At 44.8% G+C, this 71,861-nt stretch overlaps 1 protein-coding gene across 1 annotated transcript; it reads right to left on the bottom strand.

Moving 5' to 3' along the window:
- Positions 1-30,633: 30,633 nt before the first annotated feature.
- INSIG1 (insulin induced gene 1) lies at positions 30,634-39,461 on the bottom strand. The gene is made up of 5 exons (XM_065745005.1): positions 38,956-39,461; positions 37,424-37,548; positions 36,616-36,782; positions 36,072-36,171; positions 30,634-32,895 (listed from the first exon to the last, which is right to left on the bottom strand). The coding sequence occupies exons 1-5, from the start codon at positions 39,302-39,304 to the stop codon at positions 32,866-32,868; spliced, it is 771 nt and encodes a 256-aa protein (XP_065601077.1). The 5' UTR covers positions 39,305-39,461; the 3' UTR covers positions 30,634-32,865.
- Positions 39,462-71,861: the final 32,400 nt, after the last annotated feature.

Genomic DNA, 71,861 nt, shown 5'->3' with positions numbered 1-71,861 from the left:
TGTAAAGTGAATGAAGTGGATCACAACTTGCTCTCTTATTGAGGAAACCTGGTGGTGATGCAAAAGACAAGAAGAGTGCTTACTGGCCTCTAGGATGAGAAGTGTACCTTAATGCAGAGACATAGCACAGGGGATGGGGCCACACATGAATGTGACTGTGGGCATATTCCTAAAATTGTCTTCAGTCCATAGATTATTCCAAAGCAGTTCAGCATTCTATGCTTGACCCACACCGCTGCAGGGATGAACTGTGCTAGTTCAGTTCTACCCTGAATGGGTGGGTGATACCATCAGAACCTCTTCACATTTTTGGAGATGTTTGCTTACAGCTTTATACTTTCAGGTTCGCCCCAGCCAAATAATTAGCAATCCTCGCAGAACTTCTGTGCAGTCTGTGTTTGTGAGCTCAGGGGTATTATAACTCACAGGACTCTATGCGGAGGATGCTGGTTGAGCAGGAGGGCAAGAGAGATGTGTTGGTTGTGTTAACAGAAGTGATGGGTGGTCAAGTTTGTGTCCAGGTTGCTTTGTGAATAACTGGGCTGTAGAGGTGAGAGCTAGGCTTTCACAACGAACCCCAGTGCAGGCATGAGCCTTGTGTGCCCCCATCACCTGCTGCAGGACAGGATCCCCTGCATGCCACCAGTAAATCCAGCCGGAGGGAGCAGGGGACACAGAGCGAGTTCTGCAGAAATGTCCTGAATATGAACATTAAATATCCCTGCAGCACTGCCAGAGCCAGCTCAGTTATTTAGGCCATTTGTGCCTTTGGGAAGGTGGTGATGATGATGACGGTGATGATTAGAGTGATGACGACAATGATGATAATGATGATGATGATGATTAGAGTGATGATGACAATGATGATAATGATGATGATGATGACAGTGATGATGACGACAGCTGCTTGGTGGAGAGGTCAATGAGATGTGCACACCGTGACCTCTAAGCGTCATGCTCAGCTCTGTGGACAGCAGCGTTTGTTTGTCTGCTTCTCACACTAATAACCCGTGCACTACACAGAAACATAGTTATCATCTCTACAAGCATATTTTAGCAGCCTGGTACTTGACCTTACCATTATTTTCACTAGACTAGACTATCAGACACTATTTCTATCCCTGTTCCCTCTCTTCCTGGAGGTTTACATGGCTGCACACCTGGTGCTGTATTGTGCACAGAGCAGTGTGGCTTGGATGAGCTTTTGGGTGGGCTGACTTCACCGTGCTGCACAGCATTTATCGTGTCCTGTAAGTATCCATCAATATGAGGCACATAAGAATAGTCAGATATATATGTTTTTATCCTTTCCTGTTCTAATTAGTGGATTGTAAGGCGTGGGGAGGAAAACAGTGAAGGCCAATGGTGTGGTTGTGCTCCATGCAAGTTTCCCTTTTGAAACTACTGATTGTGCCACATGGAGAAAGCGTCAGGAGTACAAGTCTTGCAAAGAGCAGCTGAGGGAGGTGGGATTGTTCAGTCTGGAGAAGAGGAGGCTTATCTCCCTGTACAGTTCCCTGGAAGGAGGTTGTGGAGAGGTGGGGGTTGGTCTCATCTCCCAGGTAACAGTAATAGGATAAGAGAGAATGGCCTTAATCTGCACCAGGGGAGAATCAAGTTGGATATCAGGAAGAATTTCTTCTCTGAGTGGTAATGCACTGGCACAGGCTGCCCAGGGAGGTGGTGGAGTCACCGTCCCCAAAGGCATTCAAGAAATGTGGAGATGTGGCACTGAGGGACATGGTTTAGTGGACATGACAGGGATGAGTTGAGGTTGGAATAGATGATTTTAGTGGTCTTTTCCAACCTTCATGATTCTATGATTTCAAATGGCAAAACCCATGCTGAAAGAAGAGAAAAGGTGTATTTTGTGTGACGTGCAGTGTGGGCAGGGCAGCACAGTGCTGATGTGAAGTTCTCTGCTCATTGAACACCCCAACATACGTGGGGATCCATGAGTCCCTATGCCCTTATCTCCCATCATGGTGAAATGAAATGTCTTTGCTCCAGCATAGTGGTTGCCTTGAAAAAATGTTTCAGGCAGGTAATTTATCAGTTTTAATTGTTCTTTAATCCCCTTGATTGGCCTGGCATGGATAAATGCTTTCTGAATGTGGGACCTGGTTTGAAAAGACCCAAGAAGCCTGGGAGAGCTGGAGGAAGGCAGGGAGGGAGGGAAGGAGGGTGGGGTGGAAAGAGGGATTGAGGGATAAAAGGAGGGATGGAAAGAGGGGTAGAGGAATAGGGTAGGATAGAGGGATGGAGGGAGGGATGGAAGGATGGAGGGAGGGATAAAGAAAGGATGTGAGGATGGAGAGAAAGATGGGTTGAGATGGAGGAAAGGAGAGAAGGATAGAAAGTGATAAAGTAGGATAAAGAGATAGAGGAAAGGATGGTGGAATGAAGAGAGATATAGAGAGGTGGAGGAAGGGATGGAAGAAATAATGGAAAGAAGGATTGAGGAAGCATGGAGGGAAGGGACAGCTTTTTGTCATGCCATGTAGCCTGGCCTTGCTCTGCATCCTGGTTCTGCTGCCCACAGCCACCATCCCCTTCTGTAATTTAACAAAACTAAAAGAAACCTGCTCAGATAAGAGCTCCTCCTATCTCCATTTCCATAAACACAAGAACAGACTGGTTTTTTTCCTGTTCAAGGCATTTGAATCATTTTCCTTCAATCACAGATAAATGCACATTCTGGCTCAAGGTGTGTATTACCTTTTATCCCATAGGTATCACTCTGCTTTTATTACACATTAAGTTGAGTCCACACTTTAGTTTTCTTGGGCACAAGGAGAAGCGCTCAAGTTAATTCCCAGCAATTGAATATGCTACTGGGAACCTGAGTAGTGTCTATAAGCTCCTAAGAAAATTAACCCAGGCTTTCCACTTGAGACTTCATTGGTTTTAAATCAAGATCACAAACCAACTATAGGCAAGTTAATGACAACTAGAAGAAAAAAATTGCACTGATGAGCCCAAAAGGCCCCAGGGTACGTTAACCACAAGACTCATTTTTTTCCAGTCTTCAACAATTCAAACTCTCAAGGAAAGCCTTTCCAGTGCCTAAAATATACAACACAGACAGGACTGCTTTCATTCTTACCCATGGCACAAAAAAATTTACGCTGACCTCTTTCAAGGTAGAATGGCTTCAAATCTGTTGTGCAAATTGCTGAGGCTGGAGGGTTGTAGATCTGCCCTGAACAGCTGTGGGAAACCTCAAGGACACGCTGCTGGGCCTCAGCAAAGAGAACACCCGGATGCAATGATGCTGCTGAAGAGCTTTGTGCTGGATCGTGTGAGGGAAGGGAATATTTCCATCATGAGGTCAGTCATGTTTCTGCACAGCAAAGCACAGTGACTTGGGCCAATGATTCACATAGGAATGGGCATGGACTTTCCCTTTTGGTTAAGGCAAGCCAGGAGGCCCTGTTCCCTCCAGCACCCTAGGGGCTTCTTGCAAATTGCATTTTTTGATTCAGTGACTGACAGAGCTATGAGCTAGGTCCAATGGATCAGAATCTTCTTTTTGTCCTTTCCAGCAGCTGCTCCACCTGCTTGGGCACCTGAGGTCTCTCCTAGGGCTCTCTGAGGAGCTGAGCATCCTCTCCCCAGCAAGTTCATTCCTGGATTTGGGCTGTCTTGGTCCCACCACACCCACTCAATGAGCCCTCAACCACAATCTGAGTGTTGGAAATGGGTTTCTATTCAGGTGAGAAGGTTTGATATAGGGATGTCTTGCTGGTGCAGTGACACGCTTACTTTTCCATGGCAATGGGCTGATCTGTAATCAACCAAATATTTTCTCATTAATTTTCCCAGCATGAGGAAACTACATGTGGAAATGGTGGATGAAGTGATGGAGAAACCAGGAAAGAAGGAAACAAACCCAGTTTTCATAACTCATCACCACTCCTAATGGGAGATGACAAGACAGCAGTGCCATAATTAAAGCAGTGCTTCATTAAAGGCCAGGCTCATGGCTAGGTGGGGAGTTTACCCCTATATTAATTTACAGAGGAGCCTGCATGGAAAAACCCATGGAGTTTCTGAGCAATTTGTCTGGAAGCAGGAATAGATTTTCCCTCTCATTTCATACAGTTATGTACCGACATTAACCAAGTAAATGATTCCTGATGGTTGTGGGGCAGGAAAGTGGTGTAAGGACCTCCTAAACTTCCTATTTCTAACATGAAACCCCAGAGTGGTGATCCATCATGCTTTAACTCATTCCTTACATGCCTTTCCTGAGGTTGCTTCCCGATGGAGACACTGCTTCCCCTCTGTATTGAGAGCTCTGCGGAGAGACCTTGTGTCCTTGTGACAGACACAGCCCAGCTTTGGGCTGCAGGCATTTTTCTTTATTTTTATTTATTTTTTGGCAGTTTCTCCATTGGCTGCCCGAGGCAGGAGAGTTTTGCTTCCCCAGGAAGAGGACTTGCCAGGCGTGCTCCCCGGCCTCTCACTGCTCTAATTACCAGCACAGGGACAAGCAGGCAAGGAGCCACAAATGGGGTCAGTTCCTCCCGAAAGAAACCTAAAACTAAGAAAAAAATTATAGCTGAGATATGAAACCACCAGGCCAGGAGGTGGGAGTGCAGTGGGATGAGTGCAGCATGCATGTTGCTGCTGGCCCCAGTGCAATACCTGAGCCCTAAAGGGGGACAAGGGCACTGTGGTGTCATCACATCCTCTGGGAAAGGGTTATGATCTGAGAGCTGCTGCAGCTGTCCAGAACCTGCATGGATTAATATCGCACCCATTAAGAGATGTACCCAGAAACAGCAAGGTAATGGCTTAGTTCACGGGTGTGCTGGCTTTGCCAGAAGTGGGCCCGGAATGCCTCCACAGATTGCCTCACTGGGAAGCTCTGCCCCAAGATCTTTTCTCCCCTTACTCACTTTCCAAAGACAGGAGGGTTTCCTGTTCATAGAGTCATACAACCACAGAGTTAGAGAATCACAGAATCATAAAGGTTGGAAAAGAATACTAAGATCACCAAGTCCAACCCCAGCCCATCCCACCATGCTCACTGACCGTGTCCCTCAGTGCCACATCTCCAAGGTTCTTGAACACCTTCAGGGATGCAGTTTCTCCCACCTCCCTGGGCAGTCTGTGTCAGTGCTTTATCACTCTTTCTGAGAATAATATTTTCCAGAAATCCAAGTTGATGAAGCTGATGAAAGGATGCACAGAGTTTTGATTTCCAGTGCAGCTGAGAGTGAAGAAACAAAGCAGATGAAGATGTAGTTGTAGTGGCAGAACCAGCAGTGTTCCACTGCTCCATCACTGTTTACTCAAGCCTGGGGACATTGGTGCCCTTATGTTTTCCTTCCAGATCTCACAGCGATGTGCAGCTCTTCAATGCATTTATTTGGAGGAGTTAATATCTTCTAATGGGAAAGGACAGAGCAGGACACAGAAATCAGGAGATCACACGAGGTCACTTTGTCTTGACAGGCTGTGGCCAATTCCTGAGCTCTATCTTTATCCAAAGACCCAGAAACTGTGCCAGCATCACTGCCATGCGTAACCCTCTACGAAAAGCTCTCATTCCCACTGCTGTTGGCTTAGTGAGGATGAACGCAGGTTTCAGCCCCAGCTCCAGTAAGGCACAAACTGGAGCTGCCACAGGCACCTCCATGCAGGATGCATTGCTGGAGGGAAGCAGGGGACATGTCCCCTTGTCCCTTGCAGACAGAGTCTGAGGTTTTGCTTCAGTTCCTGAGCATGCCTGGCTGCTCCCACGCGTGCTCCATCCCCGGTGGGATGCTCTCAGCAGGGTGACGGATGCTGAGTCAGGGCGGCCTATGGCATCTGTGACCCAAAAATCGGTGCAGCAACAACACGGGCACTTCACTGGTGACAGATTTGAAGGATCCTGCGTTGTCAGAGCTGAGCTGATGAGAATTAATTGCTGTCAGCGCGGGATCTAAGACCCAGCCAGGCTGCTGCTCCCAGCCTTCGCCATTTGAGCAGCCCACACCCGCTCCGCCAAGTTGGCAAGTGCTCAGTGAACAGATGCTCGGGAAAATTGGATCATTTACAACGTGTTTACAAATACTTGCTGCTGGCCCACTTCCAAGTTTAACATCCTCAGCACTTGGAGAAAACATGCGGGTCTGTACCCAGCCGTGTCCTTTGGGTGCTCACTGTTGGGACTCGTGAGCTCCTGCCCTGTCCATGGGGGCAGGAGGAGCAGTGTTCCCTGTGAGGCCTGGATGGGATGCAGAGGAGGGAGCAGATCTGCTGCAGGACAAAGCTGCTGCCACACAGTGCCATGGGGCTGCATGGCTGGAGCTTCCCATGGGGAAAAGGAAGGGTGAGCATGGCACAAACCAAGGAATGGGCAAGGAATCTGAGTGGTTTTCTGGATGTCTATCCATGTGCCAGCGCTTCTGACATCAGCCAACTTGCAAATCCAACAGCAGCAGATTTGGGGACCAAAAAGACTTCAGCTTATGGCTGAAGTCTGCTGCTTATGGAGGCTGGTGGTGGGGAAGGCAAAGGCTGCTGCTTTCCTCCCTGGCTGTGAAAAACTTCCTCAGCTAGAACATGCAGTTCTTAGATTAGGTTGTCTCACAGTCAGCGATGCTTATACAAGTAGGTGTGCTGATAGGACCCAAAGAAATGGCATGGAGTTGTGACAGGAGAGGTGCAGGTTGGATATCAGGAAGAGGTTCTGCATCAGAGGGTGGTGGGCATTGGACAGGCTCCCCAGGGCAGTGCTCAAGGCTGGAGTTCAAGGGGTGTTGGGGCACCACTCTCAGACATAGGGTCTGCTTTTTGCTATTTTTTTTTGCTTTTTTTGTGTGGAGCCAGAAGTTGAAGTCAGTGATTCCTATGGGTCCCTTCAACTTGGGGTATTCTATGATTCTATGATTCTGGGTGTGCGCATCACAAACATTCCGAAATAAAACATTCCACTATGCAAGTACCCTTCTGATCCTGCTCTCTTCCAAAGGCTCATTGTTTGAGTACCCAAAATATTGCTCTGAAATGAAGAGTTAACACAATTGAAGGGCTCTGGGCTGAACAACGCATCACACTTCTGGCCCTCCTGTTCACCTATGGCTGTTTGCACCAGCTTTGCTCTCCATTTGTTGAGTGAGCACTGCAGCCCCTAGTCGGGCAGAGCGTTCCCTCATCTCTTGTAATTCCTTCTTTAATACAGAAACAAGGGAAGAGGAAAGTGGCCATGCATCCCCTGCTGGCCTTCACACTGCTGCAGCAGCAACGGCAGAGGGAGCACATGCTGCTGCCGGCTAGGCATGGTGTTTTTCACTTAGATGTGACTGTTAATTTTTATTTCCTAGCAGCAGCAGGGTAGCCTGGCCCCTCCACCCCCCGGTGATGTTTGCTGATTGGCACAGTGAGCCTGGAGCCATCGCAGCAGCAAGGAAGGGCTTTGCCTCATTGGTGCGAGATCAAATCCTGCAGCCTGGCTGCAGTTTGCTCCCAAGTCAGAGACTTGGAGATATCGATTGGGACTGGTGAGGAGATGCATGCAGGAGAAAGAGCACAAGATTTGGGGATTTAAAAATGATATAATTGGATTCCTGAATTAAATACAGCCAGCAGGAAGGCTGGCAGCAGCATTCATGTAGGGGCAAGATTTCTAAACCTTAGCTGCTTGTGTGGGTAAGGTGGGACCTTTGGGAATGTCTTTGCTGCTGTGCCCAAAGAAAAGCATAGCTTCCACCTAAGTGGTGTTAGGATGGATTTTCCTGCAGCACCATGGCATAGGCTGGGTTGGGGCTGGATGTTCTTTAATTGAATCTTCTGTGGTTCTTCAATCCTCTTTCTGAAGGATGAGTGGTGGCTTGTGGTCTCCAAGGGCACCTCATAGCTGCACTTGCCAATATGCTGCTTCCAGTCACTGAAAATTCATACTTTTAAATATTTATAGCATTGTTAGTTATAATCCCTTTTGTCTCTTACGTTAAAACTTGGAGATGGCACCTTTGCCATATGTCTCTCTACGTCTAGATGTCACAAAGCATATGCCCACACAGCATGGAGGCCAGCAGTTCTGTAGGACGATCCCTTCCCTCTCTCTGTTCAGTGCTGGGCTCTGTGACACTGCTACAGGAGATGCAGGGTGATGTCAGCACTGGAGATGCAGAGTGACTCCAGTATTGGAGAGGAATGGTCTCTTTGCTCTGGGTCTGATGTTACAGTCCCCTTGGCTAAAAATGCAGCTCCAGGTGGCAGTGACCTGCCTCAGGGGCTCACCCCAAATGCAGAGCTTCGGGGTAAGATAGGGACCAACCTAATGCAACTCTTACCCTAAGAATCCCTCTTTCTACCCCAAGGCCCAGCGGATGAGCAACCTCAGCATCCCCGCCCACATCATGAGTTCTCCAAAACATCATCCAGTTATGGGTGTAAACTGTGAGCTGTTCAACTGCATCATGTAAAGTAAACGCATTTGTCTTTTGTGTGCAGTTAAACATTTGGAGAGACCTGGGAGCCCCAGAGCAAGAACAAGCCCATGCTTTGCAAATCACCACTTGTAGTTTTCAGGTATGGAAGCCTCCCCAGGGGTTTTCCCACTCCCCAGCTGCCTCTGGACAGCTGATGTTCTGGCCATGTTTCCATGGAAACAGAAGATGGATGGGTGAAAAAAAGGGGAGAAATGTTCTCACACTCCCTCAGTGGCAATTCCCAGCTCAGAAAGTGGGATAGCCCCAGGTGCTGCGGTGGTGGCCGGACCTGCAGTGGGACATGACCCCATGTCCTGCAGAGGGACGTGACTCAGTGTCACCTCTGCTGCCTATTGCCTTTGGAAGAGCAGCAAGTGGCAAGAGGCTTTAATGGCATTTCTTGTGGTGGCTTTGCTACTTCAGAATGGACAATGTGGTTAAAGGGAAGAGGTTCCTAAAGGTTGGGACAGGGCAAAAATTGTCTCGGGGCATGAGATGTGACATTAAAGGGCAGCCCAAACAAATAACACTGCTCGTTTCCCTCAACCTGCTGCTACAAAGCTTTATTAGCAAACATCCTCTAAGGCTTTGCAGCCCACAGCCCTCTCTCCGACAGGAGGTCCCTCCTGGCAGGTGGGGCTGGTGCAGAGCTCCCGCCCCAGATTGAGACATCAAACCCAAGGTGCACCGCAGCCGGCTCAAAGCAAACCCGAATTTACACGTGCTGCAGGGAGAGATGACAGCTCTGCTATGGAGATCAAGGGTTTATGGAGATGGGGAGGCCAGATCTCTTGCTGGCATCCTGATAGATTATGTGACACATCAGGTGTCAGGGTATCTCCTATTCCTAAGAGGGGCACGTTTGCAGGGCTGACATGCCGGCCCGGGCGAGGAACAAATCATTAAGTTACATCCCAGCACGAGACAGGCAGAGGCAGCTCACTGTGGTTTACATAGCCTCAGGTGAACTGTACGACAGGAAAATATACATTTGATGTGAGGTTAGGCATTCTGGAACATGAAATAATCATCAGGATGACTGTTTATTACCGAGTCTGGAGAGAGGTGCTGTCATACAGTGCAGGATCCTGGCTTGTGATGGTGGCTTTTCTATGTATATACACACACGTCTATATGCACACACACACACACACACATTGAAGGCATTAGCATTTAAACTATAGTGTGTATGTACATATACATGCATTACATTTCAAGACGTGGTTTTCAGGGGCACAGTTAGTGAGCATGGTGGTGATGTGTTGATTGTTAGATTAGATTATCTTAGTGGACTTTTCCAACCTTAACGACTCTATGATTTATGTGTATTTATATGTACACAACCTGGGGAGAGCCATGTCTTGGATCTCCTACAGAGCTATCTCTTGCTGTGATTATTTAGATTCACAAAATAATCAAATCACAGAATAGTTATGATTGGAAAGACCACTAAGGTCATCTAGTCCAACCATCAACTCATCACCACCATGCCCACTAACCATGACCTTCAGTGCAATATTTACTTTTTAAGGGGATTCACCCATGTCATTCCCTCCCAGCCTCTCTCTTGCACATCTGGGATTTCTACCCCTACCCCATTTCTCTTCTTCCAGCTCCAGACTATGGGATACACTAAGCAAGTTTAAGGAGAATATCCCAGAAGATGAAATCCCAGCAAGGCAAGCGTCTCAGCAAACGTAACCTTGAGTTCCTTGCAGGTTGGCAGGGTCAGGGGGGAGGAATTAAGATCTCACTTCAACACGCTGACGATTACTGAGCCACGAGCTGTGTTCCCATCCGTGGTACTGCTGCACATATGGCCAGCCTGGACACATGCTGCTCCGGCCCCGTGACATCCGGCAGCACAAGGGCACATGTCACACAGCAAATATCAGCTCTGATCTCCAGCTCCAGGGCTTTCTGTCCAGAGAGTTTTTTGCTGTGGGAGGAGTTTCTTCAGAGCCATGTCTCGAGTAAGATGTAAATCAAATTAACTCTAGAAGGGGATGAGCTGGTTGCTGCAAAATAGCATAAGCCTTGAGGTTTTTAGGTGATTTGGGGGCTGGGATGGTGGTAGGGTTGCTGTGGGATGCTGGGGCCAGGAACAAGACCCTTGCATGCTGCTGGGCTGTGGAAACACCTCCTGGGTTTGGGGGAAGGGGAAAGTGCCCCCAGTCTGACCTCTGAATCAGTGTGGTGCCTTGGAGCTTATGTCTGTGGGACCATTGCCTGCCATGAAATCGAACGCAATCAGGAACTGATGTCCTCACCTCTCACAGCCTTGCAGATGCTCTTATTTAGGGGATGCTCAGCCCAAGCCAGGTCTTGGGGACAGCACAGTGCTGTAGCTTCTGCCTACATGGAGACTTCATCATTGATATATTCATGGTTTCCTCCTTCATGGTATCACAGGACCATAAAGTATCCCAGTTTGGGAGGGATCATCATGCCCAACTCCTTCATTATGGTAAGACTAGTTATCATCATGTAGGAGAAAGCAATAATATGGATTATATTTTCCCCTTCCTTTCACCCTGTGAATGCCAGTCCAATGGAGTCTTCTGCCTCCTCAACTGCCCCCTCTCTTTGGACAAGATCCATCTGCAGGACCATGATCCTTTTTCTGTGGCCCTGAATCCATAACTACCCTCCTCCATCAGCAGACAGGAGCTGCCCCCATTTCCACCCAGGAATTCACTTGTCTCCATTTTGTGATGCTTTAAACGTTTGTTTTCAAGTGAACAGGATTTAAATCATTGTAAATAAAAAACTTAAATAAATCACCATATAAAATATGCCAACAAATATACCCACCGCTCAGATCCATTCTTTGTTTTTCAGAAGTGGGTTTCATTCTGCAGAGTTTACCTGGAGTTGGCCCCAATTTCATTGTTAGAGCATTAAGAGGCGATTTCATTATTCTAATTTAGCATGAAAATAGCATTTCATTTTACAGTTTTGCAGTATTAAGTAACTGCAAGTATCTTTTCAAGAGCAATTGCCCACAGCTTTTTGTGCAAACACTCTCTTTACAAAAGTCTCATGATGATTTGGGAGAAGCAATAGGGGAAAAAAAATGTTCCACTGGCAGAAGAAAGGAGAAATCTGGTGTAATATCCACTACCGTCTTATCTATCCTGTGGCTAATTACAGTGATAATCTGTTTTATATGGGAGGCGTTTCAATGTCAAATTTCATACAGGAGATTAACTCAGTGAAAGGGAGGCTGCCATTTTAGGAAACTGGTGTGATAGGAAAAGGGGAAGTGGTTTCAAACTAGGGAGGGAAGAGTTAGATTACCCTTACCCTACAGTAAGGGTAGTGAAGTACTGGCACAGTGACACTCAGGGTCAGTCTGTATGGGGCTCTGAGCACCTGACAGAGCTGTAGGTGTCCCTGTCCAATGCAGTAGAGTTGGACCAGATGGTCTTTAAGGGTCCCTTCCAATTCAAACAATCCTATGGTTCCACATTCACTGCACTTGTAGGACATGCCTGCTCCAGGCATGGGAAATCCAAACGGTGGGGAATTCATGTTTCCAAGTGTCCAAGTGAGCAGAATTTCAGGAAAGACAAACTCTTGTTCAACCTCCCCTCTATGTGCCATCACTGCTCCGTAGGGTGAGTGCCCTGCCCTCGCCTCCTTGTACAGTGCATCGCTGTGGCTCATGAGCATCTCTGATCTCCTCCTAAAAATAAAGCCCGGAGCACGAAGGACAAGCCCCCTGCCAGCATCCTGGCACCAGGCAGAGCGTGGTGTTGCCAAGCATGGGGAGTTTCGTCCTTGCAGGTCACACCCAGAGAGCTGCAGGCAGCACTGGGGCATGGAGCTCCCTATGTCCCAACCCCTACCCCTCAATGTTTGTGGTCCCTCATGGAGGTGACCTGGGAAACAGGCACTGCCACTCCCAGAAGCTAGCACATGGGAATGTCCCAAGGACAAGACCCCAGGAAAGGGCAGCTGCTGTCTCTGTCAGCTCAGTGCATTAGTGAAAGGGCTGAAAGTGTTCACAGATGGTACTGGATTTGTATCAGAAGAATATCGGTGGTCCCAGATAGCACTTATCCCTTGTTAGATGGGAGAAAAAACCTAAACAAAGTCCACACAATTAAAAATATATATATATATAATATATATGTATATATACATATATATAGAGAGAAATAAATGTTGAGATTTCTCTTTACTCTGAACCATCTCATAAGCAGAGTATCACTAAACAATTTCTCAGAGGGTCCCCTCTCAGCAAACCTCTCCCTTTCTGTCCCTCCTTACCTGGTTCTCAAGGCTGCGAGGTTACACACAAAGCTCTAAAGGAGAGTGGCTTTGATGCTGGCTCCAGCACTCAGGATTTTTGCTCTGTCTCAGAAAAAAGAAAAGAAGAAAATCTGTCATAAAATGCTTACAGGTTATCCTCATGGAGTTCAGGCATAAGCTGGGCATGTTTATTAAGCTTGTGGCCTGGCAGAGGGAAGGTGCCTATCTGAATTGCAATACAGTGCGCCTCAAAAGATTTGGTTTGAAACTTTCCCTTAGTTTAGCATGCTGTTGGATGCAGGGATAAAACACCATGTGCTTCTCGTGGTGAGCTGCTGGTCACTGCAATGGGCACAGGGGAATAAGGTGCTTTTGTGTCTGTATGTGATTGCCTCCTCCCAGATCTGGACAGATCAAGGAATGGTTTGGATTGGAGTGAACCCTAAACCTTGTCCAGTTCCAGCCCCAGTGAGGCTGCTCTTCCTGGGCTCTGCAGCTGTGCTGGTGAGACCAAAGCTGAAGTCAGCTCTATGTGTTTGAGTTCATGGTGATCCCTGAGGTTCACCAGTGACCCCAGTGACCACATCCCATCCTGTGTGACCTTCTCCTCCCCGGGAGGAGCATCCCCTGCTCAGCAGCCTCACACTGGAGGCAGGACCATGGCTCCAGAGCTGCCCCATTTCTCCCCCATCCTTTCCAGCCCTACATCCCTTCCCCATCCATACCGAGAGACACTGCTGGGAGATTGGAGTCAGGAGCCAGATTTCCTTGCAGAAAGAGCTCCTCGTTTATTTATGCTTCCCTCCCGCCGATCTCTGAAAACCATATGAAGTTATTTGCTTCAGCAACCTGACAGCAGCCCCCAGGCTAAACTTTTGATCCGCCAGTTTGCTGCCACCTTCACAAAGTGCGGCAGTGCTGAGGCACGCGGCAGCCGACAGAGTTGGCCCCATGCTGCTGCACATCTCCCTGTCCTGAACATTTCCTCTGCAACAAGGGGTGCTTTCCAGCACATGTCCCTGTCCCACATCCCGAGGCCTTTCTGTGTGCTCACAGAATTTCACAAACGGTTACCCCAAAGCTGATGCAGTATTTACACTTCTGGCACTGCTAATGCAAGGCAGAGGGCAAGAGAGCAAGAAAGGATTCAAGCACAGAGGGAAGGAGCTCATGTTAGGAGCCTGTGAGCTAAGGAGGCCCAATGCAAGGTAGCCCAAATCTCCTACCCCATCTCTGATGCACATGGATTATCATGGCAGCCATGCAGTTCCTACAAACAGGTGTAGTAAGAACATAAGCACGGGCTGAAGTGTAATGATAGGACAAAGAATAATGTCTTTAAACCAAAAGAGGGCAGATTTAGATGAGACACTGGGAAGAAATTATTCACAGTGAGGGTGAGGAGGCACTGGTACAGCTGCCCAGAGGAGCTGAGAGTCCATCCCTGGAGGTTCTCAAGGCCAGGTTGGATGGGGCTCAGGGCAATATGGTCTGGTGGGAGGTGTCCCCATCCATGGAGGGGAGTTGGATCTGGGTGGACTTTGAGGTCCCTTCCAATTCAAACCGTGCTGTGATTCTATGCAGCATACTCTTTGTAACAACTCAGCAATGTGAATTGACTTGATGATACATATATGAAACCACAGGTAGGGTGCATACACAGGAGTAACAAAAAGCACATTGGGAAAATCAAAACTCAGGATTGTATTCTACTCTGGACCAAACTCCAGTCTCTCATTAGTGTATGAATCCTCACCAGCAGCTGGCTCCTGCCTACAGGCTGCCAAGGGAAACGCTACCTTTGTTTAGGAGTCCTGCAAAACAAGAGATGTGCAGGGAGCAGTGATGCACACAGGAATAGAGCAGGAGATCATATAAAGAGCAGTGAGGAACCTTGCCCACCTCAGTTAAAGCTCTTGTGTGTGAGCAGGATGTGAGTGTCTGAGCTTGAGGCACCATAGAAACATGGAACAGTTTGAGTTGGAAGGGACTTCCAGGAGTATCCATTCCAGCCACATTGAGGCTGCTCTTCCTGGGCTCTGAAGTTGCCCTGGTGGGATTGAAGCAGAAGTCCAGTGCCACCAGAATGTCCTTCTTTGGGGTTGGGGTGTTGCATGTTCGACAGAAGTGAGTTTTCTTGCAGGCCCTCTGGAGAATTTTAAAACTGATTCTCCTGTCCAGAGCTATGCAGGGAAATCTGTAAATCAAGAAGTTACTCCAGGCAACATTTAAAAAGCTTTAATTGCTTGTTGGATTTATGACAAAACTGCCACGAGAGACAAACTGATTTCAGTGCTTTGCTGGCATAATTTAGGGAAAAATTTATTTTTCTTTCTGCAATAAGTCACCATCACATTAGGTCTAGAGTCCAGACTTTTCTTATTAATATTGCAGTGTTTCATGTGCTTATAACTGATAACCAAAAGTCCCTGAAGATCAGAAAAGCATAAAGTTTTTGCACAGTAAGCTTAAAAAGCAGCTGCAAATAGAGGCTATCATTTGGGATTCTGCTGTGAGCATGATGGGAGGCAGCCCTGGCCATGCCCTGCTCCCAGTACTTTGTTGTAATTTGGACTGAGCCTATTGAAACTTCAAGGTTTGAAGGGATGTCCCAAAATGCCTTGTAAATGTAGGTTTAATGTTTTGTACAGCTCCTGCTGGTGTGCATCAGCTCCTGTAGTTGGTTGGATGGAAGAAGAAGTTGAGGGCTGGAAGATGGGGTAAAGGATGGAAGAGGATGATGAAGGGTGAAGGATGAAAGATGAAGGTGAAGGGTGGAAGAGGAAGGTGGTGAGAGGAAGAAGACTATGCACCTGTGCATATTGCTCTGGAAACAGGAAAGAAGTCTTCATACCTCACAGCTGTAAAGTAAGATTTCCTGATGGATGCAAAATAATGCTGTAAGCCCAAACATGAAGAAAGTTTAGTTTGAAAGGCTGAAATCTCACAGGACTCTGTTCCAAAGCTTCAGATAATTAAAGTATCTGGTGCTGGTTTACAGTAGCTGTAAGAATTCAGCACAGCATAACACTAACCGGGGGAATATTGACTTTTGGTATACTGACTTCTTCTGGTTTTAACTAGTATTTTGGATCAAGAATCTTAAAAGAGTTCTGCTACTAGCTTTTATGATAATACTTTTCCCTGATGGTATGATATATTTCCCCAAGTTGCCACTAGAAGTAAAACTAAGAATAAAAGCATTTTTTTAATCTTTGCACTTTATATTAAAAAATGACTCTCAATAAACAGCTTCCAGGATCACTTGTGACATTAAACATTGATTTCTATGTCTGTTATAAACCTCCAAGAATTGCCTCAGGCACTTGTAATAATCTAAGCATTAGATCGGAGCACTTTCACTATCTAATTATTACCTGCTTTAATACAAGCTGCACTTCAAAAATATTTGAAAAAAGAAAGGAAGAAAGAAAGAAATTATCTTAAAGAAAAATCCATCCTCCTGTAATTCCACTGCTGTCAGAGCCAAATACAATGCCAACAAGGGGAGTGCGAGCCAGACCACACAGGAACACGACCTCTATGGAAAGCCATTGCAGTTTATACATAAATGTCTGAATCTTCTTATTTCTGAACAGGACAAATCCTCTCCATCGCCCTCATTTCCAAAAGGAATAACAACTGGTTTCACCCTGTCCTATTTGCAAAACATGCCTTACTGCTGAGCTTGAGGTTTACATAGCGAAGTGTGCTGCATGAACCTCCCGTGCCCAAGGCTAGGTCCAGCAGGTTTCATTTTAAAACCATCATTTATTTTTCACATTTGCTCCCCAGTACACAGCTTTCCGGAGTTGAGAGCTGGGAGCATTCTTCTATGATTCATATGAATTGAATCATAGAAGAATGCTCCCAGCTCTCAACTCCAGGGAGTGGTGGGATGTACCCAGGCATGGGGAGAACACACAGGGCTTGTGATACGGTCTGTATTTAGGATCTCCTGTCCAGCTGCTTCCACAATTCAAGTGCATTTGCTAGGTTTGGCTTTACAATTCCAGGAATTACAGGAAAATGACAGACCCAGCACAGGAAGGTAAATCATAGCATCAGAGAATTACAGAGAGGTTTGTGCTGGAGGAGACCTCAGAATCCATGTGGATCCAATCCCTGTCATTGGCAGGGACACCTCCCAACAGCTCAGGCTGCCCAGGGCCCTGTTCAGCCCAGACCTGAGCACCTCCAGGGATGGGGCACCCCCAGTGTCCCTGGGAAGCCTGTGCCAATGCAAAAATATTTGCACTGTCATTAGCTGCACCCTGAAAGCTGCAGACCCCAGAGGCTGTGGGCTGTCCGCAATCGCTGTGGTTGATCTAATGAAACTGCTATTTCTTCCCACAGATGTTGCTTCAAATTTCAGTGCTTCAATAAGGAATGACAATAACCCGCAACAGTGTTTTTAACACAGTGTGAAGATTTCAGGCTCTGCTTAAGTTACAGGACTCTGACGACCCGTGTGTTCCCAGTGCATTGCCACACACTCTGCACACACTGCTCAATGGGATTTGCTCACCGATCATTGGCAGCGAGGGCTGGAAAAGGTCTCCTGGTGGAAGGCATCAGGTTAAAGAGGAGTGAAAGATTTAAGAGAAATATCATGGAAAAAAATGGAAAGCTGTGATGATGGAAAGTCATCTTATCCCCACCCTACCTGCAGGGCTGCACTGCTTTTACAGAGGAAGTCGTGCTGCCCCTAGCTCTCGTGGTTGTGTGCTGGGAGCAGCGTAGGGGTGAGCAGTGCCACCTGTCCCACTGAATCTGGCTGCAGCAGGGTTTCTCAGTGATGGCACGACAACAACACCGCAGCCTCCTGCATTGTGGGTCAGGCTGCTGAGCATCACTGCTCAGGGACGGAGCGCACAGAGCGCTCACTGGCACCATGTACTAATTACATTCGTCTGCTCCACGACTTCAGCTTCAAGCACTCGCAGAGCGTCTGCGGCCAGGTTGGGATTTCCTCAAATTGATTTGTAATTTGAGGTTACTCAATTAATTCTTTTGATTATTATTTTTATTTCTCTCCCGCTCACCCTTGTGCAGTGAGCTCTGGCTCCCCGTGCCCCGGCACAGCTGCATCTCCAGGAGCATGTTTCAAAGAAGCAGCACGGAAGAAACTCAAACTTTCTCCTTTTCTGGGCCACACAAGCCTTGCCCAAGGCATTCTTCATAGAAAAATTAGGCTGCTGCACGGCTCATTGGTGGGGTGCACAACTTAAATATAATTTTCTCTTGTCCCAGATACACAGTCCCAGCCTGGTTCCCCCACCCCTTCTTCTGCAGTCAGCGGGGAGCAGCTCCAGGGTGGGGATTTCCCCACCACCACAGGGTTTGACCTCCCTCCTGCTATGAATACCTATGCTGGGGACATCCAAAGTTTGGTTCCTCCCATCATTTCCCATTTGGTTCTGAACCACAGCTCCTGTGCAGAGAGACTTGCTTTGGCAGTGGGTGAGATGGGCTTCGTGGAGAGCTGGACCCTCCTGCAAGGTGCTGCAGACCCCTCACTGCTGGTGCTCAGCGTTGGACACAGGTGTTCAACACCCCAATTTCTGTTGGTGAGAATGTTCAGAGCACTCCAAGTCTCTAAGCATACCTTTTCCATAGTGTTATGAACAAAACATTCCAAATAGACCAGAAAATACAGCAGGACACTGTCCACTGTGACATACTCCTGGAGTTGACTTGTCATTTACACACTTAAATGTCAACATGCTCTGCTGATCCTGCAGGATTTTCATGAGAAGGGTGGATTTGGGGGCTTTTAACCCCTTATGGTGGTGGTACCCAAATACTAGATGCATTGCTTGCAGAAGCAGGGAGGAGGAGAAGGCAAAGAGGAGGAGGAGGTTTTTCCTAGCGGAGCCTTGAGATTTTAAATCAGAGCGACCTCACCGGCTTCAGAGAGTACCTTCTAATTTCCAAACATATGCTCAAGAATATAATCAGGCTGGCAAATCTCTGCTGACAGCAATGCTGAGTGCCAGCTTCCCTCCACAAGCAACGAAGTGCAGCCCCATCAGCCCAGAGCTCCACCATGCTCATTGCCTCAGTTCTGGAGATACATTTCAGGAGCAGGGCTGGAAATCAATAGGTGACAGCACAAGAAATGTCCTTATGGAAGGAGGTGGGTTAAGCTGCTATCCCAAAGGTCCAGTGAACCCATTGCTATTCTGGATGTGCAGCTGGAGGTCCAATGAGTGAGGCTAGGTTTAGATTAGACATTAGGAAGAAATTCTTTACTCTCCAGTGGGGAGGAACTGGCACAGGCTGCCCAGAGAAGCTGTGAATGCCCCATCCCTGGAAGGGCTCAGCCCAGGTTGGATGGGGCTTTGGGCAAACCATGGGTTGGAAGTACAGTGGAAGAGAACCAAAATCAAGAAATCACCAAAGTGGGACTTGGAAAAGTTGGAGCTGTTTTACTCTCTGTGGAGATCCAAAAGTTAAGGACCACTTGTGTGGGGCCAGTATTCACCCGGCTGGTTGGTCACAGTGAGGGGGTTATGCTTAGCTGGGATGGGGGAAGTATTGTTCAGGATGGACACAACATTCAGGATGGATGCTCAGGATGGATGCAGCATTGTTCAGGGTGGATGCAGCAAGGCTTATCTTGAGTATATCCCAGCTCCATGCAGCCCAGCATTATCTCAGACCTGCAGCCGAGCCACCACCAACAGGTGCCAGTGTGCAGTGCAGCCGCTCCCCTGGGTGCTGCAGCATCATGTCCCCCACCCACTGCAACCCAGGCACAGCAGCAGCACTGCTGGGCACTGCATGTCCCCTACGTACCCACTGCAGAGGGAAATGGAAGTTGCTTTTGTCTGGCAGGGGTCAGACAGAGCCGGTTTGTTCGATAAAGCTTTAACGCTCTATGAACACGCAGAAAAAGCTCAACCCCGGGGCCCTTTGACAATCTCCATTGTTTTGCAGCTAAAAAAAAAAAAAGAAGGAAGAAAGAAAGAAAAAAAGAAAGGCTGATTCGATTTAAAACACCAAGTTCATGGCATTTCAAAGGGAAACGATACATGGCGTGTGGATTTGTGTGACACAGGGAGATAAAGCCGGGAATAAAGTGCCAGGCAGGAGTGTTGCAGGCGCTGCTCTCGGGGATGAGCCTGGTATCCTGCCAGCTGATTCCTTTATGAGCTGCACACCAACTCTTGGGCACCGGGGGCAAAGTATGAAAAAGGAGATGGTGAGGAAAGATGGGAGAGCGAGCGGTGCTCGGCTGTAATGCCCCGGAATGGCACGTCCGTGTGTGCGGTGTGCTCCATCCACACCGCACCTCATTGTCTGCAAACACACGGCACCACGATGCACCTGAGGGCAAGCACGGCTGGGAACGGGAACCCCCTGAACGGTTTGTTTAGACAACAAAATAATAACAGTAGTAAACTCGAGGGGATCCCGATAGAATGGTAGGAGCTGGCGGGGGAGGGGGTGAGGGGGGGGGGCTGACGGGTTATTTCTTTTCTTGAACACGCCATCGCCAAAATAAATAACCCGGGGAGGACAGCAGCAGCCAGCAAGCTGCCCGTGGGTTTGGCTGTGTCGTGTTTCTCTTCGGAGGATGCGGGTGGGTACCGTCCCCGGGACGCAGTGAGGTGAGCGTGGAGCATCGGCACCGCTGCGCTGTGCCGCGCCCGAGAGGTGGGTGGTGTTGGGGCAGCGGGAATGCACAGCTTTTTGATTCTTTATTCTTTCTTTCTTCTCTCTCTTTCCCCTCCCTCCCCCCTTCTTTTTCTTCTTTTTTTTTTCCCTTTCTTTTTTCTTTTTTTCCCTTTATTTTCTTTTATCTTTCCCCCTTTTTTGTCATTTTTTTCTTTTGTTAATTTAAATTTATTATCTTTTCCCCTCCTTTTTATTCTGTTTTTTTTCTGTTTTTCCTTCCCCCTCCTTTTTTCTCTTCCCCCCCCCCCTTTCCTCCCTTTTATTCTTTCCCTTTCTTCTTTTTCTTTTCTAACTTTTTTCTTTTCTATTTTCTTTATCCTCCCCTCCACTTTTTTTTCTTTCCTCTTTTATTTTTTTTTCCCTATCCTTTCTTCTTATTTTTAATTATTTTCTTTCTCTGTTAACAAATCCAACTTTGGCCGGGATAAAACGCCGAAACCCACGCGGGAGAGACGGACGGACGCAGCCATCGCGAACGCCTCTTGCCCCCTGGCGTCCCCTCGCTGCAAGGACAGCCGGGACCGGGGCCGGGGGGGCCGGGAGATGCGTGATGTGAACACGGCTTTTGGCCGCCTCCGTTTCCCACCGCCTCTTTCTCCCCCAAAACTCAGCCAACAAAACCCCAAAGCGACACAGGAGACCCCCTCCCCCCCCCTCCCCTCACCCCCACCCCCCTCGCTCCTCCTCGACAAAACGTGTTTCTCCTCCCCGTCCTCAAAGCATCTTTTAAAAATGAAGCTCCTGGCTGCTTCCTCAAAAGGAGATAGGAAGGAAAAAAATAAAAATTAAAAAAAAAAAGGAAAGAATTTTTAAAAAGGGGAAGAAAAGGGGGAAAAGCAGTAAATTTCAAGAGTTGGTTGCTAGGAAGGGGTGGCGGAGGCAGATTTGGCATTTCCATCCTGCTTTGCACGGTCTCGGTTTCAGCTGGCAGCGCAGGAGGTATGCGGCTGCCTCCATTAAATCTGTTCTCATTGCAGCCTGACAAGGTTTTAAGAAAGGTTCCTAATGACCTATGCGGGCTGGCACCTCGGACGAGTTTTGTAATTAAACGTTACCGAGCAGCGGCAGGAGCCAGGGATAAATGGCTTATATTTTTCTCTCTTTCTTCTTTTTTTTCTTTTCTTCTTTTTTTTTCCCTAAGATTTTCGGAGGAGAGGCGGCTGTGTCACAGGGAAGCTGCCAAAATACGGCAATAAAAATAACTTCCCCAGCGAGCCAAGCAATCGGCAGCTGCATAAAGCAGCGCTGAGCGTCTCCCAAAGCCCCAAAATACTGCAACGAGTGACGGCAGCGAGAACCGGAGAGCTCGGTGCAGCCTGCGCTCGTTAACTAATATATATATACATATAACTACAGACATAAATATATACACACACACTAACCGGGATGTTAAATTCACGGTAGGGGAATGAAAATAAAAAAGAAAGGGGAAAAGAAAACGTCCCGGCTGCACGCCGTGCAGGGAAGGGAGGGCAGGCGGTGCCCAGCCGGACCGGGCACGGAGCGACAGCAGAGCCGGGGTCGCCCCACCCGGCTCGGGCCGCACTCAGCCACTCCTCCCGCTGCTTCTCGCTGCCTCGTTTGTCTGGTGGATTTTATTTCTGGTTGTCGTTTTTCTTTTGCTTCCTTTCTCTCTTTCTTTTTCTTTCCTTTCTTTCTTTTTTTTTTTTTTTGTGTGTGTGTGTGTGTTAATTTTGTTTTCCTTCCCTCCCTCCTTCCCTCCTTCCCTCCTTCCCTCCCTTCCTCCCTTCCTCCCTCCCTCCCTTCCCTTTCTCTCTCTCTCTTTCTTTCTTTCTTTCCTTCTTTCTTTCTTTCTTTCTTTCTTTCTTTCTTTCTTTCTTTCTTTCTTTCTTTCTTTCTTTCTTTCTTTCTTTCTTTCTTTCTTTCTTTCTTTCTTTCTTTCTTTCTTTCTTTCTTTCTTTCTTTCTTTCTTTCTTTCTTTCTTTCTTTCTTTCTTTCTTTCTTTCTTTCTTTCTTTCTTTCTTTCTTTCTTCTTTCTCTTTCTTTCCTTCCTTCTTTCCTTCCTTCTTTCCTTCTTTCCTTCTTTCCCTTTCCTTCTTTCCCTTTCCTTCCTTCCCTTTCCTTCCTTCCCTTTCCTTCCTTCCCTTTCCTTCCTTCCTTCCTTCCTTCCTTCCTTCCTTCCTTCCTTCCTTCCTTCCTTCCTTCCTTCCTTCCTTCCTTCCTTCCTTCCTTCCTTCCTTCCTTCCTTCCTTCCTTCCTTCCTTCCTTCCTTCCTTCCTTCCTTCCTTCCTTCCTTCCTTCCTTCCTTCCTTCCTTCCTTCCTTCCTTCCTTCCTTCCTTCCTTCCTTCCTTCCTTCCTTCCTTCCTTCCTTCCTTCCTTCCTTCCTTCCTTCCTTCCTTCCTTCCTTCCTTCCTTCCTTCCTTCCTTCCTTCCTTCCTTCCTTCCTTCCTTCTTTTTTCTCCTCTTCCTCTCTTCCCTCTCTTTCCCTTTCTCTCTTCTTTTCCCTTTTTTCCCCTCCCTTCTTTCCATGTTTCCCTTTCTCTCTCCACCGTTCTTTTCTCACTCTTTTTCTTCACCATTTTCTCCATTTTTTTCCCTTCCCTTCCCTTCCCTTCCCTTCCCTTCCCTTCCCTTCCCTTCCCTTCCCTTCCCTTCCCTTCCCTTCCCTTCCCTTCCCTTCCCTTCCCTTCCCTTCCCTTCCCTTCCCTTCCCTTCCCTTCCCTTCCCTTCCCTTCCCTTCCCTTCCCTTCCCTTCCCTTCCCTTCCCTTCCCTTCCCTTCCCTTCCCTTCCCTTCCTTCCCTTCTCTCTCTCCCGCACCCGCGCACCCGGCGCGGAGCCGCCCCCCGATGCCCGAGGTGACACTAGGACAGGGGCAGAGGGACCGCTCCGTCCTAACCCTCATTCCATCCATCTCATCGATCCGTTCCAAGCGCCGAAAGTTTACCAAAGAATCCTGAACTGTCGACCGCGATCCGCTGCCCTGACGTGCAGGCACAGCCCCGATCCGCGGCTGCGGGCGGCCGGGACGAGCCCAGGGGATTGGATTTCCTCATTAAGGACGTGTTTATTTAAAGGACGGGATCGCGTGTTTACGGGGAGAGGTTTCCTCACGTCTGTCCGATGAAACGTGTTTACAGTAACTCCGGGGTTTAAATACCGTCGCAGCGTAGGGAGGCTTTAATGAAAGCAAAAATCGGAGAATGAAAAAAGTTGTGAACATCTGCACGATCCAGCCAGCACCGGCCTCGGGCTGTTTGTTTATTTTTTATTATTTTATTTTATTTTATTTATTTTATTTTATTTTATTTTATTTTATTTTATTTTATTTTATTTTATTTTATTTTATTTTATTTTATTTTATTTTATTTTATTTTATTTTATTTTATTTTATTTTATTTTATTTTATTTCATTTCATTTCATTCTATTCTATTTTATTCTATTTTATTCTATTTTATTTTACTTCTTAATTTAATTTTGCTTTCCTTTTCTGTTTAGTTTTTGCTTTATTTTATCTCACTGTACTTTCTTCCTTTCCGTTTCATTCCACCCCATTCCACTCCATCTCACTCCACTTCAGTGTTTATTCATTTATTCAATTTCACTAATTTCATTTCTTAGTCGTTTTCCTTTTTCCTTTTATCATTCTAGTTATGTCTTTTTTTTCCTTATTATTATTATTTTACCTTTTTTACCATTTCAGTTACCTTTCTGCCATTTCTCTTCTCCCTTTCTATCCAAGAAGCCCCTCAGCCCCGGACCGCTCTCCCCCGCGGCCGCACAATAGGACGGAAGATGCGCGCCCGCATCCCTCGCTCCCTCGGGGCCGCCCCTGCGGAGGATCCGCCTCAGCGGCCGCTGCCATCTCCGCGGGAGCGGAATGTGCGCACGGGGACAGGCCCTCATCCTGCCCCCGGGTGGCACGAAGTCCTATATTTCCACACCAGGCTGAGCGTGGGTGGCGGATAGCTTTATTTTTAACGTACATTTTATTTTACTTTCATTTTTAGTTTTTAAATTTTTAATTGTACTTTATTTCATCTCGGCTCGTTTCATTTTGTAATATCGCTTTATGGAGGCTTTTCCTTAGCCTCCCTCTTGGGTTTTCTTCTTCTCCCCTTCTCCTTCCTCTTCCTTTTCCTCCTCTCTTCCTCTCCCTTTTCCCTTTCTTCCTTCCCTTTTTCCCTTCCCTTCCTCTTCCCCTCAACAGTGTCATCACCACTGACCCACCCCCCAGATGTCCCAGCACAGAACCCCCCCAATATTTCCTTGTATCCCCCCACAAGACACACAGTTTTCCCTCTGCACAGAGCACATATCTGTCTTCTTTTTGGACTAAAGGGGCTCAAGCAGAAAACAAATTTTCCTTTTTGCCTTGCCTATTAGATATAATTTAACATACAACGCCTGTTATAATTACTGATTATACAAGAGGTCCCTCGTATTTGCAAGGTACTAACAGGATTATCTAACAAGGACTAGACTTCAAATTAAGCAGAAATATCACAGTGGAATTAATTGCTTTGCATTTGGGACAGTGAAAGGGATGAGTTAGGGGTGGGGAATAGGATGGGTGGGAGCTCACACTCAGCGCTGCTTACACCATGCCTGGGATGGACACCTGGCCAAAGCAGAGCTTACAGAAAGATTATTACAATTACAAATGTAATGTAAAAAATTCAGAATTTATATGGAACCATTCTGAAGTGCTGTCACAGGGTTTTGGGGTGGCCTGATCCATCCTCAGCCCCATGTCTGCTGCCCCAGCATGGCCATAGGAAATGGAGAATTCTATTAGAAATGCGTTGATTAATGGTAATTGGAAGAGGGACCTCCACTATGTACAATTGTCTTTACTTGCAAAAGAGCATTTAAAAATAATCTGGGAAAAAAAAAAAAACAAAAACAAACAACAACAACAAAAAAAAGCCACACACATATACAAAAATAAATAAATAAATAAAACATAATGAAGATTTAAAAGAAAGACCTTGTGTATTTACTGTTGAGGGGCACAGGGAACAGGGACGTTCCCAAGCTGAGTCCCCATTTGCAGAGGAGCCCAGTCTTCTGTCCATCCTTCCCTCCATCCCTTCTGTCTTTCCATCCCTCCATCCCTTCTGTCCATCTATCCCTTCAATTCATCCATCCATCCTTTCCATGCATCCATTTCCTCCATTCTTTCCATCTATCCATTCCCATTCCTTCCATCCATCCATCCACCCCTTTTTTTAAACCATCCTTTCCATCCCTTCATCTGTTCTACCTGTCTGTCCCCATCCTTTCTGCCCATCCATCCATCCCATCCATCCATCCATCCATCCTTTTCACCCCTCCATCCATCCCTTCCATCTCTCCATCCCTTCCTTCCATCAGAACTCTCATGCTTTAGGCCTGATGGAAAGTAAATCCTTTTAACAAGTCAAATAATTTTGGACACAAGAAATTTCCCCCTCTCCTTTTGTAATTAGAGCTGGCCGCATGTCTAAAATGATCCGTTTCCAGGGGGAAACAATAATTGAATTGTTGGGAGTCTCCCGAGCTTTGCTGGGCTCTGGGAAGGCTGTGAGGGAAGCTGAGCCACTCTCTCGTTAGTGCCTGCGATGAGAGTGAGACACCCCAGAATTCAATTACGCGGCTCCTCCAGGAACCGCTATAATTATAACGTCAAGTTGTTTTTTAAAATTTCATAATTATGTTTTAGGAATCTCGCACGCATGTATGGGACCCTGGTGCTCTGCGCCCCGGTGGGGCTGGTGGCGGCCTCCCATCGCATGTCACCTGGTGCCTGGGTGCCCTTTGCCCCCAGCCTCATTCCGTGAGACCACAGCCCTTCTGTGTCCCTGCCCCTTGTTGGACATCACTTCTGAGTGCTGTCACAGCATTCTGCGCCTGGGCTGGGGACAAATCCCAATGTGAGGTCTGTTCAGGCCTTCTGAATTCCCTGCTGGCAGAACTGGTTCCAGTGCATGGATGTCCTAGAAGGAAATTGGGAAGAACCACATGCCCTGGTCACCCTGCCCAGTTCCCAGCTGTGTGCAGAGGTCAGCCCCAGGGCTGGAGGCACCTGTGGCTGTACACAGCTGGGTGGACATCTGGCTGCTCCAAGATGGGCCAGCATCTGGTTACTCTGAGATGGGCTCATGTCTGGCTGCACTGAACTGTATGTAGGTTTCTGGGGAAGAAAGAGAGAGAGAGAAGACTGAAAGAAAGGGAAAAGTAACCAGAGGGTAAGAAGATCAAATGGAGGAAAGGTGGGAGAACCATTAGCTGCTTCTCCAAAAGAATGCATTCAGCTTCCTATGCCCAAACAAAGAGCCACTGTGTCTCAGGCACAAAGCAGGTGGCAGATGCTCTGCAATCCCATCTCATGACCATGGCCAAGGTTACCCCAAGCACACAGAGCATAGAATGAACCCTAGCAAGAGTTCCTCAGAACCAAGACACGCGTCACCCAAATAACCTTGTTTGATAGTGCCATCAAGCACTCAGTCCAGCTTCTCCTGACCTGGACCCACGTCCTTTGGCCTTACAGGTCCACCTCACTGCCTGCTGAGGTGCAGGGGATGATGAGCACATCCCAGCCCTTGCAGGTTAGGGCCTGCATCATTGCTGTGGCATTGGGATTGCAGACAGGAACATGCGATGAGCACTGGCTGCAGCTTGGGAATGGGCTCACTTCTCGTTCTCTCAGACAAGCAATTAGAGCCCTCTCCCAAAGCAGTTCCCACACAGCAAGGAGTTCCAAAATATGAAAATTCTTTCATTTCATATTATTTTCCAGATGTTCACTCTTCCCTTTGTTAGTTCTTCTTTTGCCAGGGTGACTCATTTAACAATTAGTTTAGGCACCAAGTGGAGCATCTGTTACAGATATTACCTGTGCCTCTAAGGCAAAGCTTCTTACCTTCATTTTTTACCCATCTCTCCTTTCCTTCCAGATCTTTAATAATATGTAAAAATATCTTTAAATTAATAGGAAACTCTGATTCCTCAACCAGGTCAACAGATGGCTCATTTGGACCTGCCTTCAATTAAGCAGGTGGAGCATGCCCAAGGAGCAGGCAGGCAAATGCAGCTGTTCTTTCCCCAAGTCCCACCACGGATCTGGTGGGATCTCCTGTGTGAGGCTGCTCACTTTATCAGCCTCATAGCTCAGTGCTCAGACTTCACTTACCTGGCTCCTGGTGGAAGGAGTGATGATGCATGGATATTTGTGTATTGCTGGCTTCAGGATACCCTGACATGATGTGATGGTAGGATTCAAAACTTGACCCTCATACCATCTTGGACATCTCACATTCTCTGTGTAGCGTTCAGCTGCTGCTCTGGGAGGGTATGTGTCTCCTGTGCCAAATTTTCAGCTTCACTGGAATGCCTTCAATCACTTGGGCTGTGAAAAGTTATCGTAGATGTCTGTGTTTCTCAGCTGAGTCCCACCAGGAGAATTACTATTCCACAGGTTGTATTTTTAAGTTTCTGTTAAGGACTAACTTGTACCACTGTAGGACTTCCAACCCAGTTGAAGAAAGGCAAAATATAAATGAAGCAGAAGACCTCAGGATCTGCCCTGATGAAACAAAAAATCTGATAAAAACAGAGTAAAATCACAAGGACTGGTGATCCTGTTAAATACTGTCACTATCAGTAGTAGTAGGCCACTCAGACCCTTTTACAACAATCAGAGTCAAACCAAAATATTTCAGTATGTTAACAAATAGATGTATGGAGACTGCTGACTCATGGCCTGAACCACTGACTGAGCACCTGAAGGAAAGATCTGGTCAGCCCTGGGAGCACAGGTGAAGGAAATTCACCTGTGTGACCAGAGGAGTGGAGCCAGGCTGCACTGCTCTTAGATCTCATTTAAGGGCTGACTGCCACTGAGGAAGGGTCTCTTGTTGGAGATCCCTCCTTTGGAGTTTTTTCCTGTGAGCCTAGATTCTTGGAGATGGGTGAGCATTCATTTTCCCTTTTTTTTTTTTGTAATGTTTCCTTGTTTGTGCTGGTTGTTGAAAAACTTTCAGACACACTAGTGGCAGACAAGAAGGAAGCTACTTGTTTGTTACTCCTCGAGTTTCAGTAACCGTCTTGCTCTCACAAAAGGAGTGTCCTCTTCCAGTGATCTATCTTCTGCTCCTAAGTGATCTCAGTTCTTAATGCAACATCTCCTCTGTGTCCATGCCCAAGGTTTAGGAATCTTTCCTTGTCCCCAAAGGGCCCTTGCTAAACCCTGTAATGGCCTGCTGAGATGTTCATGCAGAAATGTACATTGTTGGGATATGTGACCATGCACCCTGTAAAGTTGGTTAGCTTTTGCTAACCAAAGCACTTTAGCTGACGCTGTGATGTCAGCTCCTGTGATGGTGGTAATCAGCCCATGTAATCTTTGGCCAGATCCTGCAGCACAGGAACGTATGCTCTTCTATCTGGTGCTGAGCTTGAGAGAAAGGGTGAAGAAACCTCTTTCCTGCCCTCCATCCTCCCCGTTACCCTGTACCAAGTCACTGGGAATGGGAAGCATGGAGCATTCCTGGAGGTGGCCTCCCCTGCTCAGCCCCAAGCTGTGTCAGGCTGGCTCAGGGGAAAAAGGATGGGTGTTCGATTTCTGTATGAAAATGCTGATTTGTAACAGGTGTTTTAATCAGTATATGAAACACTGCAAGTTGGTGTGATTTCTGCAGCACTCGTCTAATGTTTAACATAACAGCACTCTGAAACTATCCATTAGGCAGACATGGCTTGCTGTAACAGCAAACATTTACAGCTGGATGAAAACTTCACTAGGCAGAACTCACATCAGCTCTGACCCTTTAGGACTTCTTGGGTTGTAACGTGGGATTTATACAAACGATCATATCTACTCTGAGTTCTCTTTAGAAGTTAGTAAGCCTGGGCTAGCAGCACCATCACAGCCTACGGGCTTTCTTAACATACAGTTATGCAGTAAAACTGCAGTCCTTGCCTCTCATTATTAATGTCATCATAACCTGTGTGTGTAACCTCTGAAGATAGAACATCACAGTAGGATTTAGGGTCAGGGAAAGGATTACAACATTGGTGTGGGGAAACTCATGGTACTTCGTTACCTGAAGAAATTTCCATCACCTTTAAAAAACTACTCTGGCTGCTTATCTGAAGGGATGTGGTCACACACACCTCTCAAATCTTTCCAAGATGAGTCCTTAATGATCTCTGTTTTAGAGGCATGTTTTTGTTCAATTAGTTCAGCATATAGTACTTTGTTCTCACGAATTTTGGAGCTACTCTGATGTGCAGGAAGGCTACTGAGACTTAATTTTATTATTCATCTCAATATGTTCCTGTTGTATTCAGAGAACAGTCTATGGGCCCTCCTGTGGCTAATTTAGCACCTGCAAATCCCCATGCTTTAAGGCTGAATAACCCACAGAATGAGTTCACAGGAACTATGCTGTCCACTGGTCATATGCTTCCTGGGAACACTGATAGGGGTTTTATTTTTCTTTTACTTCATGCACCTTCCCCCTCTTGGGAGAAGGCCATCAGTAAGATGTCCTAGCTCTCCAAGATCAGACTGTATGCCACATCTTCCTGTGTTACCTTTTAACCCCTTCTGACAAAACCTGAGCAGTGTCTGAGGGGGAGCAATATAGCAGGAGGACGGGGGCCATCCTCAGCCCGGAGCTGTTAACTGCTGCTGAGCTGGCATGGAGCACACTTAAGTTGAGCAGAGTGCAAGCTGTCTGAGGCAAAGCAGCTTAAGAAGCTCCAAGCAAAGGATGGTCAGTTCAGCTAACACCTCACTGAAGTGGGTGAAGATAGCTCACAGTGCCATTCTACTGCTTCCACTAAAAACACAGCAGCTTTTAGAAGCCTGAGATACTGTATTTAAGTACAGTAAAACTGAAGGGTTTTCATTCAAAGATGCAAGCCTCTATCGTTCTTCATTCACACAGCATTTAGCAGTTCATCACTGCAGATAACCGAGCACCCCAGGAAGCAGTGTGTTTACCCTGCACTGTCCCTATTTTGTTTCAGATTATGAACGCTGACATCTTGGAAGACAATGGTGATAGTGTTCTCCTCCCTGAGTAACACATACTTGTGCCACTTCCTTGTCAAAATAGCAAGACTTGTTCTTAAACTTTATTAACCCAGGCTGGAAACCCTACTAGAAGTTAATCTTTCCATGTTCAGTTTAGAATATTTTTTAATACCACTGAATATATGCATGACTGAATATTAGCTATGCAACCATAACAACTGTCCTTTTCAGGAAAGATTCCTGCATAATGTGAGCACAGAGAATCCAAGGCAAACATGGCTTGATCATAAAACTTTAATAGTAAAAAAAGTGTAAAACCAAACACACTGCTGAAAACTTACTTGTAAGAATGAGAATTTAAGTGTTCAAATTCAGAATAGTGCAAATTTTCTTCATTCCCCTCCAACTTCCAAACTTAAATCACTTTGGTTCAGATACTTAGAAGTATTGGCAAGAAATGAACTTTTGACTTATACTTTTGGCTACGGTATTTGTAATACAGAGATTTAGCTTGTCCTCGCAAATAAGTCTTAAATACTTTGTGATCAGTCAATTGTATGCAGATATCACAGTCATCTTTACTTACACCTGGTTTTATAGTTTTGAAAATGGTCTTTCAAGATGGTTACAGAACTGTCTTTCCCACAGGTAGTGTATTTTTGGAAATGATCTCTTCAGGTTGTCCTGCAAAATGTGATTATTTGGGTTTTAGTTGTTTGAGGAGGGATGGAAAGATCTTATGCCAGTGAAATAACTTGACTTACACTAAGCAAGATTAGAATTGGAGTCTGTTTTGTAATACAGCCTTTGTACTAAACTCCTCCTATAAAATAAAAAAAGCACAAGCAGCAGCCACAGCAGTCCCTTCCAAGAGTGAAAACAGAACACTGCTACTTTGCCTCAACATCTTTTTGGATGGGTCACTCTTAACATACACCTCTATTTATATCTGAAGCCATGTAGGATTGGAAATGAACACACACACAAAAATTGTAGAGTACAAAAAGGCAAATGCATAAAAGTTTACAAGTACACCATAACCACAAAACTGGAGTATTTCTAAAAATTTGGGTTTGATGAAAGGTACAACTAGTTAAATAAATTATTGCTCCATTTGACTCCATGCAGCATTGAAATGAACTCAGAACCCTTTTCTCTTTAATCTGTCATAAGAAATGATCACTATTGAAGAGAATATGAGGCTCAGATTTTTACTGTACATTGCACTTTGATTTTAAGACCTAATACTTGCTATTTAGGTCCACTGTGGTCTAAGCTATCAAACAAATACATTGTGCTCACAGAACTAAGTATTAAGAAACACCAAATGTTTAATGTAGTGACATAAGCACTTTTTTGTTTTTGCTTTTTCTTTTTTATACAAGGCAATCACAGATTGCAAGTTCCATAGGGTTGTGATTAAAAATAAGCAGTGATCTCTTATCTGAGTAAACAAGCTGTTCACTATTCTTCACATACACTTTAAATCACATTTTAGGCCTGCTTTTGTTTCCAAGCTCTTCAGTCAAAACCCTGACTCCAACAGATGCAAGATCACACACAGCCTGGGAGGAAACCTCAATCTTTCACAGAGCTGGGGGCACGTGCTCAACAGCCACAAGCACCTGCAGTGCACGTACTTCCAAGTGACACCAGACAGATGAAGCACCTGAAGACTGACTTTGGTGAGACACTGAAACATACGCCTAATTTTAATTGGAAATACTCATCCACACTTAAGATCTTATTGAATTAGGGCTGGAACTAAATATGCTTAAGTCTGACTAAGCTTTTGAAGTAATCAACTTCTCAGAATTTCTTGATAAAGTTCACCTTGGAACAAGATTGTCTCCAGTGTTCACCGATGTTAAAGTAATTTATAAATTCAAAACCAGGTGACTTAGAGTCTTTCAGCCCTCTGACACCACCAAGGCCAAACTTAATGCAGCATTACAAGTAAGGGCATGATTCCTTCATAAGGCTCCTGAAAGCATTAGTGCAATGCCTTTAATCGGTTCTGATCACTCTTATTTTTAAATAACCCTATATTCTTAAAAGATTTGGATAAATACTATTCCTATTAAACCATACTTCATCATTGTTAAGCACCATCGATCTACTTCCTTTGGGCACTGATACAGGAGCTCATAATTAAATTTCAGTTTCAAGGCTTTAAAATACGGCAGCTGCTTCAATAACTTACACTGGAATCTAATACTTGGAAAACTGCCACTTAGCCTGAATGCTTGTATTCAACTTGGTGTTAAACTCTTCCAGAGAACAGCCATATGCAAATGCTTACGCAGTAAATCAGGGTAAGATTTCAAGATAAGCCGTTAATTTCACTCGGCTATTCTAAGAGTGGATTAATAATTTTTTTTCCACAAGTCATTTGTGCAGTGAGCCCATAAAGAGATTATTTCTTTCTAAATAATCTTCAATTTAAAACAGGAACACATCTTCTTAACGTTGCTTTCACACTGGCACCACGCTCTTTCCTTCGAGGATTTAGTCATTGTGAGGTTTCTCTGGAATACCCTACAAATATTAAAAAAAAATAAATAACCAAAGTATGTTAAATTTTAATACCATATGAAATGTTACCATGTTATGCAGCATTCTCAATGACTGAACAGTCAAATAACTTCAGTTAGGCTGACAATGACCTAGTACATTTGATTTCTTGTAAAAGCCCAGTGAGGACATGCTCCTTCACTGTGGACAAAAAAAAGCCACTGTGATTCTGTGCAGCCTCAATTCATTCAGCTGATAAAAATCAGTGAGTCCGTATTAAGACTTCACTGGCAATCCTCCTTGTATCAGTTTATTTCTCAGTGGGAAACACAAAGCACTTACTGGACATTAGTTTCAATTTTAAGGGCTTTCCTTCAAACTGTCTTAAAACAAAAGCTACTGGATTTTCCAAGCAAACCCTGGTATCAGGCAGACTTGCTCATTTCCTCCCAAGTTCCTGTTCCACTATGAAATCCAGAAAGACCATCAGTGTAAGACATTTAACCAACTTTTACTTAAAGCAAAGCTTGTGGCAAGTTTTTTCTCATGGCTATTTCTATTTTAGAAAATAAGTACTGAATGTGTTTGCAGTTCAAACAATAGGCACTGGTGAGGTGGGTGCTCTAAATACCACTCCAGTTCATAACAGACAGACAACAACAGTTACAACTCAAGATGATGTGTTGTCATCCATTTAACTGAGCTGACGAGCAATGACTGAGCAAGTTCAGGTGTCAGAAGTTGCAGCAAGAGATGATGGTAGCAGCATCTTCACTGCTTAGCTTGATGTCAGAAGTATGTTTCATCCTCAAGCTGGGGAGTGCGGGGAAGTCTCTGTTAACAATAGCTTTGCTGAAGTTTAATCTTGCACTGCATTACTGTGCCTAAGTTCACTTAAAACCTCAATGACTGAAAAGCAGCAAGCCCCTCCCAGCCAGCATTATTCAGGATGGGAGGAGCTCTCACAAGGATAACCAGACTGGAGCTGTGGAATGGCACAGCTGAGCTGTACGGAGCTCCTTCTCCAGTTTTAGAACTTGTTATTGACATCCAGGCACAGAAAGTACATTGTGATAAATTCCTCACATATTTTCCATGTATTCAAGCCAAGCAGGATTTAGGTACAAGAGTTATAACTTAATATTGATTAGTTTATGAAGTAGAATAAACACAGCCCCACATCTTAGGCTTCTTCAGTTACTAGAACTGTATTTCAATGTTAATAAAAAACAAAACCAAGCCTCAAAACACTGTTGCACCATTCCAATTTCCCCAGTTTGTTTAACAACAAAAGACAGACAAGAGAAGCAAGGCAGCTTTACCCCACTAAAATTCTTTCCACAGGTGCTGTTACTCTACATACACGCAGCACATACCTACTCTTTGATTTGCAACAGCCACATGCAGCCAAACAGCTCAGTGACTACAGTGGAATATACTTAAAGTAACTCTTCCTTTGGGTTTAAAGTGGTAATATTGCACCTTCTTGCCACCCTCAGAGCAGCTGAGAAGTCTGACTGATGCTTTTAGGCCATTTCTACACAAGGACCTAGCACACTGAGTTCTGCTACTCTATTTTAGAAGTGGTATTCTCTAAGGTTCTACCACCAAAAGTGTTCCTGTGAAGATGCTGGGCTTCTCAAACTCTCTCCAGATTAAGTAATGGTAACAGAAAACGTGAGAAAACACTTCCATATAAGTGAAACAGAATGCTTTGCATTGCCAGCTTCCCTCCTTCTTCAAAAGGAAGAGGGAAAGCTGGACAGAGCAGCTGCAGGCAGAAGTCAGTCTGATTTCAAATACAATCAGATGAGATGCAAGGTGAACAAAGCAGCAAAGGAAAAAAAAGAAAAGAAACTAAATTTAATCATGTAAAGTTTATCTTCTTTGATGTTTCCTTCTCTTTCCAATCTAAAAAGCATGGCAACTGGAAATGCTGCCTATGCCACTGTGATATACAGAACTATAGCAGAGCTGACTGCTTTAATTTGAAGTGGGAGTAGTGTGGATTTTTTTTATTCTGAAATTCTTTGGCTGAAGATTGTGACTAGGGTCATGGGAAATCTAAGTTGGGATCAAACCTGCAGGAAATAACTTTTAGAACAATATTATTAAGAACAGAAGTAGATTTGCCACTTCAAAAAAAAAACCCAGACTTTTGTACAATGTAAAAGAGGCAACTTAATTGAACATAACTGAGAATCAATATTAGATAAACTAAACAGTGGTGGTCAAGCAATGTGGCTTTTTCCCCCTCACCTTGTCTGCAATACAGTCCACCTGTAGGAACAAGCTCTGACTGTTCACTTCAGGGGTATGCTAGTGCCTGTTGAGTTAGAAAGGACAAGCAGAAGGGACTGAAGGCCTGTTTAGGGCAGGGCAGCCAGCTTTAGACTAATCTACTCATTTGTGGTTCAGTCCTAAAAGGTGGCTTTTCCCTTTACTAAACAACAGAGAATGGTATTTTAGTGACTTCTAAGTCTACAAAGGCCATTTCCTCAGTGAAAATGAAAGGCACTTAAGGCATAACAGCCTTAGAACTGAAATACTTGAATTACATTTGCCAGAATAATGAAATTATTTAGCAAAAGTCAAGTAAGATCAATGCACTATTAATTATTACCATCCAGTGTAATTTAACAACCAGGCTGAAAGCTGACAGTCAGGTTTATGGTAAGTACACTACAAGGGAATAATTACTTAAGAACCTAGCAGGTAAGACAACTACTTAGACCTATCATCCCATTTGTGCAGTGATACTTGAACCATGTATAAAATGACCAGAAAGAGCATATTTAATTCCAGAGTGGTGGAATTCAATGCTGTATGAAGACATATCCTTCACACAAGAAAAATGCTTTAGTGCATGATTAACTAGAGCAAGCCTGTCTCTCACGTTTCTAGCTACCTTAGACACTATGTCAAACTGCTGATAAAAAGGGAGTAATTAAGATGCTGATCAGATCTGCTACACTGATTCAGTTCTTACTTAGGCTGTTGCTGAAAAAAGTTTCACTAAAAGACACTCAATTTCTATTCTACTAGCAACACAGGCTGTATTTACATTTCAGCTCTTGTGAAGACACCTATTACTCTCTCAATAGGTGAGTCACACCCTCAAAGGCACAGTTTGTTCTTGGACAATGAATGACAGAATTTATTTGGACTGTTAAAGGAAATGCTAATTATATAGTAATTACCATAGCCAGCTGGCGTCCTATGTTTCCTACAGTCACACCTCCTGAGAAAAATATACATGGAAGCCAAGAACGGATGTAAAGAAAATCTGGGGATGTATACCTAATAAACAAGAAGAAATAAGTTAGAGACAAGGCATTATCATCTCCTTATGCACTGCTAACAAGATGCTATAGATTCTATAGATTCTCTCCCCAGAAACAGAAAAACAGAAGAAACAGGGATACCAAATTTAATCTGTTAACTTAAAGTCTTTCAAGCCAATATCTTGGTCAGCAAGGTCTAGCATTTCTTTCTCCTGAGAGCAAGTTAATGACAGACCAAGTCAGGAGAAGTTCAGTTTCTTGAGATGTATGCTGAAGTAACAGTTCAGTTTGAAGGTTACCTCTTTCCCCATTCAGTGTTCAATCTAATAATTTAGAACATGACATTTACCTGCTTTAGACATAGAAAATACCTCATTATAAGAGCATGCCAAGTATGTTAACAAGTAGCTTCCAAAACCCATGCACTCGAGTTGAAATACTATTTTAAAGCATAACTTACTGATAAACACCATTATATACAAGGAACTGGGTTATCAGAGTTGCTACAAATGCTATTGTAATTCCAAGTCCGAGTCCACTTCTTGAACGATCAAATGTCCACCAAAGACCCAGAGATAAGGCTGCCAGAGTCAGGGACAGCTGGATGTTGTTGGCAAAATCTAGTTTCTGGAAAGATATGTTAAGGACAATCATTTCAAATCAGCTGACATCCTATTCAAATGGAAAGTGAAATTGCTTTCACATTTCTAGGTACGCTATGTTAAGAACCTGGCTCTTAGACTTGATGAGCAATTACTCCTCTTGCTGACTGACTGGAGCACAAGTGTAAAAACATCAATTCCTGTAACACTGAGTACCTAAGGAACATATCACATAGTAATACATTTAACTTCTATGGATTTTTTTTTTATCTGAAGTAACCTCACTACTCCTTGCTAATTTAAGTTTTCTGCTCAAATCATGATCATTCATGAAACAACATTCTTACTGAAGAGCTTCATATATCTCACTAGTTAACTGTGAGAACTATTAAACACAGGCAACATACAGATCAACTCATGTTATTTTTAATCCTGTTGCAATCAGTTATACGAGACACAGAATGATGTCTGGCTCTTCCCCATCCCAGAACCCCATAACTATACCAAAGTTAACTTAGAGCAACCATTGCACTGTACTGCAGTCCAAAGTTGTCCTCTGGCAACAGCATTATCATCACCTTTGTAGCTATCTCAGATTGAGTACAAGAGCCTAGTTTATGGTGATACAACAAACACATCAATCAACAAAAACTAGGTGAAGGATACAGCACTTGCATGATTAATGCCAACAAAAACTGCTATACATCGCATCACACTCGCCCACTCTCTTTTGAACTTGTGTGGTTCTCCAAGGTGGCTGTCAATGCAGGGATACAGCAGGCCAACAACAGCTGCAAGAGAAGCAAGATTTCTTATAATTAACCATTATACAGTCATTATTTAGATGCTATTAGATGTTAGCTAGGCAAATAAGTGTTTGATTAAGCTTCATAAATAGTGATGCACCTATTACAGCACTGTAAGGCTGTCAAAGAAAAGACAATTAACAAGACTTCATATTCTCATTAGAAATGAAAAAATAAAAGCCTCAGACTTCTTATAGAAATGTTCAGTTTGAACCCATAAAGCAGAGATATACGTACTGTGATATCACGGTATGTCACTTCAAGCTCTTTTTCTTCCATAAGCATGCATTACTTCTCACTCTCAGTAAACACTTACTTTATTGGAGGAAAGCAAAATCAAAGAGCTTAATTACAGTGAGGAACAGAATGAATCTTCACTGCTTGTGCGCAGGACATCTCCTTTTATTAGTTTGCAGCCTGTGAATCAGGCTCTGAATTACTATCCACGTGGACTGAAGAATTGCTTGGCAGAGCTGCTTCCTCTTCTGCTGGGTGCTAACTCAGCCTATGCTCCCAATCCACACCACACGAGTTCTGGTATCCAACAGAAACCAGGTGGAACTTCAGGAAGGAGCTGCTACCACCCATGGGTCCATGACAGGTATCTCCCCACCCTGTTAGCCGGGCAGAGGTTTACCCTCATACTGCCTTTTCAGAATGAGAAATGGTGACAGAAGGAAGAAGACATGCTAGCATGAGCTTAGTTCTATGTCTCTGAACAGCAGAACTGGTCTCTACTAGCAACTTTATGCATTGACAGAAGGCTCAAATGAGGCACGCAATGTCACATTACGTGCTTCCTACACTTCACTCCCCTTGATCTTTGATTCCTAAAATAAACATTCTTTTGCACGGGGAAGTTGTAAGATACATAGCAGGGCACAGGGCAGTGAAAATAACACTAAGTTTCATTTCCCAATGCCAGTCACAGCACTGTCGCTTTGAGACAGCAAGCACGATAGGATTACTAGAAATCTATCTTGTGACAACATTCAGTACACAGCTCGAACAAGCGTACTACTCCTACTCCCAGGGGTGCAAGCAGCATTAAGACAGCACCACCAAATGATGAACAAGACACTCAGGAATCGCCGAAGCACTTCTAGTGCCGACATACAGCGCAGTGACGCCCCGAGCCGCCCGCATCCCGCGCCCGCAGCCCCGCACGTGACTTCCTTGTTGTCAGCCCGGCCCGTGGCCTGTTGGCGGCGGCAGCCAATGGGGAGCGCCGCCCGCGCCTCACCAGTTCGGCGGCGACCAATGGCGGCTCGAGGGGCGGCGGCGGGGCGGGCGCGGGGAGCCCCGCGGCGGCTGCGGGCAGCGCTGCGCGATCCGATAGAGGCGAGGGATGGAGGGGATGGGGGCGGGGGGAGGACACGGCGTGGCACTCACCTGCCGCTGTCCCGCAGCACGGCGGCACCCACCAGGCGGAGGAGAAGAGCGTGGCGATGACCTCGTCGGGGAACAGCGTGACGTTGCGCTGGATCTGCAGCAGGTTCAGCACCAGCGCCATGAAGGCGCCCACCACGAAAAGCACGACGCTGCGCTGCACCAGGTGCTGCCTCCACGTCGTGGCGGCGGCGACATCGCCGGGAGAAGCCCGCGCCGCACGTCCCGCGCCGGGCGACGAGCTCCGCATGGCGCCCGCCTTCGGGGCTGTCTCTCCCGGCCGCGCCGAGTGCCGCGCTCGGGCCGCGCAGGAGCAGCTCCAGGCGCCGCTCTCCAGCCGGGGCATGGGCATGGGCCCGGCCGCCGCCGCCGCCGCCGCCTCCTCCTCCTGCGACGCGGGTGACAGCCGCAGAGAGCCGCTCAGCTCAGCCTCTAAGGAAGGCGCAGGCCGCCACCGCGCTAGCCGCCCGCTCCCGGCGTTAAGGTTTATAACCGCCGGCCGCCGCCGTCACGTCACCCGCCGCCGACCTACCGGCGGCAGCGCCCGGCCCGCCGCCGAGCCGCCCCTCCTCTCCCGCCGCGCCGAGGGCGGGGCCGGCTGCGAGCGCCGAGCGCGGGAGCCGCGCTTCAGCCCCGGCCGCCCGCCCAGCGCTGGGGTGAGGCGGCGCGGCCAATGGCGGCCGGGCGGCTGATATGACGTGCGGGACACACCACGCGCCCGGCGCCCCCTCCTCCCGAGGGCCAATGGAGGGCGGGGCGGGGAGTGCTGCTGGACGAGCTGCGGCTCCGCGTGGCACCACCCGAACCCGGAGCCGATGGCCGAGAGCGGAGCGTGTCCCAGCGCCCTTCATCCTGCTCTGCTCTGCGAGCAACAAACACAGGGACGGCAGCTGCTCCTCACACCCCTCGCCCTCCTAACCCTTCGCCACGGCCCTCCTTTGGATGCTCTGGGACAGTTTTTTGTCCTTTTTATGTCGTGGCGCCCAAAAGCGAACGCCGTGATGGCAGTGGTGAATGACGGTGGCAGAATAATGGTGGCGGTGGTTGTGACCCCCACAGCCCTGCCCTTATGGGCTCACCTTCACTGCCACGCTGGGCTGTCCCCTCACGAGATGGTTTTTCAGCACTTGCCCGTGTTGCGGTGTGTCCTGGAGATCAGAAGATCAGTACTCCTCACTCTCTGAAGGACCCCAGAATCATTCAGATTGGAAAAGATGTCTTAAGATCATCAAGGCCAACCATCACCCTATCGCCACTGTGCCTTCAAAACTGTGGCCCTCAGTGACACACCTACACATATCTAAAATGGCCATGCAGGGAGATCCTGCCAAGGCCAGGGCTGTGCACTCCATCATGCACTTGAGCCCATGGGGTGCCCAGGTGGCCCTGAACATCTGTTATGTTTCCACACTGAGAACCTGAGCAACTGCTGCCCCAGCAGTGCCAAACCCTGGGCCAGAGTGCACCCAGCCCAGTCCAGCGTCACAGAAATGCAGCTATGTGCAGATCCACCCTCTGCAGGGGTCTGGGTGAGCAGAGACGTCTGTCTGGATGCTGTACATGATACCCTGTTTAGCACCAGAAATGGTCTGCATAACTGCTGGGTTTCTTTTTTAAGATGCCAGTTCTCCAGGACACATTGGCACTAATGTGTTGATACAGTAAGAATAACCATGTTTCTTGTTTACTTACCCGGCCTCACTGGAGCCACCAGGTCTTATTCACACAAGGCATGCCCTGCTCACAGTTGGAAAGAGCACAGGACCCAGTGCCTTCCTGAGAGATGACACTGAGGGTTTAAGAATATCTTTGCAGTTGCTGCAGCAGTGAAGGGCGGAATGATGGTCTGCGTTCAACTTGGTTGGATTTCATCCATGTGTTCAGTGTAACGAATGTCAATAAAACATATGGAAGAAACAGGTCTTTTGTATATGGTAAAGTGAAAAATGAAGCTAGGATATAGTTGCTCCTTCTAATCCGTTATCGAATCCAGCTAATGTGCAAAGAGTTAGATCAGCTCAGCCCACTGCATAGGGCGCGTTTGGACTAGATACTTTGTGGTGGATGAAGTGTTCATGACAACTTTATTGTATTGTCAGCATTTTGTGATTTCCACTTCAGAAACATTTGATTTGTTCCAGGAAATCTCATGAAGACACAGCTCTTCCCTTCACAGCAACCAGAACATGTTTTGAATTGACATGGGCAATTCATCCATATTCCTGGACTGCTAAGCACTACTTTCAGCAGCTCATGCCCTGGGAAATTTTCTTTCCTGATGAATCTTCAAGATTTACCATCAGGACTGCAGATCTGAGATAAAACGACCCATCTTTGTAAGAAATCTCTTTCTGGAGTTGACCTCAGGGAAACAAAGACTAATTCATCCTTGCTTGTGTTACATCTCTGCTTTATTTGAAAATAGATCTTTCTGTATTCATATTTCTTCCCCGAGTCCTACCTCTATTCTCAGTACCTGTGCAGAGTTCAAATTCCCTTGTGGTGTGTCTGCTGGTTTTCTTTCTTGAAAGAACCTATTAGGCTCTGTTTTCCTTTCCTTGTGGGTATGTCTCCCTTCCTCCTTCATGTAGCATATTTCCTTACCTTTTTTTTTTTTTTTTTTGCTGTATGATGATGCCCTTTTTTCACCAGGATTCTTTCAGATGGCAGAGAGCAACTTCGTGCACAGTAAAACTTAGAGCAGTTTCACTAAAACCAATGGCAGCAATACACCAATTGAGGCCCCAGTCGTATGTTTCCTGAAATCACCTGCTTAGAACAAAGATTAAATGCCCCATCATGTTTGTGTTGTTTTATACTCATTATGGTTTGGATTTCCTTTTTAGAACCCTAAAAACGGTTTGGCCTCAGAAAGCTTTGATTACTGCCTGAAATTTCATGCTTAACAGTTATTTCTGGAAAGGAGTGCTCATGTGTCTCCATGAGATTAATGACACAGTTATATTTATCTCATTCCTGAGCAAAGACAGCAGTATCTGCAAGTGCTCAGCATCACTGCTCATTACATAAATAATTTCACCTGTTCTTTCCTGCATTCTATATTAAACTTTGACTTTCTGAAATGTGACAAAATGAGTTTCACAAAGGCTGTTTCCTGGGCCTCTTAGGCAGGAAACCTCGGGTGGGATGCCAGGGTGTTTTGTGTTCCTCTCTATTCACACTGGGTCAAAAACTGAGCTGGCTTCTGAGAGAAGGCAGTGGCAGAGAACCACAGAAATAATCAGTTTCCCTGCTGCTGAACAAGACCTAACACTGCTCTCCCTCTGCTTCACTAGAGACTTTGGAATTTTATTCACCTTCCAGGCTTTCTCCTATTGATACAGAGAAAAGAGACTTTCCCGGTCATAACCTAAACCTCAACCTCCTGTGTCTTCTTAAGAGGATTTAGTGACATGCTTTGTTTGGTTCCTGATGCCAACCTTATGTACAATAGTTCAAAAACATCTTTTGTCATGAGTTGCAGTATATCGGACTGAATTCTTTGCTTTTGTTTTCAGGGCAGTGGTGTGAATTCTCCGGAACCTTCACTGAAGCCTGCATGTTGCATGATGCTTCCTTGGAGATCACAGTGCCTCTGTAAGCAAGGTGGATGCAGAATTGTGAGGTTGTGTAAGTCCTGGTGCAGAATCTCGTTAAAAGCTAAAAGGAGAAGCACAGAGAGTGATTACATGGTACAATAAGCAGAATGCAAAAAGGACAGGCTCCCAACAAAACAAACCCTAGCCAGAGCACTTCGGGTGTATAAAACAAAGGGGTTAAAACAGAGTGTGTTGGTGGTTAGTCTGTAATAATGCGAGTCATCCACAGTGAGCAGGATGTAAAAATGTTGCTGCTAGTCTATAATATGAGGGTGACAGACAGACGTTTGAGCCTTAGCACGGAAATTAAACCCTAACAAAGCTGCTTCTTTTTGCTGTTAATAATATCATGCAGGGCATATGAAATATGATGGGTTTTTTTTTGTTGTTTAGTTGCAGACATTTCTCTAGCTGCTTTCCTACCAAAGCAAAACAGAAAGAACAATTATATGGAGGCTGCAGTCTTCAAATGTCTATAAATTCATGTAGCAGCTATCATGTAATTAGCTAATCAGCATCCCACATACAGCTGTGGGGAGTGACTCAGTCAATGAACTTCTGTCCTGACACAAAGACGGTGTCTTTGTCTCAGCTGCAACTTCATTCATCATGTCTTTCTGCGTAGCTCTGTAGCAGCTAGTTCAGTCAGTCCAGACTTCATATTCAAGACGGTGATTCAATGTAAACTTCATTTGGAAAAAATACTGTTCATTGCTTGTATTGACAAAAAATTGCTTCTTTGATGACATTAGCTGATTTGTGAGGTTGGCCAGCTTTTTATAATAGTAGCCCAAGTAATGAGAGTCTAAAATATAGGTGACATAAATAACAGCAATACTGTCAAAAAACAGAAGAAAGATTGTCTTTTGTATAATTATTGTTGATGGAAACATTACATGCCTGGAGAAGAAACTGGGGAAGTACATTTCTATATCTGATCCTTACAAATCATCATGTACTGTGAAAGGGCTTCTCTATACCTGGAATGGCTCTCACGTGCAGCTATGAGCTATGAGGTCATGAGCTCAAGTATTTTTTACTTCTTTAGTGACTTGGGACTCAGGAATTCCCTCATTGAATGAAACAAGAATTTCCACAAAGATTGCAGTGTGAAATAAATTCCCCTTACAGCCTTCTTCTTGTGGTACACAATTCCAACACTTTTTATCCTCCCATGATGGAAATCTTCCCACCTTTGTCAAGTGCCTGGGGAAGATGCCTCTTGAATGCATATGATAGCTGGTATGGTTAACCATGAATCCTCCATAATGGAGTTACTCCCTCAGTACACGCTTAAATGCTTAAATTTGCTCATGGTACAGCAGGGGAGATGTGTAGTGACACTCTCTCTTGTAGTTATACAGTTGTAACGAGTAGTTACAGAGGAGAAGAAGGATCCTTGCGGCATCCTCATTTTCCAAACTCTTCTCACTGTGTCATGTAGAAAGACTGCTCTTGTCTGGCAGAACTAGCTGTATCCTTGGCTCCTGATGAGACAGGTAAGATCTAAATCCGATGAGCTCTTCTCTTTGCCCCTTCTTTGCCTGCCTTACTGCAGCAATAACTATAAATAGCAGAGCTGTAGCTTCTAGGAATAGACTCAGTATCACACACCATGGTTACATCTCTCCACCTTTATTTTCCTTAAGCTCTGGAGTACAGTGGTTGGGAATTAGATAGACACTGCTATCATGTGAAAAGCACTTTTGTTCAGAGCTCTCTGTATAGGATGGTTCCCCCCAATTCACAATGCTTTAAAAAAATAAATAGTACTTAGGGGCACTCATAGCTCATCAGACTCATTAGAACTATCTGAAAGTGGTCGGAGGACCATTTTGAGAGTGTGAGTGTGCAGAGCTAAGGTCACCTTGAAGGACAAATGATTAGTCTTGATTTGTTCTCCCATCACAGTGTAGACTCATATTCAGAGAACAGCTCTGAACAGAGCATTGGGAAAAGCTTTCCAATATACACTACAATAAGGGTAGTGAAGCATTGCCACAGGTTGCCCAGAGAGGTGATGGATGCTGGGCCCCTGAAGACACCCCAGGGCAGACTGGACTGGGCTCTGAACAACTGACAGAGCTATAGGTGTCCCTATTCATTGCAGAGAGTTGGACCAAATGGCCTTTAAAGGTCTCTTCCAACTCAAACGATTCTGTGATACAGCCAGAAAGATTGGTGCAGAGCAAAGACAACAGAGAGAGAGAGCTTATGTACACATTACTGCATGATGCGAATAGTAATATGGTATCTGCACTGCATCATGATTAGTTGCCTAAATTTGCCACTTTTCAGGCAAAATCTCAAGATTCCTGTTTCATTGATGACATCCGCAGTACTCCTCGATCCAGTCCACCATACCGAGGTGGCAGGAATTTTTGGATTGCCAAACTGAACTTTTAAGTTAAAGAAGCACTGCGTGGGAGGCCTAAAACTTCACCTGGGGCAATAGTTTAGAAACTGCTGAAGCCAGGATGTGCTGGAAAATGTATTTATTTAGAGCCAAACTCTTCAGCTTTTACTCATAAAGAAGCACACTTTAATTGTAATAATGAGATCAGGTCACTTGCATGTAAAGGCTAAGACATAATTATGAGCTGTGTTGTTGGTTATATGCTAATACAGGTCTCGCTATTGTTCTGTGGGTGATCCTTATACAACTGCTTCAAACACGCCATGGTAAATTTTACTTTTTTTTTACAGGTATTGCTAAGAGAATCATCTTAAATCAAATACTAGGTTAAGATTCTGAAAACTGCAGCTTGTTAATGATCTGAGCTGCACACTGCCAGCTTCACTTACTGTGTTCTTCAGGCTTACTGGATTTCAAAATCCTGTGGTGTAGGAACGTGCACTGCACCCACTCAGCCTGCTCAGAGCAACCCACTTCATGGGTTCCAGTTGCCTCTGTAGGCAGCAAATAGTTCTTCCATGGGACTGTCTGATCTGACCTGGGAGATTCCTGCTTCTCTCCTCTGACTGAAGCTTTTGCTTTCTGTATTCAGAAGTAAATTCTAAAGTAGGCTAGATTGAAGCTTTGAGGTCAGAGGGCAGCTGTATGTTTACAACTTGCTATCATGCAGTACAGTCAGAATGTCCAGCACCCACCCAGGTTTCAGTCTGGTCAGGTTTGTTTGAGAGTTACCTCACATGTTGGGGATTGGTGGCATTAGTAAAGATGAGATTGGTACCTTCATTGCAGAGGTTCAGAAACTGTGATTGCAAAAAGACCTCCTGGCAAACAGCCATTAACCTCTGTGGTGTTACTTGTTTCTTACTTCCCACATAAGGTGAGGGAGAAATAAACAAAGAACAAAGAATGATGCTCCAGTCTGGGGAAACAGGAGGTGTAAGCAAAACATTTCTGAAGATAAAATGGTTTTATATCCCATCTTAGATGCTAAAATGGCTCTGTGTCCATCCTAGAAGCTATCATCAGTCTTCTCATCAGCCAGAGCTGGCATCTGCTCAACTGTGTATGTGTTTACTCTTCCCAGATTCACTGGAGGAATCTCAGTTGGAAAAATGAAGCAGGCATCTACCTCCTGCTTTTGACTTATTAGCGGAAAGATTTGCTATTACGAAGAAAATTTGCCCCTCTTTTTACGATTAAAAAATCTGCTGGCTTTGCTGTCTCGTGGTTAGTTGGTTGCCTGTGTTTGTGTGTGGAAATCTTTGTTCTCGCGCTGTGTTGTTTCTCTGGAATGCTATGAGCAGTTGTTTTTGTTTGCTCATACTTGGGTGGAGCTAACTATCTAATTGGGTAAATATTTGCAATGTTATGCTTGCATGCATGGAAGACAAAGGGCCTGATTCCTACTGACACAAGTGGCCTTTTACACTGTCCTGGCAATGTACAGGCTTACATAAAATTAATAACTATGAGCCCACTTCTTATGGTCACACGATGTAAAGTGGATTTTGAATAAATAATTGTCCAGCTTGTACCTATTTCAAATTACAGATGGGAATATTTCCAGGTGGGAGGCCTCGTGGTTATATCTGCAAAGGAGAAAACTCCCATTCATTGACTTTGTGTTCAGAAGTGCCCAGTTTCCCCTGGCCTTAGTAGGACTTGGTGCTTGGTGCTGCTGAAAAGCAAGGCACGTATTTACCAGCCTATCTTCCGACACGTGAGTTTTCCACAGATTTTTCCTAAATGAACATTAAGGCTGAATAAATGAGTCCAAATACTTGAAGCTGTTTTGAAAATTGCAAGTTGCTTGTGCTCATGAAAGGCTATTTAGATCAGTGATAAGTACAGCTTTTAAACCTTACCAGGTGTCCGTTGCATGTGTTGTTATTAGAAAATCTACAAAGCACACTGTAAAGATCTAAGATCTACACACTTATGAAGAGATCATAACAAACACTTAAGACTGAAGAGACTGTTAACGGATAATTGAGCCTTTCTTTGTACAAGGGTTAATAAAAATGGTTGTGACATAAGGAATAGTGAAACTGAGCTCCACAGCTGAGGTGCTGTATAAACCTGATCCTAGCTCAGCTTCTGCATAGCTGCAGCTATAAGAGCCTGGAGCTTACTGCAAACTGATTTATCTTGCCTAGTCTTGAAAGAATTGCATAGTCTCCAGGTGCCATTGCTTCATACATGCCTTATGGGGACAATACAAAATGTACTTAGTGCCTTTCTTTAGATCTAATAAAAAACTTTAATATATGAGGGTTTCATTTTATTAAAAATTCTTTTTCTTGTTTGAAATTCTTGCTCACTTATTTGCTTCAAGGTTCAGCTATTTATTCTTGTCTTTAAGAAATAAATAGGAGTAGTTTAGAGTTTCAACTCCACAGAGCCAAACTGTGATGCTCTTACATTGGATGATATCTTACTGGGTTCATTGTAATTATTTTGCGAAGTCCCTCAGGCCAAGTAAAACTTCCCTGGCTGCTTTAAGCCTTTTATCATCACAGTGTAGCTATCCACTCCCCTGTTCCCCTTCATCCTTTTATTGTAGGTCCTAGATTTTTGTCTGACTTCTAATAAACACATTGAACCCCGAATTGTGCAAGCACTTATTGATGGATATTCCTCCCTGTCGGTACCCCTGCAGACTTACTCCTGTTGCCTGCCCTTACCCCGTGCCAAGTCTCTGTGTATGCATTCTGTGAAGCAGCATGAAGTCTTAGGGACATGATTTAGTGGACATGGTGGTAATGGGTTGGTGGTTGGATTTCATATTCCTAGTGGCCTTTTCCAACCTTAATCATTCTACGATTCTGTGATTCTGTGTCTTGAGCTAGATAAAATAGGTTGGTTTGCTGCTTTCAGATCCCTTCTCTCATCTAGTTCACTTCTTCTCCATGCTGTGACATACTTCATCTCCAATTCTGTGTTGACTGGGATAGCAGATGCAGAGATCCACCGAAGTTTATTGTGCCGCAGAAGACTCCTCATAGAACCAGAGTTGTTTTGTCTTCTGTGCTTGATAAGAATGTCTCACTGTGTTAACCACCAAGCCATGTCACGAATGTGGTGCTGAATAGTTTCCTATGAGCTCACATCTTTCAGCTAATAGTAAACCACTAACTTTTCAAGCTTTTGGGATCTTTGTAAGCTCCTTCGTAGATACCTGTAAGCATGTGTTGAATCTTTCCCTCAGTCATGCATAACTGGAATTTATAAAAAGGCACATATGATTCTGTCTTTTTCACTGCTCCCTTAATTCTGAAAATGTCTAGAACGTTACTCACCTTGCTACCTTCATGCAGTTGTAAAACCAGGATTAGTCAGAATGTTTAAAGTTGTGAGCAGGAAAGCAGGTACCAAGCGAGGCAAGGCCAAACAAGTATTTTTTCATGAAGAAAGGAGAATAAAATGAAACCAGTTCTCTTCCCCCACGAGATACTTGTTAATTTACAAATGTATATACACGGTCTTCCTCGTGACTTTGAGATTAGTATTACTAATCCTATTTCTCTGAAGTGTTTTTCCTGCTTCTTGAAAGCAAACAGACTGTAGCTATAGGACAGCTGCACCAAATCCTCATCTTCTGGCAACCACCCACGGAAATGCATTCCTCCTTCAGGTCTTGCCTTTTCTCTGGGTGCTGCATTTAATCATGCTGGTGAGGTGAGTGATTGAGTGGTCAATGATAGTTCTCTCTGTCCATCAAACTCTTATCCCATCATCACTTGTGTTTTCTGAATATTTCTGTCTGTTTTTGCAGATTTAGGTAAATGTTTCTAACTTTATATGTTTGTTTCATTGACAACTACTGTGATTTCTCATCTGGTGAGCAGAATTTGCCCTGTTCTTTGGTCTTGGGATATTACCAAAGGCTCATTTGAGCAGCAGAGTCACTTTCATGATATTGCAAAAAGATTGCGTCCCTTTCTGCTTCAAATCTATCTGCATCTGCCAAAGCTGAGCCTTGCCCATTCACAAGATAAACTTTGTCATGAATTATCTGATATTTGAACTGGCAGCAGTCAGAAATGTCTGACTGCCCCATGACTTTCTCCATGAGCAAAAGTTAAATTTGTTCTTGAATTTTCTAGGGCATGTTTAAAGTCCACAGCCCAATTTGCTGAGGGAGGTCATTAACATTTTGTTTTGCATTAGGAAATACTCTTTACCAATCCATTTCAATGGAACAGTTAAAAAAAAAAAAAGTATTTGTTCCAAAAGATTCATTCATGAAAAACTGAATTGAGTTAAAAAGGAAAGTTACAGTATTTTTTTTTAAATATATGTGGTACAATTGCTTCAGACTAGACTGTGCATTTTACAGATAGCTGCTAATTACACTGATCATTGAGATGTGTGATAAACACTGTAAGAGTTATTGGCATATCTGTAATGTTCCCTTCTGCATAATGTATCTGCACTCTCCATAGAAATAATGTCTACTGCTGTTTCATGTTCAAGATGAAATATGTCCATCAATATATTTCCCAGGGGAAAAGAGAGAACAAGGGCTGGGAGAAGGTTGTTCTGCAAATACACTTCTTATGAGGAGCAAACTTGCAGGGGAGCTTATCTGTAGCTCTTCCCAAGCAGTGGAGCGTGTCATTGCTTTTGCAATAAACCTTTCTTCAGGAACAGATAGAAAACAACTGAAAGACAATTAAAAACATAATTTGATGTAATACAGTCCATAAAACAACTTTACTGAAGACTTTTTGAAAGGCTTCTGTTCAGTGTGGGAAAAAAAAAAAAAGACTGCCAGAAATCCAAGGAGAACAGTGAATATTTCTGACTGGAGGAAGTACTTTTACCCTGGAGGAATGGCTTGGTGAGATGTACTGTTTAACCTGAGTGTGAGAAAAATAATTTGGACCTATACTCTAAGTAATGACATTCAGCAAGACTGTTGCAAAGACTTCTTTACTGCCCAAAGTGCTACCCAACAGAATGAATGGCCTGGGAGCCCATGGTGATTGAACCCACAGCTGCAGAGCTGCTCAGTCCTGCCTTTGGGAAAGCTTGGACTGGTACTGAGATATGAAATTTTTAGTTCACATTTTTTGCATGGATTTGTTCCCATTAGCAAAAATCCTGTTTGACTTGTCTCGTGGTTTTCTTTATGACATCTAGCAACATCAGGAACAAAACCTTATGCTACTCTGGACAGCTGAGTCAGATCCACTGACTGAAGAAGTCAAAGGAACAAAAGGCAAAATTCTGTTCTTCATTCCAATCTACTGCATGTAAAAATCACCTTTCTAGGCCCACAGTCCCATATAGTAGGTATCACCACATGACTACAGAACAAGAGAAAATGCAGGAAACCTTAATATTTATGCCTGAGTTATCCAGCAGGGCTGCTAGTGACCTCAACTGCTGTTAACTGCATTTTTTATTCTTTTTCCCAAACAGCCTTAGCCATAGCTGTTTCAAACTGATTTCCTGATGGCTTTCTTCCTTTATTCCATTTGATAATGCCACCTGATGGTTAGACTCTCGAGAAGACTGAAACAGGGAAGATCCAAAACTGACTGAAATTCACTTTCTTTCACAATGTGTCAAGTTTTACTGGATATGCTGTTCTCCTGTAACTGTCACATAGCATCTCTTTGCATTTTAAACCAGCAAACAGTAACTCATGCCTCAATAAGCTAATTCATTATCTATTTGTTCTGATCTTTTTCTTCTTAGGAAACTTTGGTTATCACTGATGCTCATTGAAACATTTTCCTTGTAGCTCAAAAACTGAATGGGCACTTTGTAGTCAATTGTCTACAATTCCACTGTGGAAATCAATTCTCTGTTATTTATGCATGGTTTGCCTGGGTTGTGGATTAACCAGGCTGGGATGTGGTGACCTCTGTTTGCGAGCTACGTGAAAACTTGACTTCAGACCAGCAGGCTGTAATGATTGAAGTAGAGCAGTGCAGGAACATCTGTCAAACCCATGACTCTGGGCAGCAGGCTGCCTTCGTCACAGAGCTTTGAAGGTTCCATGTGTTCCCCAGCAAAATGTCCTTTTCACCATCAGCAGCAAACATGGGTTGCCTGACATTACTTGTATTTGCTTTAAGTTAGTAGAGGATGGGGAGTTTAGGCCTTAGTGCTGGCCATCAGTTCAAGTTCGAATGTTTAGATGTTTAAATCAACTCTGTATCTCTATATTTTCACTCTTGTATTTTGTCCTTGTCTTGCATTGGAAATAGTTCAGCCAGCAGGAGCAGGAAATGATAGTTGTTCTGTTCTCAGCACTGATGAGGCCACACCTTGAGTACTGTGTTCAGCTTTGGGCATCTCACGACAAGAGAGACATCGAGGCCCTGGAGCATGTCCGGAGAAGGGCAATGGAGCTGTGAGGGTCTGGAGCACAAGGCTTATGGAGAAGCTGAAGGAACTAGGTTAGTTCAGTCTGGAGGAGGCTCAGGGGAGATCTTATCACCCTCTCTAACTCCCTGAAAGGATTATCTAATCTCCTTCATTTTCAGGAATATTTGCACCAGTAGCTTTTTGAATTTCAGAGCTTCTATTGGAAGGCAGTGCTGCCTGCATCATTTGGGAGTGCTCGATGGACCCTAAGTCCCAGGGGCCCAATCCTGTACACTTTATGTCTTTGGCCACATTCACATTGACCTCAATGTGGCAGTTTGAATCCTGAGGTCACAGAATTATTTCTCCCACTGAATTACTGCTTCTGGTTTTTAGCATATTTCCCCATACTCTTGCACATCCCAAAACTCTTTATTTCTTCATGCGTGCTTCTGGCAACCCGTATTCCTAGATGACTTATTTTAGCAGGAGTCAGATGCTTATGGCAGCGAGAGGTTCATACTGGTTCTTGCTGGCTTGGAGTGCTGACACCACTGTAGTGAGAGTGCTGGCAGCAGCAACAGCTCAAGCCCTCACTTAGCAGGCTGCTGTCCTGCAGGAACCACTCACTGGCACTGTGTCCCCAGGAGGATGGGATCCCACAGGTGTGTGTCTGTGAGCAGAACTGACCCCAGGGTTGGCCAGTGGGCACGGCCAGTGATGGGAGAGGAGAGCTGCTGTGTGTAGCCTGATGGTGGAGAAACAAGGATGCTCCTTTTGCAGCTTAGCCTGGTACTGAATCACATTAAGACATGTTTTCTTCTGTCGTTTCATCTTACTCAGCTAAAAGTTGTAAGGGTGTGACAGAGCAGAGGTCAGGTGAGACTGGGTGGAAAGGGAGGAGTTGCTCTCAATTTTTTATTTTTTTTTTCCCAAACCAAGTAGGCAGTGCCTCTAATAGCTAGACTCACCTGTGCTCTCAGGTAGTGTTAATAATAGGTTGCTAAAGTGCTCAGCTTGTTTAGTAATTACAGCCAGCATCAAAGTTGTAACGTGGAGCGTGGGGTGAGGTCTTAATGAATATCATTGCTCACCTCCAAGATCAGCTCTGTACAGCTTCTGAGTGCACAGCTTCCTCTGGGGCGTGCTGCCATCAGATAGTGGAGGGTGAGTACGTGGCACCTGGGGACAGTGAGCATTCAGGTGGCTCTCACTTAGGTCATTGCAGCTGTGCAGGTTCAGGAAAGCAGAACTCTGTATTAGTTATTTTTAAAGTCTCAGAGTGCTGAGATCTGTGTGTTTCTTCAGTGTAAAGGTTGATACATCCAGCAGTATCCACATGCTGAGGCAGTGATTTTTATCACTCACAGGGAAAAAAGCTGTGTACTGACTTACAACACCCAATCCTGCAGCACCTAGGCAAATATATATACTTTTTAATCTGAATACTCTCTTGTTCTCATTTGTCATGAAATTGACATAGATGATGAGACTCTAATTATGTAACACACACAGAATAATTTATTGTATTTTTCTTCTGCAGAATCTTAACTCACTCTTCAACCTACAACTGTATTGTTATTTTCAAGGATGGAGAAAGGGATAGAATGAATTACTGGAAGGAGGTCTATTGCACATGAAAACATTTCTGCTCATAATGTTGCTAAGCCTCAAGTTGCCAGAAGTTAGGAAAATGTCTGGGAGAGCAAACTGAGAGTTCTGGTTTGGTCTGGGCTGGCTGTGTTCTGTAATCTGGATGACGCCCACCTTCTCTGAACACCACGAGTAGTTGCATCAGATTAAAATAATAGGCAGTGGGTGTCCCAGGCCATCCCACAGTCAAAGACTAGCAATATTTAGTGGAAAAAAATGGTCAGGTAAATGTCATTTGAGAATATGAACAACAGGAAGGAGAAAAAGTTGGAAATTCAAAGGCAAAAATGATGAGCAGTAGAAAATATGCATTTTCCAAGATCTACAATGGAGTGAGAACGTTCCCTGGGGTTGGAGGCTGTTTAGTTTTAAAAGTAGACTGAGTAGGAGGCTGGAAAATGCTACAGTAGAAAGGCTCCCATGTTTTCATCTGATGACCTACTAACCTTTTCTTTACAACATCACAACATCTGTTATCAGAAGTGCTTTGCAAAGTTTTTTTTTTTTGTTTTTGTTTCAGCAGAAATTGTTCTACTCAGACGCTGACTTGTCAGTTTTCCCAGCAGAGATAAGCCAGAACATCCAGAGTCATGGGGATTACCCAATGTTTGCCTGTTGAAGTGTTAGCAGTAAATGCTGGCAGAGGGGAACACCCTTTTTGGCCATGTAGACTGCTCTCGTCATATCTTCCAGTTTGAGAATTGCAGTAGAGGTTAGAGAGCTACAGAGATCCAGAAAGAAGGACCCTGAGGCATTACGTTTAGGATCCAGTTCCACTCTTACACCAGTGTTAATCTGGAGTGGTTGTCATTACATGGTTCTAATTTTAAACAAGTTTAGCTGAATTGGAAGCATTAGAGATATTACAGACCCACACTCTGTTCTCTGCTTTGCTAAATGGGTTTACTTTGTTAATTCTGATGGAATTTCACTTCAGCAGATGATTGGAATTACTGATAGAAGAGTTCAGAGAAGGTAGAAAAAAGTGCAGCAGTTAATTACAGTGGTGTCAAAGATAGATTATGTGGGAATGAGAACACTTTCCAGTAGATAAAGGTGTGAAAGTCGGAGTATGATGCACAGCTTTTCACCTGCAAGTTATAAAATTCACCAAAAAAAAAGTCCCATTGCCTCACCAAGGACAGGTGTTACCTGCTCACTACATAGATGCTGTATGTAGTCATATACCTACACAAAAAGAAGGAAGATGAACTCCTTGAAAGAGCTAATTCAGAACTGGCCTCCTGGTAATCTTTTAGCTGGAGCAACTACATAGCTTGGAAGAGTTGAGAAAGGCCTTGTGCTTTGTTCTTCTGACTGTAATTGCAAAGCAACCAGAAATAAACAGTGGAAAGAGAAGCGTTTAGCTGCACAGTCTGAAGGCTTCAATTATAGGAGAGGCTAACCTGATAGCTCTGGTGCTCCCATGGTTCTGATTTAGCTATGATGAAAGAATGAGGAACCTCCAGAGCCCTGAAACACTATTTTGTGCCAATCTCAGAGCTGCCTTCAGCTCTATGCTTGGTAATCTGTTAGTAATTGCAAAGCTGTTCTGCTTCTCTTAACACTTCAAAGGAGAAAGAGTTCAGGATTTTCCCATTCTGGGCTATGACTGTGGCACAGACATATGTCTTGTACCTTGCTACTAATTGGACACTGTCACAGGGAGCAAGAAAGATAAATGCCCACCATAGCATCTTCTTTTTTAAACCTCCTAAGTGCTCTCTCCTGACACAGTCCCACCTTCTTGTATTCTGCAAACCCTCAGTCCCCCACATCTGCATGTATTGCCCCACCAGCCAATAGCTGGTCCAGCCCCAGCTACTTTTCGTCTCTCTGTTATAAATCTCAGTCTGTTCTTGAGGATGAAAAATTACCCTCTGCTTTAATTTCCTCTTGCTGGGCTGGAATTAATTATTAGCTGCATTCCTTGTGGGGAATGTAATGAAAATATGGTATGACTGCAATATACTTATGGTGTGATTTGTGGTTACCAGTGGAAATATTTAATGATCTTTTTGTACACATGGAATAATTGCTTCTTCTGTATCACAATAATGGGCTGCAATACAATTACACTCTTGTTCTTCTTCGTATAGGAAATGGGCACATGAGTGGAACAGAATCTGAAAAGCAGAATGCCCCTCATATCTCTCCAATATCCATCTGCTCACTGGAGATTCTGCACTCTTTTGAATAACACAGACTCTTATAATCAACGTGATTGTGCAGCCTTAAGATAAACAATTCATAAGATAGTTAAGTTCATTTTCATAACAAAACTAGGCATTAAGGAGTCATTCCTGAGTCTTTCCCCAAAGTTAAAAGCTCCGAGGAATGCAATTCATTGCAGATAAATCCTCGCATAAAGCAGTATATCGTCAGTTACACAGTGGTGAGCAATACTCACTTTTCTCTAACAAACTTCTGTGAGCCACCTGCTGCTGGGGGAGCTGCCTGTGAATAAGGTGTTCCTGCCTCATGAGAGCTCACTGCCCATATGTTAAACCACAAACCTTTCATTTATCCATTGGGCAGGAGGAAGGAGTTAAAAGGCAGGGAGCGATCCTGTGCCAGCTTTAGAAAAAAAGTAAGTTGTGCAAAAAGTTGATGAGAAGTGAAAATCACTGAGGAAGTGTGTGGTTTGGGGGGAAGTGTGACGTTTGCAGGCTGGTGGCTGGTGGCTTGGAGTGTGGGTGAGAGCAGTCCCATGGGTGGACCTGAGAGTGCTGGAGGTGTCATTCTGTGCCACAGAGATGAAAAAAGGCTGAGAGGGTCCCAGATGTGGAAAGGAGGGACTGAGTCTGTGCCCCAGGGTCGGATTCCTTGGCATTACATTTGCCAGTGCAACCCTCCTGAGCTGCCAAGCACCATGACTTGCATGCGTGTCACCCCTCTGGCACAAATACATCTGTCTGACTCATTCTAAGGCATCCTCAGAGAAAGGATTGTAGAGAGCCCTTCTTCAGTTTGGGGGACGGCTGAAGATTAAATGGAGTGCAGTTAGCACATCAATTTAAAAGCAGCCGGCAGCACACAGCACAACAGGCAGAGGGTAAGTTACTTTACAGTAAGCTGGTGGTCAGAGAGCCCTTTGCTGCCAACCTTCCATCCTTTCAGCTTTTGCTGAGAGTGATGTGCTGGTCATGAGGTGTTCACACTGCTCTGCTGCTGGGACCCAGCACTCTCAACAGGTTTAATGGCCAACATTTTTGTGTTGCTGTGATGTGTTGCTTTATGACTTTAAGCTGCAAATATGCATTTCTTTATGAAATGTTGGCATACTGAATTCAAGCCTGGGATGGTTCTCTTAGAACAAGTGATTTGGATGCTGCCTGATCCTGACTTGTGCTGTGCAGCAGTGGCTGGAGCTGGGCAAGCAGGCAGTGGTGCAAACCAGGAGCACCAGCTTATGTTCCCATCCCACGCTGGTACAAGTGACTATGTAGGTCAGTGAGCAGGGATGAATCATGTCATGTGGCCTGTACAAATGCAGAACCATGTTCTTTGTATAGAGGCGCATGTGGTTTCCTAGGGAGAGCTGCTGGGGGCTGGGGCTTGTGGACTGCTCTCCAGCTAAATGTATAGCATGAAGAGTTGCAAAAAGGTTTGGTTGGATGGGACCTCAAAGCCAGTCCAGTGCCAGCCCCTGCCATGGGCAAGGCTACCTCCCATCAGAACATGTTGCCCAAAGCCCTCTCTGGCCTGGCCTGATGTGTGGCTCTATGGATCCCCTACCAGGGGCAGACAGAAAGCAGGATCTGCTCCCAAACACCATCAGCACTCTTCTTAAGAGCTTTTTCCCTGTTAATTGCTTTATAACCAGTTATGATTACCCAGTAATGATTCCTGGGTCTAATGATAGGAAGTACTCATTAGCACATGGGCAAGGGAGCAGTTCCCCAGAGCACGTGCATTTAGCAGAGGGAAATATTTAAGACTTTCAAGTTTCCAAAACAGGAAACTGAAATTTTAGGATCTAATACAGCAACCTATTCTCTATTACCATCAGCTGCCACAATCTAGAGAAAGACACAGAGGGAATCAAGTATGCATAATGCAAACTCACATAATTATAACACTATCAACCTGACTTTAGCCACTTGGCTTGGAAACAATTGCCCCCAAATATTGGCCTTTGACTGCTGAAAAGAAATACTCTCGGGAGAAACTTTCATTTAGATAGCAAATTAGAGGCATAAATTAAAAAAGAAAAGCAAATCACTTAGAAAGTAGCTACCCCTGGTGTAATACAATGAATATCAGCAAGCTCTGCTGCAGGGCTGAGGATGCTCTGTGCTAAATCAGCATCTGAATGGAGCACAGAAGCTACTGTCATGTTGTGTTGATGGTTTTCCTAGAATGATCTAAGTAGTCTAAAGCCTCTGAAATTCGGTCAAATAAACAAAAAAGGGCACAGAAAGTGCTTCCAACCTGTTCTTAAAACACCAAATCAGAAAGTCGTGCCTTTAAACATGCCCTTCCTCCTGTGCAATGCTGGCCAGACAGATTGCCTCACACTGTACTTCCAAATCAATGCATTTGAAGAGTCCAAAATGATGAGGTTTTCCTAAAAGGTAGCCAGCCTCTGCCTGACCTCTACAACTGAGTGTTGCCCAGTTACTTGTAGCTCAAGCACTGCCAGCACCTCTTCTAGTCCAAGTAAGAGGAGGACGATTTGTGGGAGTGCAGTCTTCAGTTTCAAGATGTTGTTGACTTTTAACACCAACACACTGGAAAGATTAAAGTGTTTCACAATAGCCGGGTCCCAGCAAAGCATTCCTCAAGCAGTCTGATGGGGACACCCATTCCAAGAGGAGAAGATATTCAATTGTGTAAAAGATGAAGAAAAAAAAGGTATTGTCTGCCATTATTACTAGCTGAAGGCCCAGAAGAATTTCTGCAGATGGTAGATAGCATTGCCAGTTTTCAGAACCTAGTGGCTTTTCTTCGTATTTGTTTTGTCTTCAGGGAAACGTGCAACATTTAGCAATTAGATGTTGATCCAACTATGCAACAAGGTCAAGGGAGGCTTTTACATTATTACAGTCATTTTCCCCCCTAACATAGCTGCTTCTAGAGAATGTGCCTGTGTGCCTCGGGTTGTGGCAACAGAGGGGGGAAGAAGTTTGTCACTGCAGAGTTCACAGCTTAAAATGTAGAAAAAGCCTTTACTAGCCCCCAGAGAAATGGGGGATGCTGATAACAGTGGGTCTTACCAGGGAGCCCAGGCAGCAGGGGAGAGGTGCAGCTCTTCATGAATTTGTATTAATTTCACTGGGATTTTGCAGATAAACTCCCTGTTTGAGCCCATCCTCCCAAAGACAGAAGGCTGGTAGTGGTGATACTCTGCAGCTTAGGGATGTTTCAGTTGTGCCTTTCTCCTGCAATTGCTGCAAAATGTTTCAGCATAAATGCCACAATAATAATAATAGTATAATGAAAATAACAATAATAATAATAAAAAAATAAATTCCCTGGTGTCAGCAAGGATGCAAGATTTAAACATACATCCACTGCACTGTAATAAAAATTGATTTGAACTGAGCTGAAAGCCAATAAGTAATAAGGATTTGTTGGCTTGCCTTGGTTTTTGTCTGACAGCAACAGAAGATAGCATCAAGCACCATGTACTGAAATCAGTTACAAACTGCATTTGAGGCAAAATGAGGTGGTGGTCAATGAGGATGCATCCAGGACCCTGCAGATTGGGATGGGGCTGGGGATACCTGCAGGGCAGAGATGGAAAGGAAGGATGGAAATGTGTATGCCTCCTGCCCATGCGTTGGGAGCCCTGCAGAACCACAAGGCATGTTGGCATGGGCAGAGCCCAAGGATGTGAACTGAGGAACTGTATCTGTTGTCAGTTGTCAGCAGCTTTTCTTCGGACTCAGGAACTCTGTGGTGAGTTTTGCAATCTGATTCTGCAGGGAGAAGCTCAGTTTGGTAGGTCAGGGGTGGATTCCTCAAAGGCCTCGAATTGTCACATCACACCATGTCCAATGCTGCTGAAGTCCACATCTGGATAAGGTTTTATCTCCCACAGAAGAAAAAAAAGACAGTAAATGCTTTGAACTCTGCAGTCTCAGATTTCTTCCCCCACTGTTGCCACAACATAAGGCACATTAGCATGTTCTCTAAAACTAGGTATTTTGGAATAAAAAAAGTAAATAGAAACAAAAACCCAGGCTCTCCCCAGCTCTGTTCTGAGCCCAGCAGATATATTAACAATGTGGACAGTGTGGACCATCCACTCAACTTGTTCTCCTTCCTGGTGCCCACTCTGTGCCCAAGGGGATTGCTCTGTGTGTGGTGGCTGAGTGCTCTGCTGTTCCATATGGAAACAGGGACAACAGATGTGGCAAAAAGCCTTGGGCAAAGCCACATTAATCCTGGGTTTATGGCTGCTTTGTGTTTTCTGTTCTCTGTCTGCACACCAAGGCTCAAAAAAAAGTTACAGGAGTCCCTATATCACCTTGGAAATAGAGTGTTGTATCAGCCCTTGAATTGTCTCATTGCATTCAAGAGCATGGTCAACAAACAACGGCTTCCTCACCACCCAGCTGCTGTCATCCTTGTGATCACAGCCTGCATCATCCCTGCCCTCGAATTTATCCCCTTGGTTCCCAGTTGTGCTGTGTGTGGCTGTGTCCCATCACACTTGTTCTTTATGGAGCAACCTCCTGGGATCCTTATATATGTCTTGGAGACCACCAGATTATCTCTGTCCAAGAGCAGGCTTTCTGGTGGTGGGAACATAGCACAGAGCCATGGAATCACTAAATAGGCTGGTAAATAGGCTGAAAAAGGCCTCTAACATTACGTAGTACAACATGAACCCATCCCCTCTATGCCCACTGACATATCCCTCAGTGCCACCACCTCCTTGGGCATTACCACTCTTCCAGAGAAGAGATTTTTCCTCTTATCCAAATGGAACCTCCCCAGGTGCAACTTAAGGCCATTGCTTCTTATTCTAGTTTGTTGTCCATAACTGTTTTAAAACACTCTGTGAAAATCTGAGTTATCTTCTGAGATCTGTGTCCCCTGGTTGGAGCCCTCTGCCTTGGTTTTGCTCCTTCCCATGCTTCATGTTTGCAGTCACATACACACCAGCTTATTAACTAATTCATACAGGCAACTTAGCATTCAGGAACTGATGTTGCTGATTCTTTCCTAATTTTTACAAAAATAGCCAACGTGGTTTTGTAATATTAAGCATCTGTTCCAGATGGCTTGGCTGGCTCAGTTCATACTATATTACAAATATCTTTAGTGTTTTTCTAATGTACAGAGACTTGATCAACTGGAGTCATGGAAAAAAAAGTCAGCGCAGCAATACCTTAGGAGCATATTCTTTTTAAAAGCAATTGTAATATGGAGTAGTATTGATGAGACTGTTCTGCTCTGGTGAAGGTCAGGAGGAAGATTTTGTGCTGGCAGCAGTGATCTGCTCAGGAAGACAAGGAAGCTGTCAGACAAGCCGTGTTCTAGAAAGTTCTGGTTACCACGCAGAATTTCACCAGTTTGGGCAAGTGTTGGGTTGGGCTCCTCCAGGACACAGCCTAGCAGTGAGGCACGAGTGTTTTGTTTCTGCCTTTCCAAAGTGAAGTGTTTTTTTTTTTTTCTGGATGACTTCCCATTTCAGCTCTTAACAATTTAAAGAGGCACAAAGCAAAGTATCAAATAAAATTGGAATGTTTCACTGCGTCAAAATCCAACATTTGGAATAACAAACTCCAGTTCAACGTCCTCACCCCATCTCAGCATCCTCATCCAGGCTCAGTATCCTCTCCCCAGTGTGCCCACAGCCATCACTGCTCCCGCTGGGAGCTGGAAGCTGCTCTGTGCCTCCTGCTTGTTTGTCCTATTCTCTGGGCTTGGCAGGTGGCATTTTTGCTCAGTGATTCATTCCCTGGCATATGCATTTATCTGGGCTGACATTTTAATCATGCAAATAAGGATCTCCTTAATGAAGAAAAAAATTAATTTCACAACTGTTGCTACAAACACAGTGACAGTCCTGCTAATGTCATTACATTCATAATACAATCAGTGGCTTTTCCATAATTACTATAAACTGGTGCACTTAGCAGCAGAGTAAAGGTTACACAAAGAGCTGCACGACTTCTCTTGTTCACTCTGGTTTTATCGAGAGTGTTTGGCACTCCTCATGTGCCCCTTTGAAATCTTTTGGTTATCGCTGCCTCGTTGCTTGTATTGCAGATGGCTTTGCCTTTGTCGGAGGCACAGACAAAATAAGTGGCACGGAGACAACTCCTCCGCGACCTTTATGGCTCCTTGTCTTTCAGATCCCAGCGTGCGGAGTAAACAAGGTGACTCATTCTCTTCTGGTAAATAGCTGCTGCTCAAGGTTTTGCTGTTGACAGGATTTTTTTTTTGTTTTTTTTTTAACTGCACCCAAAGAAGGGAGGGATGTGAGCTGCGAGCCGCAGAGGTAGACTCTGCCTCTGAACCCCTATAGGCTTGGTAGCCAAAAGTAGAAAAAGATTTATAATAAAAAAGCAGCAACAAGAAATGGCTTCCCAATGGGGAAGTGTTTTCTGTCTTCCCTTTTTTTCCTTTGAGATGCTGTGAGTGAGGTGCTCCAGACACTAATCCCAGAGAGTGGAGGGATTGGGACCAGTTGCAAGCAATGTCCTCCAGCCTCAAGTGTTTTAGGGCTGAGGCTTCACCTTCTAGTTATCAAGGGAAAGATTTAAGGTAGTTTGAAAACCTCTCCCAAAATCAAGCTATTGCTTTAAGATCAGGACCACTTTTCACAGACATTTGAGGCTGTTCCTCTAAAACACAATATCTAAGGGAGGGCTATAAAAAAGAGGAGGACAGGCTCTTTATCAGGGTCTGTTGTGATAGGACAAGGCGAAATGGTTTCAAACTAATAAAAAGGAGATTTAGATTGGATATAAGGAAAAAGTTTTTTATGACAAGGGTGATGGAATAATTGAACAGGTTGCCCAGAGAGGAGGGGGAAGTCCCATCGATGGAGACATTCAGGGTCTGGCTGTACAAGGCTCTGAGCACCTGATGGGGCTGTAGGTGTCCCTGTTCATTGCAGGGAAGTTGGACTAGATGACCTTTAAGGGTTCCTTCCAACACAAATGATTTTATGATTCTGTGGCACTTCACATGTCCATAATGTCAGCCTTGTGCTTTCATTTTCACCAGAATGGGAAGAGTTCTCCTGGTGGCAGAAATGAAGGATATATGTTGTTCATCTGGCAGAGCTGTCAGGGACTGCATGTTTGCTGCAAGACCTTTAGAATTTCACAACAGCAAAAGCAGAGTAAGAGAAAAGTAAGAGAAGGGAGAAAAAGCACAAAAAGAGGGAAAGAACAAGAGAATATTGCTGGGGAAATTTGGCTTGTTGATGGAAAACTTAGAAGCTCTTCTTGGACCACCTTGTCCATACCTACACTTCCCGAGGACGTGGTATATTTAACTGATGTATTTAAGGTGGAGAAGGACTGGTGTAAGTTGCAAAATCATAGAATCATTAAGGTTGGAAAAAACCAATGAGACCATCAGGTCCAACCGCTGACTGCCACCATGCCCACTCACCATGTCCCTAAGGTGTAGCATTGCAGCTGCATGGGACAGGTAGAACCTGCATCCTCAGCAGCAGCCCTTGCTGTACCTGGCCATGGGGTTTGCATGAGCTTGGCAACATCTCAGTGGAAGAAAAATCCCTACGTGTGTCCATGCTGAGCATGTTCCAGGTAGGTTTCCCTCTGCTGGGAGCTGGCTCACAGAGAGGGCAGAATGGGCTGCCAAAGGTATTCAGAACAGGAGGGTGAGGTCTAAGGAAATATGTTGGGCACTGAGAGGTGGCACTAGGTCAGTCAGCCAGATGAGGTCATGCAACCATGAGCCATCTGCAGCCAGATGATGAGAGCATGCAGGCCAACAGCTGTGGGTTCATTGTTCATCGTGCTTGTAATGGATGCACTTTTTGTAAAAGGGAAAATTCTCTAAGACACTGCTGTTCAGCACAGATGGTCATTTTCACTGCCTCGCTGCCCCAAGAAGTTGCATAAAGCTTCACTTCAAAAACACTTTTCCAGTGACACTATAAAGGCTTGGAATCAGGGCCACAGTGCTGCCCTGCAAGATCAGTTTGTGTCTATTGAAGTGACACCCAAGCCAGGCTTTGAAGACTGTGTAAGTTCTCAGGGCATTTTCTTCACCGTGTTCCTACCCAATGAGCCTGCAGCCCTTGGTGGGAAGTCACACACCATGTGATAACCAGATGAGTGCTTCATTTGGCATCCAAGAATTTGGATCATGCTATGTCAGTGGAGGATCTCTTGCTGATTGTTTCCCATAGTTTCTTGCTGATTTGTGATTTGATTTTCAGGTTTGGGATCAGATATAGGAAACACAGCTGTAGTGTACAGGGTTCAGCTTCCCTGGCTGGAGGCTGGGAGGCAGCAGGGAGGGCACCCATGTGCAGAGGCTGTGCTGTGTGTGCAGTCCCCATGGTCAGATGCACATTGCAAGCTTTGGGTCCTACCATGAGCCACCAGACACAGCTTCTTCTGGAGTCAGTGGGAGTTCTCCTGCAAAAGGAACACAATATGCTGGAAACAGGAGACACTGGGCACTGTGAGTTCATGAGAGACTTGAATTAAAAGTTTGTTAGAATGCAGTCTATATTAGTTAACCACGTTCAGATAATCATTTTCCAGGTGCCTAATCATGTTCCAAGTTTGTAGTCATTTCCATGACAGTAACATGATTAATGTCTGGCACATGCTGGTATCTAGCCTTTGTGTTAGAAATCTGTGTCTGGGTTTCAGAAGCATGTTTTCAAACCTTTACTTGGATTGGTCTGAATAAAACTAAATATGCTTCCATAGGGCACATTAAAAACATATGGAAAATGCTTATGGCCAAGCTCGAGCTGATGGTTTCAGTTCCATGACCCCTGTGAGCCCCTTACAAGCCCTGCTGTATGCACATGGCAGTGCTGGTCGTATGTGCAACAAGCAGGGATAAGTGATGTGGAGTTATTAACAGAACATTTGGCCTTGGGAATCAAAATCAGTGTGTGAGCAGTCAGAGCAGGGTCTGCTTCTGCCTCCCTCCCTCCCTCCCTCCTCCTACAAGGACAAGAAAGCTGTTAGCTGGTGCGTCACCTGCCACCGATAAAAGTGACATTTCTCAGGCACGTCATGCAAGGGAGGCTGAGATGTTTTGATCCATCTTCAGCAAGGCTGATGGCAATTTAGAGATGTTTCTGTCTGTGCTGAGATGTCACAGCTGCTGGCTGATGAACGGAAAAACTGCCAGTGAAGAAACAGCCTTGTACAGGAGTTCTGCTGCAAGAAGGGCTTTGGGGGTGGAATTGGATTTCTAGTTAACTCAGCCATCAGAATGGAAAACCCAAATGCTTACTTGCAATTTTTTTTTTTTAATGTAAAGGATAAATATTAGTTATTGATTAGAAACCTTCAGTCCATTGTCATTCTGACCCACGAGCTTTTAAATCCAGGTATTTATTGTTAAATAAACATGCAAAATATTGCTCATTCTCACATTTGATATAATTCAATATTTTAACACATTGCCTAAATAAAGGAAGAACAATACATATTTTCTAGCTACAGACATTCCTGTGCCTTGTCAAACTGCTGGGAAGGCACAGCCACCCCAGTGCTGGGGTGTGGGGCAGCAGCTGGCTACAGCTTTGCATTCCCCATCCTCTCTGTTTTTTTCCCTCCTTCAATCCTCCTGTGTGTTTGGGAACCCAGCAGTGTGAGCCTTTGAAATTCAGAGCAGACCTTAGAACTGGACAACCTCTACTTTCCAGAGCATACACTGCCCAAAGTGTGTTTTGTTTCATTTAGAAACAGTTCTGTGAGACTGCAGTAGCAAAGAGCCAACACTAGATAGCATTTCACGTTTGTTTTGGGGAAGAAAAGCCTTTTGTTCTTGTACTTAGGTAGGTTCTGAAAGAATGGAAGCACATTTTAGATATGATGAATTGTTAATGTTTTCTGGTGATCTGTGCAATGTCTCCTATAAATTCAAAACAAGAAGCAACAAAGCTCTCTTTTTCTATTGTTTTCTATTGTTGGCATCATTGCATCTACACGGGATCGAGCTGAATTTATAGTGCCTCATACCATTTTGCCTCTAGGTGCTGATGTAAGAGGCTTAGGTTTGATCTTTGCGTAGGCATGTTCTTGATCCTATTAACATTCCATGTGAAATCTCCACCAGCCTGGGATCTGGCCTGTGCTGTGAGTAGGTACTGTGCAAGGAAATAATACCACAAGCAGTAACAGATGAGCAGTGAAGGTATAGTTCTTGTGACATACAGGACAACAGAGAACAGGAGTCAGGATGGGGCATCCACCACCTCTCTGGGCAACCTGTTCCAGCACTTCATACCTTTCTTGTAGAATACTTCTTTCTTGTATCCCATCAAAATCTCTTTTAGTTTGAAGCACTTTCCCCTTGTGCTGTCACAATGGATCCTGCTCAGCAATCTGTCCACTTCTTTCTTGTAGACTCTGTTTACGTACTAAAAGGTTGCTATCAGATCTTCTCAGAGTTAGGAAGTTTGAGGTTTCGCTGTCCATAAAACATGGAACTTAAAGTTCCTTTTGTATGGGTTGTACATTTCTCATCATCCTTGCTGCACCGGGACCTCATTGTTTGGAGTTTCTGTTGTCATGCAGTACATTCATTAAGCCCTGGGGGTGCTTTAGAACTGCCAAAACCCATTGCTTTGCGTGGTGCTCACACTCTGCATGCAGGAAAACCACAAGGATGGGAGTGCAGTGAGAGGGTAACCAGCTGCTCCCTGAGGAACAACCAGCTCCAGCAGATCTGGGAGGGAGGATGCCTGCAGGGAACCAGAGGTTGAACCTGTGTGTCTGAGTGTTGTGCCAACCCAATCTGAAAATGTTTGCAGGTTTATTTTTGATATTCCTAAGATAGAAGTTTCATCACACTTGTCCCTGGTCACATAGAGAGAGCAGCAGAGCAGGTGCCAGGGCTGGAAATCCTGCTTTCTGACACGGTGCCTGGCTCCTTTGGCCCTCAGCTTCTCTTAAAGAATTAATCTCTGCATGCAGCATTGTGTCTGTGGATGTCTTAGCTCTGCACTTCTTCAGGCTCTGCTCTCCAAAGAAGTTAAAGCATGGTGAATAATCAAGGGGTTCCTTACAACTGAATGTTTGTTCATATTAATGGCTTGCTACTGTGCTCTGCTATCACAAATTCTTGAATATGAGCTGGAACAACTTCCTGAATTGTGACCTGCTCCCTGAATTTGCTGGGGAAACGATGCACTTTGTGTAATGCACACAAATAGGTTGTTGCTGCTCTCTGCACTGTGATTCCCAAAATGCAGCATGCTATAGAAAACAGGTTCATGTTTTGGACAAAGGATGCACCCTTCCCTCCTAACAAAGCACCACAGAGTGACCCTGTGGCTGAAAGCAACATGAACTCGGAATTGATTCCGCTCTGCCAAGTGAAGATAAGGACGTTCAAACCAGAAGTCAGGCAGCCCCGAGCAGAGGGCTGTTGTGATCAAACCAGATCCATTCAAGCTGCGTCTGCAAGAAATGCCTGTGGCTCTGCTGTCTCAGCAAGGAAACACTTATGTGTGTTACTTAGTGTGTGCTGGTAAAATCTGGGTGTGATGATGGGGCCAGGACATGAAACCATTCTGCAAACTACATTCTTTTGATTCCTAAATATGCTTTTAGGTGTAGCAAAGGCACAGCCCTGGGGTGAGCAGTGGTAAAATAATTACTCTTAACTCAGCATCTGTTCAGATTTGGGATTGCTACAAGAAGGTGGATGTTGTGAGAGTTCTCTGTGCTGCTGTTTTACATCAGATGTGTATGAAGTTGTCACACTTGGCTGAGGAAATCTCTCATGTATTTGTGAGAGATGTTTTGTGCAGGTATGCCAGAATGGATGATATGCCAAAAAATGCAGCCCTGGCTCCAGCTCGATGATGATCACACAGTCCCCTGGTCTATCTGTAGGACAGGGTCTTTCCCTGTTGAACCAAAACACAGCCAGCATTGCTTCTTGTGCTGAGCCTATACAGCACTGAACATGTTGCCCTTTGGTTTTCATCAAATCATAGAGTGATTGAAGTTGGAGAAGACCTCCTGGATCATCGAATCCAGCTGTCAGCCCACACCACCATGCCCACTGAACTCAGTGCCACATCTCCAGGGTCTGGACCACCTCCAGGAATGGTGACTCCTTCCCCTCCCTGGGCAGCCTGTTCTGTATTACCACTCTTTCACTGAATAATTTTTCCTAACATCCAACCTGAGCCTCCTCTGGTGCAACCTGAAGCTGTTACCTCTCACCCTACCATAAGGTACTGTAAATAAAGCTTTACTGTGTTTCTTCTTTGTTTTGTGTTTAAGAAAACAAAGAAGAAAACATACCAAGGGTTTCTAAGGTCAGACTTGAATCCCCCAAAATCACCCAAATGAAGGAGCCCTATAGCCAAGCAGCCCTTGGGCACCCCTGGGCAGGCAGCCACACTGGGATCAAATTCATATTCATGTTTTTCATCTTTTCATTCATATTTTACATCTTTTGCCTAAGGACAAAACTGTCGGGCATCTTTTTCTTCCAGTAAAGTTCCCAAATTTGAAATTTCATGTAATGTTTCCATCTCGTAACACATTCTCAAGTAGTAGATGAAAATATCAGGGAAGTGGGAAAATCTCCATTTTTCTTGGTCAAATGAAAACTTGTTAGCAAAAGGCTGTCAGCAGGGAGAGAGTGCAAACAGAAAGTTGCTTGGGCTAATTTGACGTGTGTTTTTTGCAGGATTTTGTTTGCTGTAATTAGATTTTACAGGTTTCTGACTTACCCATTCCTTTTGCTCCCTTCTGGCATTTATCACGTGTTTGATAGATTCAAGGTAAAATAAGTTTTTAGCTTATAATAAGTAAAACCCAGAGCTGTACCCAAAGCTAAAGAAAGTGGGAACATACCGCTGAACTGTAGGGGGTAATGTTGCTACACATACTCCGCCTGCCAGCTGCAAGAGGTAGATAAAGCTATAGGCTGTGCTAGTACGTGACGGACGAATAAGAAATGCTATTACTCCTAGCTGCCTCCTCCCTCCTTCTTTTCAGCGTCTCATCTGCAAACTTTGCTTCTTCAGATCTTGCACCAATATCTGTGCACTACCCGAGGGAAAGCAATGCAGGACTTCCACGTGTGACCCGGGCAATGCGCAGCATGCACTGAGCCCTGTCTCTGTCAAGGACAGCCTTCTCTAGTGATCTCACAGCTGTGACTGCACTCCTGCTAGTGCAAAGCAGGGTGCAATGATAGGTGCTGGAGCTCGGATTGTTCTCAGTAACACAAGTAGCTGTTCAGAAAGCCACGCACACGGAGAGCTGTGGTTGTAGTGGGGATCCAAAGGAACAGCACGGAGCTGCCGGGGGGGGGCAGCTGGGGGTGAGGGAAGGGCTCTGCCCCAAAGGGAGGTGGGCATGGAGCGGGATGCCCAAGGCAGCGGGCACAGCCCCGAGTGCCAGAGCTCACAGCACCAGGTAGATGACATGGGAGGCTCAGATTTTACACATGCACATTTCCCGCCCATGCATGTGTAGCCCATCCTGTCACATCCCTGTAAAAACCTTTTCCTCCTCCACTTGTCTGTTGAACTAAATGTTGATGCTATGGGGACCAAAGCTGCCACAACGCTGTTTTTGTGAAGGCTCCTCCTTTCTAAGGCTCTCATAATAAAAGGAATGGAAGGAGCCTTGCCAGGAGCTGGGTTTCCACAGCCTCTTCATGCAGCATCTGCCACGTTGGGGCTCTTAGGTCTGATCACACCACAGCTAATGTGGGAAAAATAAAGCTGCTCTTAAGACAGACTGACTGACAGACTCGTCATGATGAGAGTACACATATTTGAAATATTATGGCTGTGTTCTTGGAAACCCTAACTAGGGTAAGCTGTTTCCTTGAATTTGTGTGTTAAAAATAGAACCTGCTTTGCAGATAGTGGATTTGACAGCTGTGAGGTTATAGTGTAGGAATCTCCAAAAGCACGATACAGTTTTTGCTTTGTACAACAAAAAAATAATAAGATTTGTTATGGAAAGAAGGGAGGATGAGATTTGAATTCCTAGGTACAAGGGGAAGAGAGTGATGTGGGATTACAGCTCAGTGGAACTAACGAAAACCATCAGCCATGCTTCTAACATTGAGGTACATCAGTAGTTTCTCATGTTCTGCATGGGTCCAGTGACTTTCACCTGTCCTGCTCACTGAGGTTGCTTGAAAATGTCCAAAATAATGTGAAATGCAGTTCTGTTTTGCTGAGCCTGAAGTGTTTTGCCTTTCTTTGAGAAGTGTTTGCCCAGAATCATAGAACGACTTAGATTGGAGGGGACCTTAAGATCATGTAGTTCCAACCCCTTTGCTATGGGCAGGGTTACTCATATGGCACACTCCCAGTGCATGAGTGGTGCATCTCACTCTTCAGAAAATCACCCAGAGATGACCTCATCCTTGGGTAGTTTGCTTTCCCCAAGAAAAAGCTGTGTTGTGTATTTCAATGGAAACAGTCTGCCTTTAACTTCCAGCCATCGGTTCTGATTTAGTCTGAGGGTTTCCTTCCTTTAAGGGTATTCGTGCTCTGGGTTCAGATCAATTTGTAATCTTTTTGATGAAGTCAAACAAATGGAGCTTCTCAGTTCTTGTACTACTTGGGCATCTTACTCATTTCTCAAATCCTTCTCTGTTTTTAAAACTTCAGTTCAAAAATGCTGCCAGTGCATTCAGTTATGCATTCAGTAGTTTAGTTTTCCTACTCAATCTCACCACTGGAATCTATATACTGGTAACAGCTATCTCTCTGGCATTGTTATTTTTCCTTTTCTTTTTTGCCCTCACAGCTGTGTTCCAACCCTTATGTAGTTGGTTTTATTTACTTTTATTTATATAAACTGTGTTCTACATAAAAAGCTACAGCTTGCCAAGAAATCCTGACACCTCAATATGGTATTGCAAGTGGTGCTGCTGTTGTGTTCCTCTGACTTGTGCAACAGCCACCCTTCTTGTCTCTCTTGATAATGAGATGATCATCTGAATTTAGGAGCTGAAAAATACAGGCAACAATCAGAGTGCTTTCCTAGAGAGTATTTCTTTTTTATAGCATTCTTTGGTGAGCTTACAAGTTTAGCTGACAGAGGTCAACTGAATGCACTGCAGTTGCCCTTTTTAGAATGTTTGGCATCATCACATGGTATGTTTTTACTAAAACTTTTCATTAAGAAAATGGTCCAGCATATTAAATAGACTATAAACTGTCTGTCTGATCTCAGAAAGTTAATCTTTTCAGTTGAGAGTTATTAGCTAATTTTTGGGCTTTATATACCTTTGCCCGAGACTTATGAATATATTTATAATAGAGTCACAGAGCAATCATAAATTAAGGAGAAAATAAAAATTATTGGTGAAAAATATCCAGATGAAAAAGTGATTGTTGGCATGGTGATAACCTTAACATATCATTTATGTAGCATGACCTTAATCACTTGAGATTTGGAATGCAATTGAAAAGGCAGCAAAAGAAAATCTGTGATTGTAGTGTTGAAGAACGTACACCGTGGTGACATGACAATGGACTGGATCCTGGAGAAGTTGGATTCCTGAAAACTGGAGAGAATTCACTAAGCCATTAGTGAATCAGTAGGTAATACAAGTGTTTCAAGTGAGACACAGAAAGAATTTAGGTGCCCAAATCCAAAACTCTGATTCTGGCTGCCCTCCTCAGCATTTAGGTAAACAGAATTTTTTCATCTTCTAAAATTGTTTTCTATTTTACTTAAAACCTCATTGTCCTGAGGTGAGAATAGGAGAATGACTGTCAGGCAAAAATCACCCAGGCCTGTGTCCCATCTCCAGTGCTGGCCAACAGCAAACACCTTGCAGAGTAGGACAAGTGGTGATATATTTCCCAAAATATACCTTGCTATGACACCTTCCTAAGCTGAAAGAGTGGTTTTATGTCAAATGATCTATACAGGATTCTTCTGCCATGCTTGTGTCTGCTTGCCCTTGGGAACTTCTGGTACTCACCATATCCTGTGGCCAAACACAGTTTAATAACCTGCTACTCAAACAACGACCTTCTTATAACCTGCTGTCTGCTTGCGTAGTTCAATTTCTCACAGCTCTTGCATGGGATGAGTTCTTTTTCACCACATACCATTGATGCAGACCTCTGTCTTCCCTCTCACCTGAGTGTCTTCTGCAATCTTAGGGAAGAAGTTTTTTCACCAGGAGCTCCCTTGCACTGTGCTCTCTGAGCACCTCTAGCCCCTGGGAATCAAAATGGTATATGTTGAGGAGATCTTAAAGACCATCAAGTTCTGATCCCCCTGCCATAGGCAGGGTTGCCATGGGGGTCACCACTCATCACTGGACCTGGAGCATTGACCACAACCCTTTAGCTACAGCCATCCAATCAATTCTTTTTCTGCCTAATAATCCAGCCTTCACATCTGTCTCTCTCCAATTTAGAGATAAGGATTGTGCGGGATGGTGAGGGATGGTGTGGGATCGTGTCAGAGGCCTTGCACAAGTCCAAGTAGACAAAATCAGTTGCCCTTCCTTTGTCCACCAATGCTGTCACTCCATCATAGAAGGTATGTCAGAAGTGGGAACATCTAACATTAGCAGGATGGGGCTCCCCACAACATCTCTACATCTCTAACCAATTCCTTTTGCAATGTGTCTGGTAAAAGAAGAGGCAGTTGTGCAACATCCTGCTGATTGATGAGCAGAGCAGAATATGGAACAGATTACATGGGGTGTTGCCTTTCTGTATCTTGTTTTATGATGAGGAACAATCTGCTTGGTTCTTCAGAAAACCAAACATGCTTATC

The sequence above is a fragment of the Cyrtonyx montezumae genome, unplaced genomic scaffold, assembly GCF_038088225.1.
Source record: "Cyrtonyx montezumae isolate F1298 unplaced genomic scaffold, pur_monq_1.0 scaffold_32, whole genome shotgun sequence".
Classification (NCBI taxonomy): domain Eukaryota; kingdom Metazoa; phylum Chordata; class Aves; order Galliformes; family Odontophoridae; genus Cyrtonyx; species Cyrtonyx montezumae.
The sequence above is the reverse complement of the archived record's forward strand: the minus strand, read 5'-3'. Positions and strand labels throughout refer to the sequence as shown.

Excerpts from the sequence above, each read along its gene's own strand:
- INSIG1 (XM_065745005.1), bottom strand. The coding sequence starts at position 39,304 with ATGCCCATGCCCCGGCTGGAGAGCGGCGCCTGGAGCTGCTCCTGCGCG. Across the intron at positions 36,172-36,615 it reads GTATATAATGGTGTTTATCA|GTATACATCCCCAGATTTTC; the intron begins GTAAGTTATGCT and ends CTTGTTTATTAG. Across the intron at positions 32,896-36,071 it reads TAGGACGCCAGCTGGCTATG|GGTATTCCAGAGAAACCTCA; the intron begins GTAATTACTATA and ends TAATATTTGTAG.